Source organism: Giraffa tippelskirchi, chromosome 5, assembly GCF_054371585.1.
Source record: "Giraffa tippelskirchi isolate mGirTip1 chromosome 5, T2T-mGirTip1v1.2.pri, whole genome shotgun sequence".
NCBI lineage: Eukaryota > Metazoa > Chordata > Mammalia > Artiodactyla > Giraffidae > Giraffa > Giraffa tippelskirchi.
In genome coordinates, this window is record NC_137279.1 from 178,049,786 (window position 1) to 178,120,469 (window position 70,684).

A 70,684-nucleotide genomic window follows, 5' to 3' on the forward strand; every position below is an offset into this window, starting at 1 on the left:
CACCTCTGCCTCTGTTGGTTGTTGATGTCTCAGAATTACATGATTCTACATTGTGTGCCCAAAACATACACTGATAATTATTTTAAATGTGTTAGTCTCTTAAATTATGTAGAAAACATGTGAAGCTGTAAGCCGAAGTTACAGTAATATGAACTTTTATACTAATAGCTTTTAGAAAACATATTAGCATCTTAAATCATATGTAGAACAAAAAGTGGAGTTAAAAATCATTGTTATGATAATGCTATCTCCATAATTGCCCATGTATTTACCTTTATCGAGATCTTTATTTTTTCTTATGGCTTTAAGTTACTGTCTAGTGTCCTTTGATTTCTTCCTGCAAGACTCTCTTGACCATTATCTTCCAGGACAGGTCTAACAGTAACAAACTGCCTTAGCTTTTACTCATCTGGAAATGTCTTAATTTCTATCTCACTCTTCAGAGGACATTTTTACCAACTGTAGGATTCTTTGTTGACAGGTTTCTCTCTCTCTCTCTCTCTCTCTCTCTCTCTCTCTCTCTCTCTCTCTCTTTTAGCACTTTGAATAGATTGATCCTCTGGCCTCTGAAATTTCTGATGAGAAATCTGCTTATTGTCTTAATTGATAATCCCTTGTATGTGACAAGTCACTTCTTTCTTGCTGCTTTGAAAATTCCCTCTTTATCTTTGGCTTTTGAAAATGTGCTTATTATGTGTCTTGGTATGGGTTCCTCTGACTTTACCTTACTTGGAGTTCATTGAGCTTCCTGGATGTTTATATTCCTGTCTTCCATCAAATTTGGAAGGTTTTTGCCTATTATGTGCTCAAATAGTCTTTCTACGCCCTTTGCTCTCTCTTCTTATGGAACTCCCAGAACGCATAATTGGGCTGCTTGCTAGTGTCTGACAGGTCCCTTAGGCTCTGTTTGCTTGTCTTCAGTCTTTTTTCTTTCTGTTAATCTGTCTTGGTAATTTTCATTGTCCTATCCTCTCTTCAAGCCTGCTGATTGTTTTCCTCTGCCTGCTCAGGTCTTCTTGAGTCTCATCCACTGCTGTCCTGTCACAGTGGCCAGGTGTCTCTTATGGATTCTCTCTAGACTGAGATCCTGGATTATTTTCTTAAAACCCTTTCTTTCTAGACGTCTGTGGTCATTTCTTTTTGATCCTTGATCTTTACTGTTGTGTTCTGGTTTTTGTTGTTGTTCAGTTGCTCAGTCGTGTCTGACTCTTTGCAACCCCATGGACTGTGGCACACCAAACCTCCTGTCCTTCACTATCGCCCAGAGTTTGCTCGGACTCATATGTCCATTGAGTCAATGATGCCATCCAACCATCTCTCCCTCTGTCACCCCTTTCTCCTCCTGCCCTCAATCTTTTCCAGTCTCAGGGTCTTTGAGTGGGCTCTTTGCATCGGGTGGCCAGGTATTGAAACTTCAGCATCAGTCCTTCCAATGAATATTCAGGACTGATTTCCTTTAGGATTGACCAGTTTGATCTCCTTGCAGTCCAAGGGACTCTCAAGAGTCTTCGCCAACACCACAGTTCAAAAGCATCAATTCTTCAGCACTCAGCTTTCTTTATGGTCCAACCCTCACATCCAAACATGACTACTGGAAAAACCATAGCTTTGACTAGACAGACCTTTGTTGGCAAAGTAATGTCTCTGCTTTTTAATAAGCTGTCTAAGTTGGTCATAGCTTTTCTTCCAAAAAACAAACGTCTTTTAATTTCATGGCTACAGTCACCATCTGCAGTGATTTTGGAGCCCAAGAAAATAAAGTCTGTCACTGTTCCCACAGTTTCCCCATCTATTTGCCATGAAGTGATGGGACTGGATGCTATGATCTTTTTGAATGATGAGTTTTAAACTAGCTTTTTCACTCTTCTCTTTCACTTTCATCAAGAGGCTCTTTAGTTCCTGTTCACTTTCTGCCATAAGGATGATGTCATCTGCTTATCTGGAGTTATTGATATTTCTCCCGGCAGTCTTGATTCCAGCTTGTGATTAATCCAGCTTGACATTGTACATGTTGTATTCTGCATGTAAGTTAAATAAGCAGGATGACAACATACAGCCTTGACATACCCCTTTCCCTGTTTTGAACCAGTCTGTTGTTCCGTGTCTGGTTCTGTTACTTCTTGGCCTGCATGCAGGTTTCTCAGGAGGCAGGTAAGGTGGTCTTGTATTCCTATCTCTTTAAGAATTTTCCACAGTTTGTTGTGATCCATACAGTCAAAGGTTTTAGCATAGTCAATGAAGCAGAAGTAGATGTTTTTTTTGAATTCTCTTACTTTTTCTGTGACCTAGTGGATATTGGCAATTTGATCCCTGGTTCCTCTGCCTTTCCTAATCCAGCTTGTACATCTGGAAGTTCTCAGTTCATGTACTGTTGAAGCCTAGCTTGAAGGATTTTGAGCATTACCTTGCTAGCATGTGAGATAAGCACAATTGTGTGGTAGTTTGGATATTCTTTGGCATTGAAATGAAAACTGATCTTTTCCAGTCCTGTGGCTATGATTTTCTTATTTTTTTTCTGCCATCTTTCATTTTTATTCTCAGCGCTTCCCTTCCTGCTAGGGTCCCCCAATTCCTTCTTGATTCTCAGTGCTACTTCGTTCACAGCCTGCCAGATGCAGAAGACCTATAGTTTTCCCATAGTGTTTGTCTCCCAACTTTAGACTTTTCCTTCTGAGTCAAAAGAACTTTAGCCAGCCCTGGCCTGGTAAGCCATGTTGATCAACTCTGGTGTTAAGTATCTGTCACCTCTTGGCTGTTGATGTGTGTTCACAGACACTCAGTTTTTTGTTTTTTTTTACATGTCTGGCTGCTTCTTTCTGTTTTAAGTCCTAGCCATTTTGTGTCATCCTTTTATTTTCCTTTGCATCCCTCTTTATTTCACATTTATTCAGATATCTCACTTCTCTCATCTCTATCCCCCAATAATTCTTCACCACATTTTCTTAGAAATGTAGTGTAAGAGGGGACTTCAGAGAGCTGTTATTTTTATCCTTTTATTTAACAAGTAAGGAAACTGTGATCCAAAGAGAGAAAGTGATTTGCCTAAAATGGCAAAGTTCATTTGGATATAGATCTTGACTCCCAGAATATAGCCTCTCCATATCGTTCAAACTCTTCCTGTCCTGTGTGTTTTCAAGACTCTGCTTTTGATAAATACCTCTTCGGGCTTCTTAGAGATGCCAGAAATTAGTGTTATAACGTGTTCATGTGGAAGGGGGAAGAAGTAAAGAATGTTCTAACACATCAGTGTATTGCCTCTTATTCTTAAATCATTTTACCTGTATTTACGGTTTGTCTTGTCCAATAATGTATACGTCCTCTAGTTGTGCTATTCTTAATGTGATGCTCTGCTTAAAGGTCATTAAATACAAATAGGTGTGCATGCATTCATTCAGCAAACATTTGTTTACAGCTTTCCTATGCCTGACTATATAGTGGGAACTAGGAATAATGAGTTCTCTCCCAAATAGTCCCTGATCTCAAGGGGCTCACAGCTTGATAAGAGAGACAAGTCTATCAAGAAATACTGTATTATGAGGACTGCATTTCTGCCAAAGGGTGATGAGACTAAGAGAAAAGGGCTTACCTGTCTTGGGGAGAAAGAAAAGCTTTGTACAAGATGATGCATTTCAGCTGGACTTGGCGGTTTAAGTAGGGCTCTGTGTGACAGAGAAGTCTCATCACTTCTCTGCTCAAAACCCGTCCTTAGTGCCCACTTTTCTCAGTAGAAACCAACGTCCTTACACTGTGGCCTGTATGGCCCCACGTAGTCTGTCCCCCATTACTCTCTGCCCTTGTCTTCTTTTCCCTCCCCTCCTGTTAGCCCCTGCTCCTGCACTGCTGGCTTCCCTGCTGTTACTTGGACACTCCAGACACACTCCACCTACCTCAGGGCCTTCATATTGCTCTTTCCTCTGTCTTGAGTGATTTCCCCAGATAGACACATGACTCAAGTTTTTCCCTAAAAAAGCACCTACTCAAGTGATGACTTCCCTGATCATCCTACTTAAATAGCACCTACTGTTCAGCACTCCTTTTCCCCCTCCTTGCCTTATTTTTCTCCATAGTGTATATAACGTACTGTTTAATTTATTTTCCTCCCATCTTCGTTCTTCCCAGTTATCTGAAAACAGGTTTCAAAAAGACTGGGAGTTTGATTTTTCGTTTACATATTTCTAGCACGTAGAGCTGTGCTTATTAGCACAAATACTTCTTAAATGAATGAATGGTCATTCAACAAAAGTCTATTTTCAAGAAATATGTTTTGTGATTAGATTTGTTGTTGAAATATAGTTGATTTGCAATATTAGCTTTAGGTGTGCAGCGCAGGGTAGATTTTTAAATTCTCATGACTACATTCTAAATGTTATTAGTCGCTCAGTCGTGTCCGACTTTTTGCGACCCCATGGACTATAGCCCACCAGGCTCCTCTGTCCGTGGGATTCTCGAGGCAAAAATACTGGAGTGGGTTATAGGATCTCAAAAATCTTTGGAAGCTGCTTTGTAAGTTAATTTCTTGCTTAGAAAGTCTGAGTACACTCTCATTGTTCAGAGAACATGGGGGCAGAAATGAGAAGTAATGAGAATCTCTGCATGAAAGTAAAAGTGTTATGAATGTGACAGTTTCAAAAAGTTAAGGCCATTTGTTTAATGTGGGTGTCAGTCTATGCCTATCATTTTTGTTTATTTTCATAATTCTTCTCTAATTCTCACCTGTCTCCTCTACTCAGAGGAGTGAAGCCCCTGTAGCCTGATGCAACCTTAAGAAAGAACATGAGCCACAAATGTGAAGGCTGGTCAGCACTTGGCAGAACTTTTTCTCCTGCAAAAATATACTGGAGCTATAACTTCGTATAACTTTTCTCTTCTTCTGAAGTCTTCCATATAGCAGATTTGTCAAAGACCTAAGTTCTGACTTTAAACTCTTCTATAAAAAACTATGTCATCTTGGGAGGCAGTAGCTAGAAGTCAGAAGTCTTGGGTTCTCTCCCTAGTTCTTTGCCATCTTCTCTCATCTCACTTCCTCACCTACATGAACAGAAGTAGGGCTGGGTTAGATTATCTCTGAGACTGTGTCAAACTTGGACGGTCTGACTTTCCAGTGGCAGGTGGAAACTTAGAGTGGCCAAAGATAGTGTGCCCTACCTTGAATACAAAAGGAAGACTTTTCTTCTCTTTCTGTTTTCTCTGGGAAAATGATCACTGTTTCCTAGTTTGATTATGGTATTCCTAGAGTGTAAGTGTAGTCTGTGTGAAACACTAGCAGACCTTAGGGAAAAAGCCTTTCCAGGATTCCAGATGTTTCATATAATGTAAAACCAGTGTTACCATGGTTCTTCCCCAGGAGTTATTGTGGGTGCCTGTGTGATGGTTCCTCCCCTCCCTTTCTGTTTTGCATTAGGATGTAATGTAATTGACATTTTGGAGCTGTTACACTTGATGACTGCTGTCCATGAAAGCATATTAATTTGAGAACCTTCTGAAATGCTATTTAAATAAGATCTATGTTTTCCCATCTTCACACTTCTAAATAATACGTTGTGAGGTGGCTCTTTTACTTTATATAAATCTCCTATCATTTTGTGCCTTCAGTCACTTTGTTGATCAGCTTGGGCACACTTAGGTCTGCTTTCAGGATGAGAAAATCAGGGCAGTAGAGACAACCGTTACTGGAAAGAACCTATGAGTTAGAGCTGAATTGGAGCCCTAGCCTCTGTCAAATTGATGTGTCTTTGGACAAGTCACCTCAGCCTTCTGAGTGTCAGTTGCCTCATCCATAAAATGGGATAATCCCTGTCTTGCCTTCATTGTGGGCCTAGGGGGAGACTCAGATGAACTAATGGGTATGAAAATGCTTTTGAACTAGGATAAGATATGTAACAACAACAGACATAACTGGCCTGCAAGCTTCCAGAGAATTAGAGGCAGTGCCAAAATTAGTACCAGTGTACTCACACCCATCCCGGCACCCTGTCTGAAAATGCAGCATCACCTCTGGCAGAGTTTTAGCATCCAGAAGGAGCGATTCTCCCTTCTGTTTTCATCTTCACTTTACCTGCTTAATTTAGTTTTAGGTAACAATTCTATTAAGATTTTTATGCTTGATTTGTTTTACTTATGGTAATAGGTTTTCCTTCTTTGTTCTTTTCAATCTGACTAGGAAATCTGTACATAGACTCCAGGCAAAATCTCCCCCCTTCGGTGATGCCGCCCCCTGGTTACCCTCACATCCCACAGGCACTCAGCACTCCGGGAACAACGATTGCAGGTACTTTGAGGTGTGGTGTGTTGGGGTTGGTGCTCAGAGTTTAATACTGAAACGCTTTTTCAGCTGTCCCAGCAGTGAATCAGGCTACTTCAGAGGGAATGAACTCCCTGTTTCAGAGAGATGGGTGGGGTGCAGAATACGTATAAAATGAAGATCATAAGGGAACCTTGTAGAGACTTCTGGGTGATTAGTGAGAGCATGTACGTTGAGTTCCTGGCACGAAGAAGTGTTCAGTAGGCGTTTGTTTCTCCTTCCTTTCTTCTCTGGGGAGTCACTGCTGATGTTGCCGCCTTCCTTTCAGGCCATCACGGAGCCATGAGCCAGCAGCACATGATGCCTTCCCAAGCCTTCCAGATGCGGCGCTCTCTGCCTCCAGATGACATCCAGGATGACTTTGATTGGGATTCAATTGTGTAGAGCTTGTTTCTTAAGGCACCAGACCCAGTGTCACCTTTCTGTGCAGTGGAGGGGAAAGGTTTAAGAGAATCCAGTTGAGAAAACAAAGTTGCTAATCATTTTACCAATGTTATCAAATTTTTTTTTGAAGACAATCAAAAAGATTTTAGCTGGATGACTTACTGCTTTTATCTGACCCAGACGAGTACTACATGTTTGTCTCCCTGCCAGCTGCCCTATGTAGCTCCTAACTGTTGTGTGATTTGAACAGCTTTTACATATTGTGTCAGTTTGATGTTGACCACAAGTGCCAGACTGATTTTTCAGACAGAGCCTGTTTTGCTGCAAGCAGTTTATAGATGCAGATGTATAAATATGTGTACAAAAATTACTAAAAGGCTTCAGTTTTTTTCTAATTGGATTATTATATCTTGAGAAGAAAGTTACTGTGAGTTTTTATTCCTTGTTAGGCTATTTTCTGCAGGATGCTTTTAACTGATGTAGGCAACTGAAAGGAAATAGATTTTTTTCAAAGCCCAGTTCCTCTTATTTAAAATCTTTTTTGGAAATGTGAGTATTGAGTTCTCCTTAGTAAGTCATAGAGAACCCAGAGTCTGATACTCCAACAATCTGAAGGGGCACGTTGTTCCCGAGTAGCAGGAAGGACCGACCAGATGTTTTTTGATGCCTGGGGGATTCTAGAGTTCATGTTGTACCTTGTCAGCATCTGTTTTTCTAAGTCTGCACTGTCTGCCAGTTCTAAATGTATTTGATTGATTAGAATCTGGGCATTCTTGGCTTTTTAAACAAATCAACGTCTCCACATTCACTTATGTATTTATTATTCAAAAGTGTTATTTTAATATTTATTGCTATCTTCTGTGAATGCCCAACTCCTGTTGGGTTCCTTAAGGAGAAATGCAGTGTCTGCAAGCACAGAATTAGTTTTCTTGATAAGAGTTTACAGACAAGACAATCAGAGAGAGATTGTGTCCTTCTCTTTGTCATTACTCCTGCCTTGTGAGTACATTCTCTATCTTTGCGTTCTTGCTGATTGAGACATTAGCTCAGTAAGATTTTCTGGAATTTGAATCTGAGCTCATTTGGGCAACAGAGCAGCAGGGCAGTGTTCATAAAGCAACTTTCCCCCCATTCTCTTTCCATTTAGGAAGCAGCGAGAGGAGCGTAGAGCCACACGTGGGTTTTATTTGCCTCACTCTCCAGTGCAGTTACTGTTGCGTGGCCTGCTGTCTCTGTTGTCCTGTGTGTCTGTGTATGCATGCCGTTTGATTCCTTTCTTTGAGTGCAGCCTGCATCTTAGGATTTTTTATTAGTTGTTTGTTTTTTTTGTTTGTTTTATATCACAGTTATTTTGCATGGATTGATTGTCTTAGTTTTATAATGAAACTGAGAGAAATGATATTTCTTTTTTGCAATGAATAGGTTTTGAATTGGTTCTTTAGACCAAAAACAAATTTTTTTTTCAGTTCTAATGGAGAAATGTGCCATCAGATCAAGGAGTACTAACTGCTCACTGGTTGCTCTTTAGCGTTACTCGTCTCTGTCACCCATGCTTAAGTCACTTTAACTACCTTACTGATTCTGTGATTGAGTAATCTCTACTTTGACTAAGCAAAGCATCTTTATTTCTCTGTGTGTATGTGAGAGTGTTTGTGAACGTCTGGATATTTTTTTAATGGAGTGTTGCCTTGAATGAATTACTGGGAAGCCAGCCATGGTAAGGTCTGGTGAGGTTGGGGAGAAAGGAAGGGCTCTATGTTCCTGTTGTTTGGCCCCTGCTTGGCATGAAAAAGGAAATTCAGTTCCAGCCCCTTGGATCAGTAAAAATCAGGGGATTCTGGAAAGGCAGCCAATAGGCCCCTCTTAGATGGATCAGAGGCAAGATGAGATAGCAGCCTGCAGAGAAAAAGCTTGGGAAAAAGGGGGGGGGGTGATTCTTAGTCTGCTCAAGTTATTGTTCTCTAGATACCAAAATAGCTGTTTTGAAACTTTAAATTGTGTGGGTAGCAATGTGCACTTTAAACAGTTTGAGTATTGGAATGCAGTAGCTTATACTGAGTGATTCAAGTAGAAACCACTGATGAAGATTTTACAAATTGTGTGAAGCTAATTTCCCATTCAGCAATCTTTTACTGATTGGCAATGATCAATATTTTTGTGAGAATTTAAACTTACCATGAATGGCCCTGGAGGCAGAGCTTCCACCTGGACCCATCCCACTCTAGTTAATGTGGCTGGGAAGCCCAGGACAGGCCTTTTGGTGGTTCTGGCCGGACACAGCTACCTGGTGAGGTGCACCGCATCCCTTAGTGGCTGTCTCAGTGGGTGGTTGTTAATGCAAAGCAAGTTCTGTCTTGGGCTGAAATTGACTGAAGACTTGGGGAAAAGAATCAAATGCATATAATCAAATGGGGGCACTCTGTCCAGGAGAATAATCCGACTGGCATTTGTGGCAGTTTTTGAAATGTAAATGCATTCATGTGTGTTCTTGTAAATACATGTCTCTCAGATGTCCTTTGAAGTGGGAGGGAATCAATCTGGGGATTATTTCAAATGGAATAGAGTATTTTGATATTGTTCATTCAGAGGGTGATGTGTACATATCTATATTGTATATATGTGATGAAATGCATTGGCTTTTTGTGCAAACACAATCTGCTCTCTGTACTGCTGTTGGCCAGTCAGTGTTTTAATGTTTCTACAGTTTTGCTATTGCACGATTTCATATTTTGCCTCTATGATGAACGGCACCCATTCTTTGTAACTGTTTAGTGCTGTAAAGAAATATTCCAAGTGTCATTAGGATTGTTGCTGCCAGAAGTGATATGCATGAATGGCACTTAAAATAAATATATTACGTTAACTCTATTTACAACACCAGTTGGTCTGTGCCATTTGCTGCAGTTGAGGGAACAAGATCGGAGCTAGTCCAGAAGCAGAAAGCCTGCAGTCTGTCCTTCCTTGGAGTCTCGGAGATTGTATCCCACGTGTTGCTGCCTTAGAACAGTCATTGCTTCTGTTTACTGACCATCTCACTTGCTCTGTGAACTTGGGGAAATTATTTCCTTTCTCTCAGCCTCATTTTCCTCATTTACAGTTCCTGTAAAGTGAGAATAATGCTTGCCTCCTAGAGTTGTAGAGGGATAAAGTTAATCAAGGCATTTAGAATAGCACCTGGCACATAAAAAGTGCTCAGTATGTGCCAGGCGCTATGCTAAATAGATACTGTTACCATCATCTTACCTCTGGGAACAACTCACAGAGGTGTGAAGGCATCCCCAGAGCCTTTGTTGAGAAGTGGTAGAGCTAAGGTTTGAATCCAGATCATTTGACTCCAACGTCATGTTCTCTTACACCGTCCGCATTACTTCAGGGGAATTCCCCTGGACCCTAGTCTTGCCCCCAGCACTGCCTTCCCAGAGAGCTCTTTCCAAAAGGTGAAAGTGGAGCTGCTTAATACATGTGGAGCCCACACTGTCAGGCCTTCCCCTGAGAAATCCAGAGATGAGAAAGCCACAGTTCCTATCTGTAGGGGGTGCAGACTTCCCATGACAGGGAGCAAATGGAGCGCAGGGACACAGCCCAGGAAAGCTACTCTGAAGGTGCCACCTGGCAGGAAGATTCTGGGGGTGAGCAGTTAGGTCATACTGAGGCTGGGGCATTGGCTTAGGGAAACCTTGGGGTGGGCATGGGCTATTTTGAGTCCTCGTAGGGTCCTAGATGGACAGAGAAGGCATTTCCATTTGTATCACTATTCTGAGCCAGGCTGGGAAGCTAGAGTAGCATGGAGAAGGGGTGGGGTTGAAGCTAGAAGTGAAAGATTGCTAGCTAAGAGCCAACCACCAGCGATCCTATGGGATGAGTGGTGGTGTCCCAACCTGATTATGGAAACATGCACGATGACACTGATGGAAGACCAACAACACTGGTGGGAAGCCGACTTGAAGCTATGGTCTGTCTCAGGAATGGGAGGACTTCCTACCAATCCCATGATCCTGCCCCAAGACCTCTACCTGCTTCTGACTTAACCCATACAACCTTGTCTACTTCAGGTTCCCTTCTGTCTGAGCATCTCAACACTGGGTGTCATTGCACTGGGTAAAGATACATGTTCTATAAAACATTGCCCTTGGATGCAAGCCAGCTACTTCCAAGACAGACTGTAACCAAGAATGAGGAAAAATGGCCTTGTTGGGCTTACTGAGACACTGCGTTTATCGCCAACATGATTTTCCAGAGGATTTTGGACTTACCCTCCTGGTGTCTCTCCCTCCATATGATAAGCAACTAGTCAACTACACATTTGGTAAGTGCACCAGAGCCAGAGTCCAACCCCAGATCAAGGCTGCTTCAGCCCTGCTCTCAAGCTGTGTCCCAGAGCAACACTGACCCCAGAAGTCAGAATAGGGCAGTCATCATGTATTCCCTGTGTCTTTACATTACTTACTCCAAGTACCTGATGCAGGTGATGAGATTTCCCCAACTGTGTGGTAGATACTCTCGTTATCAACCTATTGCAAAGGAAGAATCTGAGCCGCAAAGTGATTAAGTCACCTGCCCTGGGCTTGAGAGAATATTTCAAACCCAGGCCGTCCAGCCCCAGTGTCTGCACTCCACTGCACTGTGCTGTCAGTCCATACCAGGCAAGGAACTGGAGCCTTAGAACAAAGCCATGAGGCCGCAGTAAGGAGCAGAGGCCGCCAGAGGGCGCAGGGCCACCAGCTGTGTGCTTTTCCTTGTTTGGAAGGCTTCCTTTACCACAACTGCTGTCTTCTCTCCTCTGCAGCCCCCACGGAGCTGGGTGCTCCTCCAGAAAGATAGGGACCCCCAGGGCCCAGCTCTCAGAATCTATTCTCTCATCATGAGAGCTTGCTGGAGGGAGCCAAGGAGCCCCCTCTAGTCTGGAGTGGGGCCCACTCTAGAGCAGCCTCTGAGCAGAGACATCACTTTGCCAACAAAGGTCCATCTAGTCAAAGCTATGGTTTTTCCAGTAGTCATGTACGGGTGTGAGAGTTGGACTATAAAGAAAGCTGAACTCTGAAGAATTGATGCTTTTGAACTGTGGTGTTGGGAGAAGACTCTTGAGAGTCCCTTGGACTGTAAGGAGATCCAACCAGTCCATCCTAAAAGAAATCAGTCCTGAATACTCATTGGAAGGACTGATACTGAAGCTGAAGCTCCAATACTTTAGCCATCTGATGTGAAGAGCTGACTTGTTAGAAAAGACCCTGATGCTTGGAAAGATTGAGGACAGGAGGAGAATGGGGCAACAGAGGATGAGATGGTTGGATGGCATCACTGACTCAAAGGATACGAGTTTGAGCAAACTGGGAGATAGTGAAGGACAAGGAAGCCTGGCGTGCTGGAATCCATGGGGTTGCAAAGAGTCGGACATGACTTAGCGACTGAACAACAATACCTGAGCCTGCTCCCCAGCCCAGCCCTCCTGCTGCCCACTGTCCCCTGCTCCAAGGTTAGGGTGGGGAGGGTCGCCCCTCATCCACCCCAGCTGAGTTTCCTAAGGCTCTGCTCTTCTGGGACCTCAGTTGATGCATTATTTGGGCAGGTGTGGGGAGGGCCATGGTCAAGCCAGCTACAAGCCTTGCCACTGTACATCCACCCTTGTCCTCCCACCGCCCGCCCCCACTCACACACCAACCCCTTTGGCCATCACAAACATTATGATTATTGCCACTATTTGCCAGGCCCTGTGCCCAGTACTTGACAGCTATTATCTGAATTAGCACTCCCAGTGCCTTGGAGGTTGATGTCACTTATCTCCCTTTTACTGCTGGACATTGCCGTTCAGAGAGGTGAAGTCATTTGCCCAAGGTCACCATCAGAGGTTGGCAAGGGGATGCCTTACTCCAGTCTGCTCTTGGCACCAAGGCCTATGACCTCTTCCACAACACTCCCTGGTTGCCCTTGACCTTCCTCAGGGCCAATCTCCACACCCATCCCAACCCACCCCACCCTAGCCTGAGCTGACGTCACTGGGTGAATGCCACCCCTCTCAGGACGCAGCCCCCAGAAGGTCAGAGAGGCAACTTCCTGTCCCAACAATGGCAATAAAGACATCCGAGGACACGTCTCACCCTTCCCACGCCTGAGTGACGTGCACAAGCAGAGGCCTTCCTGGGAACGGTCCTCTGAGAGCTTGTGAGCGTGTGAGCTATGTGACTGGGGTGGGGGTGGGGGGCGTGTGTGTGGAGGTCCCGTAAGTCAGGGTAACTGCGGGTGCTGGTTGTGCTTGTGTGGCCTTCTGAGCATGTGAGCAAGACCTTGTATGTGTGTGCTTGTGTGTCTGTGCCTGGGTATGTGTATTGCCTGTGTGATTGTGACTGTGAGCCTTGGTGTGCCTGTGCGGGGCCACAAACCGCAAAGAGGAGAGAAAGCATTCTGTCGCAAGGGAGGGCCAGATGGCGCCTAACCTCAGCAGCCACTCACGTCTTCCCCTGTGGCTCCCATCCCAGGAGGCACCTGGTGGGATAGAGCTGGGGCTAGGATCCTCAGATACATTTTCCCCCCTTTCTCACCATATTCCTGGCCTGGCCCCTGTCACTGCTCCTCCCTGCTGTGGCCCTTTGGACAGGAACCCAGATCTATTTATACCACCCATTCCTGCCCCCAGGCAGCTCCTACCCTCTTCCTTGCCCCCCCATCCCCCAGAATTTCCTGGTCAGACCAGAAACTGGTCTACTGTGAGCTGCTGGCCTGGGCCTGAGCACGTTCCCTGCAGGCCTCAAAGGCCAGAATCACACCTGAGACAGTGGAAACAGCATAGACTCTGCAGTCAGAAGAACCTAAAATTCCATCTGGGCAAGACATTGCCCTCTCTGAGCCTCAGTTTCCTCATCTGTATAATGGGATTAAAGGGTTGATGAGACCATCCATGAGCAGTCAGATGGAAGCAGCCAGCCGAGGCCCTGGCACTTTGCAGGTCCCAAGGGCCCATCTACCTTCCCTTCTTGCCCCCTTCCCTTGCTTCTCTTCCACAGGCCAAGACCCATCCACTCCCCTGCAACACTATCCTTCCAATCACCTCTGGCCCTCCCGGGGCACCATGGGGGTGGAACACACCCCTTCTCTCCTAGGCCAGTGCAGCAGCCATGCCTAGATGGTCCACTCCCAACACCAAGGGCCATGATGGTGTTTCTAAGTCACAGCTCTCCTCTCCTCCCTGGTTTCCCACTGTCACCAAGTCAAGGGCAAAATGCCTCCACTTGATGTAAAGAGCCTCCTCTGACTGCTCACCCACAGCCAGAGGGTGTCACACTCGCTGCTTCAGCCCGTCCTCCTCCTCTGGGCTTTCTGATGCCAGCCTTTGCTGTGCAGCCCCCATCTCTGTTGGTCCAAATCCTCCCATTGATCAAGGCCCAGTTCACACACCACCTGGTCTGGTAAGTGTCCCCAGACCTGGTCCCAGGGGGACCTTTTTCCCCGAGGAGCCCCAGGAGAACTGTGCCTGTGTCCTCTCTTCCTTCTAGCCTGTGGGCTCTGGGGCACATGGCAGGAGCTCCAGATGGGTCTCCTTCCTTCCCTGACAGCCTTTGGGTGCAGTGGTTGTTTCTGTGGTCGATGCCCACAGGGGGCAAGGGTTGGGGGGGGTAGTTGCTGGGGGAATGAGGCAGCTGCTGGTCTGCCATGTGGGGAGCAGATGGTGAATGGAGCTCCCCAGGTGCCTCATCCTCACCAGGCCACGGGGATGTGTGATGACACCGCCAAGCAAACAACCAGACACACCCTCTGTCCACTCCCCAGCTGCCCCCCAGAGCATCACGGGAGAGATCCTGCCCATCCCAGCACCTGGGGGCGGGGAGGGAGCCCTAAACCCCCATCTGGACTTCAGCTCAAGCCAATAGGCTTCAAATTCCCACTCAGTTGTCCACTTTCCTCCTCTGTTAAATGGGCGTTGCTATAAAACAGGGTCTGACTCAGTGGCTTCACCTTTCTTCTTCTCCTTCTGTGAAGATGGAAGTCTGGGGGCCAGGAAGACAAGGCAGGAGGTATGAACCAAGTAGAAGTTTAAGCTTTTCTCTGGCACTTGTGAGAACTGGCCTCTGCTCTGGAATTTACAGCTTTGTGACTGCAGCTGCTGCCAAGTCCACCTTGGCAATGAGTCTGAAAAGTGCCTTCCTCTAGGCTGAGCCGGCTGGCCCCGTGCTCACGTCTGCACCTCCCTCTCTATTGGCTAGGTGCCCTCATGCCGAGCACCACCAGGGCAACTGTGCCCGAAGCTTCTGTCCACGCCTTGGGGAAAGTCGTGGCGTTTTAACCTCTCTGGGCCTCTGAGCTTCAGTGTCCGCACCTATAAAGTGGGGTTCTATGGTGACCCTTCATGTATTCTCAGAGCTGTTAGGAGGTTCACTTACATCGGGATGTCTTCCTCAGGCAGTTCTGGGCTCTCAGAAGAATGTCCAGGATGTGTTTGCAAGCGGGATGGGGAGGCTGTGAACTCTGGGACACACCCTCCTCATGGTCACACAGATCAATATGGGAATCTCCAGTCTCCCACCTGGGCTCTGTTCCAGGCCTTCCTTCCTAGAGTCAGCTGAGGCCTCCCGCCCTCAGGGAAGCAGAGCCAGGCCTGGGAGGACTGGGCTTTGGGGCACCCAGCTTTAACAGGCACACTGGAACCATGGTGAGGTCACTCCAACCCAAGAGTTCAACAACCTCTAGGCCAAAAACAGTGGCAGTCGGCAACCTCACAGAGTCCAGAGGGCACCCCAATAGCAGGGGGAATCCCGGCAGCTGCCAGAGTGGGTGAGGGGTGGCTGGGCTGCAGGCCGGGGCCTGGTTTCCACACCCGCAAAGCACGTACCCAGACCAAGTGCTTAAACCTCATTCCCTGTTACTGTTAATGTTGTGGTTAGTCCAAATACCACAGCCTCTCTGGTCTCCAGGCTTCCCTAGTGGCTCAGACGGTAAAGCATCTGCCTGTAATGAAGGAGACCTGGGTTCAATCCCTGGGTCAGGAAGATCCCCTGGAGAAGGAAATGGCAACCCACTCCAGTGCTCTTGCCTAGAAAATTCCATGGATGGAGGAGCCTGGTGGGCTATAGTCCATGGGGTCTCAAAGAGTCAGACACGACTGAGCAACTTCACTGGTTCACTGGTTCTGGTCTCCTGCGGGATCAGGGGTAGCCACTAAGTGCCAAGCCTTGTGTGGGTACTGGGGCCACCGCAGAGCAAGACACAGGCTCTGCTCTCAGGGGTTCGCAAGAGAGCGGGCGGGACAGATTGGTGGGTTTTATCAGGGGAAAGAATAGGAAGCTGGTGGAGCCCAGGGGACAGAAATGGTCTTAATACAGGCTTGCTGGGGCTGGAAGCCAGTGAGGAAAGTTTTCCAGGCAATCCAAAATCCACAATATAATTGTCATTGTTTCCATTTTTCTGATGTAGAAACTGAGGCTCAGAGAGAGTACACAACTATTCACTGATGAGCGGGGACTCTACCCCAGGGCCACCTGGCTCCAAAACTGGAGCTATTCTACCAATATCAGGAATCCCCAACCTCTGGGATCCAATGCCTGATGATCAGAGGTGGAAATGATGTAATAATAATAGAAATAAAGTACACAGTAAATGTAAGCACTTGAATCATCCCCAGACCTTTCCCCCCAGCCCACCCTGGTCCATGGAAAAATTGTCTTTCATGAAACCAGTCCCTGGTGCCAACAAGGTTGGGGCCACTGACCTATAGGGCCCCAGGTCTGGGCTCCTTCTTTCCAGCCCACTCCTAAGGAGACTTGGGATCCTGGGTGAAAGATGAGCAGGGAGCTGACCATGATGAGCTTTGACAGGGAGTCTGGGCTTCCTTCTGAAGGTTTTGGGCAGCCACTGATGGGTTTTCACGTGGGGAGGCAGGTAGAGGTGGTATAGCCTGGAAGGCGATGGAGGTTCAGGAGTTTGTCAGAAGAGGTGGCCTTGGATGTAAGCAGCCCCAAACAATCCAGACCAACCCACTTGCTGCCTGTAAGGAATAATGAGGGGTGTCGGGGTGCTGGGGAACCAAGACCACAGGACTCATGTGTGGGCCTGGGGTGGTTCGGAACCCCAGGCTTCCAAGAGGGCCCCAAGATCCAGCAGCTTCAATGCAGGAGAGGAGGGAGGGGGCCTGGATCCACACCTGGGCCCAGGTTGGGCCAGGGAATTGGCAGGGGGAGAAAGGGAGGGTGTTGGTTTCCATTTCCCAGGGTAGATGTCAGAGGCAAGGTTGGGTAGGGTCAGGCCCAAAGGGCTGAGGCCTGGGAGCCATTTCCTCTTTCTCACAGTGTGGAGCTATGTTACTCCCACACACCTAGACCCCCACCCACTCCACCCCTGGTGTGCACCTGGCTAAGGGGATATGGGAGAAAGAGGTTTCAGGAACCAAAGCCCCCTCCCTTCACCCCTAATCACATGGTGCCTCAGGAGGAAGACTGAAAAACCAAAGAGAACAGAGACAGGGCTCCTTCAGCTTACAGCAGCCTATTCAACCCCATCCTTGATGCTAAACTGAATCCCAGTCCAGCTCCAGATCCAACCCCAGTCACAGACCTGACCCCTACCCACTCCTCCATCTCCAACTGCAGGCTCAACTCCAACCTTAACCAAGCACAGAACCTGAACCTAACCCCAACCAACCTCCATGTCAGGGACAGTTCCCACATCATCCTAGTACCCCCAATTCTAACCCTGACCCTGACCCTTACCCCATGTCCAAGCTCAGCTCTGCCCTGACCCTGACCCAAACTCGAATTTGAGTCCAAACCTGAACCCCTATCACTCTCTGCTACTTCATCTTGCCCTAAGGTAACTCCAGCCCCAGTTGGTAAACTATGAGTGGTCTTAACCCAGCTTCCACACTAGCCCAGCTCAAGTCCACCCAACCCCAATTCCAACAGCACCAGCAACCTCAGCTGCACTCCTCCTGGTCTGTACCTGTGCTCACCTCTATCCCAGTCACAATAAATTCTACCCTGATTCTAGCCTTACCTTAACCCAAACTCCATCCATAACCCTACTGTACCCTGTCCATACCTAATCCTCCACCAGTGTTCACTCCCACCCACCTCTCAGCTGGCAGAGGGCACCACATGGCTGTTCTGGATATGTAGACTTCAGCATATATACACACCCCTCACACACACTAACACACTTCAGTTTACACACACACCTCTGTGTACACACACACACATACACTCTAGAAAAGGAGGGAAGTTTAGTCTGGTTCTGAGGACTAGCCTGAGAGGGCAGGTTAACCAAGTGTTTCTTGCTGCTCCCTGAGGTTGAACCCCTTTGAAGTTCCCTCCAATTTCCCCTTCAGTGTTGACTCTCCCCACCCAGGGATTCCCACCCCCACCTCTTTGTTTGGAGCCTCCCTGGCTTCCAGCCAGATTGGTTTGTGGATTAGAACAAAGCAGCTCCTGGGGCTGCCCTTCCTCTGTGTCCTGGAGGCTCTGCTCAAAAATAATACAATAAATGCGCACGGTGCCGAGGTACAGAGTTCATGGGGGTCAGAGTCTAGAGGGACAAAGACGCACACCCAAGTAACCCAGCTCAACAAGATCCCAGGTAGGGAATGTTGTCCGGCTCTGTGAGAACAAAGAGAGGTTATTTAGCTGAGGATGCAGTGGGGGTTATTGGACCTGGGCCTTAACGTTTAAGTAGGAGTTCACCTAGTGATGAGGAAGGAAAAACCTTCCAAGGCAAATGGAACCACATGTTCAGAGTTGAGCTTGGCAGGAAAGGCCAGGATGGAGGAGATTAGGCTGAGTTAGTTGTGGGAGCGAGAGCAGAAAAAAGAAAGGGATGCAGTGGAGGGAGGGGGAGATGGTGAGAGAAGCAGGGGTCAAGGGAATCAGGAAGGAGGAGAAAAAACACATTTGAGGATGATATGAACCTGCTGGATGGACAGGACAGCAGACCCAGCACAGGATGAGAAGAGACTGTGGCTCAGACCAGGAGGTTGGTCGCCAGAGGGGCCAAAGGGAACCAGAAGCTGCTGTTGCTATTGATCAAAGTAATAATAACTCAGCAGTCTGTACTGTGCACTTTCTGTGTGCCAGGCATTGAGGTAAGCATATTTCTAACCTCATTAATTCTCACTCCCATGAGATATGCATTATCGTGTTGGTCCCCAGAGAGAATACAGGGAGCTCTGAAGTTCAGAGATGGAAACAATTTGCCCAAATTCACATATATCGAAATGGGGCAGTAGATGGGGCTTGAACCCAGGGTTATGGATGACAGAGCTGAGTCCTTTCTCAAAGTCATAGTGGCCAAACCTAGTAGCCGCTTTGGTCATCTTATCTCTCATGACTCGAAGCCCCCTTGAAACCTCCTCCTCCCCCCAGGCTGAATTACTCACATTTCCCCAAGTCTACCAGGCCTATTTTACTTCCCTGCTATCCCACATGTGGCATTCTCTGCAAAAATGGCCTTCTACCCTTGGCCCCTTCTCTAAGAAAAATTTCACCCATTCTCTAAAACCAAGTTCTGGCACAACCTCCTTTGGGAAAACTTCCTGAACTGCCCTGCCCCTGGGCTGGGTGAATGGCCCCTCCATTCCCCATGCCCACCCACTCCCCTAATAACCCTGCACTGCCCCTGCCTGGGCCTCCCTCTTTAAGGGCTGGGCGGAGTCTGCAGCCCCACCCTGGCACATGGCCTGGCCCCGAGCCATCAGTGAGTGTGAGTGGTTGGTGAATGGATGCAGAACCCAGTCCAGTCGTGGGTTAAAGTGGGAGCCCAGGGAGGGGCTGGGACTCTCACGGCTCCCTGGACTGATCCCTTATCTGCCAGGGCGGTCTTGAGCCTTATCTGATTAGGATTGAATTGACCAGCAAGCAGCTAAGATGCTCATCAAGACTCCTGAGTTACTCAGTAACCCTGCCCTCTTTAAAAGTCCCACTGTTTCCCCCTGGCATCCAGAACCAGTCACTCCTCTCTCTTGGGTGCTGCCACCATGAACACCTTCCTGCTGTCTGCCCTGTGCCTCCTTGGAGCCTGGGCCACCCTGACAGGGGGAGTCATTGTGAAGGTAAGTTCTCTGTCCCCACTGTTGCCCAGACTGCTCTCTACCTCCAGGGTGTAGGGCCTGTCCTCTGATAAAGCAACCCCTCTCTGGGGACCGAGGGCAGGGTATGTCTAAGGCTTGGTTCTGCCCCACGGATCTCCTTCTCAGTTCTGCCTCTTATATCTTTCATTTTCAAACTCATAGAAAGATCAGGAAGAGAGAAGAGAAACAGTTAGGGAAAGGCAAGTGAGTAGACAATTTACAGAGTGCTTGCTGTGACCAGGCTCCACTGGTGTCTCACTGGGGCCCCAGGATCACTGTGGGAAGAAGGGATTGCTAGTCCCATTTCTTTTTTTTTTTTAATAAATTTATTTATTTTAGTTGGGGGCTAATTACTTTACAATATTGTAATAGTTTTTGCCATACATTGACATGAATCAGCCATGGGTTTACATGTGTTCCCCTTCCTGGACCCCCCACCCACCTCCCTCCCCATCCCATCCCTCTGGGTCATCCCATTGCCCCGTCCCTGAGCCCTTGTCTCATGCATTCTTAGAGGGGAAATGGAGCGTTTCTAACTTGTCATGGGCACGTGGTTGCGAAGTGAAGGAGCTCAGTTTCGTTCCAGACCTTACTTCTCAGCCAAAGCCCTGACCTGGGTCTCAGAAATCACCTGGACACCCTGAAGGTCCTGACGGGAGGGTGTCCCCACTGGTGTGGATGCCAGCAAAAGGCCAGCCTGGCACTCATTAGGGGGCCTACTATGGCTCCACAGCCAGGCCCCAGGAGGCCTTTTATTGCTTCTCAAACATCAGCCAGGCACCAGGGAGCTGGGGGCCAGGGGATCAGCCCACACTGCTCTCAGGCAGAGGTGAAGACAACCTGGGTGCAGCCACGTGGATTCAGGAAGTCTGGGTCTCCGTCCCAGCTCTGGGTCTCTCCCTACAGATCGGCACCATGGCTCCCACTAGTAGACACCTACTGTGTCCCTGACACTTTGTGTCTGTTTTCTGCATTCCTCATATAATATGCATAAGCTAGGCTCCCGGTGTGTAATGACCTGTTCATGGTTCCAAAGCAAAACCAGGATCCAAGCCTAGTGTCTGGCTGTAAAGCCTGAACTCTGACCACCTCATATTGCCCCGCGGCGGAGCACCTGGCTCCCATATGCCGCAAACACTGCTTGAGCGCCTCTGGGCCGGGAGAGGGATCACTCCTGAGGGAGGCAGTCAGCCAGCAGGCTGCAGCCTGGCCTCACACTCCGGACATGTCTCTCTCAGGATGGAGACTTCTCCTTTTCTTTGGAGTCGGTGAAGAAGCTCAAGGACCTCCAGGAGCTCCAGGAGCCTAGGATCCCTAGAAATTCTGGTGGACCCATAGCTTCCAACCTTTGTAGCTTGCCTAATTTTCCCGAAGAACTCAAGCCTCTTTGCCAGGAGCCCAACGCGCAGGAGATCCTGGACAGGCTGGGTGAGTAACCCTCTCTCTGAAGAGCCGGGGGCCCACGGATTCCCTGATTTGTAGCGCTTGACGGAGATATGTGTTCTGATTGGTGGGATTCCGAGGACAGGCTCTACTCTGATTGGTGGGTTTGTTAAGCCTCCGTTGTGCTTCTGGGTTCTTCTGGTCTCCGCTGTAGCACCTGTCTTGAGTAGACTCTTCCAATTGGCTGGCTTGAGTGGTACTTGTGTCCTGGTTTGTTGTGGAAAGCCCCGCTGGTCAGAAAGGACAGGCCTGGGTTTCTCCTAGGTGGCGGGTGTCCAAACTCTGGCTCAATGAGGGAGGGAGCTTTGGGGAAGGGAAGTTGCTCTCATGGGGCTCCGTCTCTCCCGTCCAGGGGCCATCGCGGCGGATCCAAGCACGTGTGAGATCTGTGCCTACGCGGCCTGTGCTGGATGCTAGAACAGATGGTACTCCCTGCCTCCTGTCCCTCCCTCGCAGGGCGCTCCTCCTCCTCACAGCTCAACCTACCCCGAATGCAGGAGTGAGGAGAGAGCAGCCTGAGGGTTGCCCAGCCCCTGCCCCCACCGGAGCTGCTGATGCTTCCCAAGATCCATGCACACCCGCGGCTAATAAATCAGATTCCAGAGCCGTCTTTGTGTTGCGTTCCTTCCTTCTTGTATCTGTCAGTCCACCTATCACACTTGAGGGATGCCTACCCGGCCCTCACCAGCTCAGGGTGTGCTATGGGCAAGCACCCACTCTTTCTGCTAAGCCAGCACCTCCTCGGGCTGCCCCCTTGCACAGACGCTGAGGGGACTCGAACTCACCATCCATCAATGGGGGGAGGTGGAACCTCCGCTTTTCTTTCACCATCCTCCGGGTCATCAAGGCCACTAAACCACACGAGAGCACCTGAGCTGCTTTGGATGACCAGCACAGGCACCGACGGACTGCAGTCAGCCCCTGGCTGGAGAGTGTTCAAGGGGCCTCATGATCTAGCCCCACACTGACCACTTCAGTTCTGCCTCCTGCCCACCCCACCCCCAGGGCACACACCCCAAGCCATAGTTTTCACCATGTCCTCTGCTCCATTTTCCACACTCCTGGCCACATCACTCCTGCTCAGGGGCCAAGTCCTCACCCCCATGCCTCCTCTCAGAGGGCAGCCTTTTCTCACCCTCCCAGGAGGAGTTCTTCTGCCCCCGCATCCTTGCTGCTCCCTGGGCACTTTGAGTACCCACACTCCCCGCACAGCACTTGCCTCCTTGTGGAATAATGGCTTTGGAGTCTGGGGAAGTCCCTCTGACCCCCAGGGCAGGAGGCCTGCCACAGGGCTGATCCTGTACACACAGGGCAGGGCAAGCAACAGCTACACTGTTTCAGCCCTGTATTCCTGCTCAGGTCTTCCTCTCCTCCTCTGTCAAATTGGGACTGTAATTATATCGGCTTCCCAGGCAGCTCTAGTGGTAAAGAAACCTCCTACCAGTGCAGGAGACATAAGAGACTCAGGTTCCATCCCTGCGTCGGAAAGATCCCCTGGAGAAGGGCATGGCAATCCACTCCAGTATTCTTGTCTGGAGAATCCAATGGACAGAGGAGCCTGGTGGGTTACAGTCCATGGAGTCCCAAAAAGTTGGACATGACTGAAGCGACTTAGCATGCACACACACAGCACACAGCCAGGCAAGGTGAAATAGTGTGTGTAAATGTGTGTGTAATGCAAGTAAAGTTCAGACCATAGGCAAACAGGAGAGAATTCAATAAATGATCAAAACAACAAAACAAAATACAAGGAGCAAAGAAAGGTAGAGGGAATGAGGGAAGAGGAGGCAACCGGGGTCCTTCTTAGGGAAGGAAGAGGAAGTGCCCCAGGGTGATTCTGGCAGGATTCCCTGGGCTTCGGAATTCAGAAGGTGAGGCATCTTCAGGGTGGAGGTCAGGAAGGCTCTGTGAATGGGGAGAGGAGGCAGGGTGTTTGCATTAGCCCTTGGAATTTGCACTGGGATGGATGAAATTTCAAAACCAGAGTGAAGGGAGGGAGGCAGAAGGCATTTCAGAGAATGGATGGGGTTTAATGCAGACACAGTATCAGGAAGGTCCAAAGCACTGGAATGGTTCAGCCTGGATGACATAGAGCCCAGGAGATGCACAGGGCTGGGTTTGAGCCTGACCGTGTCATTGATAGTCTCTGTACCCTTCTCCAAGACTTGGTTTCCTCATCTGAGAATGGAAATGATTACAGATTCCTCCTCCCAAGGCTGCAAGGGCACTTGATGAGAATGGTGGTGGGGCAGAAACATTTAATGCTCCCACTCTGAAGCCAAACTCTGTCAGTTCAGGCATTGCCTGTTACCAGGCAGGTTAGTTAGCCTATTCTTTCCTCAGTTTCCTCATCTGTAAAATGGGAATGACAAGAATCCCTGCTTCATAAGGTTGAGTGAAGATTAAAATGGGGTAATAGAGGAAAGGCTTTTAGAGGTTCCCAGGGTCCAACGTGAGCACTTTGCTGACGTTGTTATTATTATTTCTGTGCGGATGGCTCCACCATGTGCCTCGCATACAGTAGGTGCTCACTCAGTGGCAGTTGCCTTTACTGCCTCCTCCCCAGGCAGGAGGGAGACGAGGCCAGATGGTGCTGGGCTCAGTTTAGACGTGAGAGATGGTACTGGGGAGCCTCAAAAGGGTAAGGGGTATTGTCAGAGCAGTGCTGTGATGTACCTCTGGCATGGTGGCCATAGAGAGCCTGCAGGGTGCAGGGCAGGGAGGAATCTCTAACCTGGCAGGGGTTGTGGGAGTGGGGAGGTAGTGACAACAGAGGAGTGAGAGAAGCCCAGAGCGATGTAGGAGGCCTTGCAAAGGCCCCTGTGAGGGAGCAGAGGAAGGAGCTGGAGTGTGAGGCCTGGGAGGCTGCTGGCCTCAGGAGCAGAACTCAGGAGGGGCAGCTGGTCTGGAGGAATTCACCACGGCCGTGGCCCTGGGATCTGGGTTCAGAGGGCATGGCCCTTTTGCACGGCCCAAGGATTTTCTCCTCTCTGGTTGCCTGGGACAGAAGCTGAGGAGGAAGCCACCCTGGGAAGCCCTTCTCCCAGGAATTCCCAGCCTCAAGAAGCTCTCAGAAGGCCCTTGGAGGAAGGCGGTGGCTGCAGGGCATCATCCCTTGGGTGTCCTCAGCTGTGGCCAGGGCCTGAGGTCACAGGGAGGCAGTTCCATGGCGGTTAAGAGCAGAGACCCTGGCCCAGACATCCTGGGAAGAAGCCTGCTTTGCCACTTTGCTGAGCCTGTGATCCCGGGCTCACTAGCTCTCTCTGTACCTGGGCCCCTCATTCATAAAGTGGACATGGTAATAATGAAGTATCTGCTGCACTGGACTGTTGCAAGGACTCAGTGCGTTAATATCCACAGAGAGTTCAGAGCAGTGTCTAGGGTGTAGCAGATGCTCAGTAGATGCTGGTATCATTAATATTCCTCAGGGCCACCAGGGAAGAGAGCGAAGGAAGGCCTCCCACCTGGAGCTGGCCAGGTGGTCCTGGGGAGCCCAGGAAGGGGGACAAGGGCGCACTAAGGCAGCGGAGGGGGCTTGGGCGGTGGGCAGAATCAGCCCAGAAGGGACACCGAGTGGCTCTTCTCTCCACCTGTCCCACCGAAATCCCACCTTCAGGAGAGAGCCCCCACTCCTCCTCCCGTTCTCTTGCATCCTCCCCTATTCTCATCATCCCCCCAACTCCATCAGGAGCACAGAAGCTCTGGCTCTGCAGCTGGGCCAGGCCCTGAGCTTAGCTTGGGGGTCAGATGGGTCTGGGTGCTCTGTGGCTTCCCAGCTCTGTGATGCCAGGTGACTCATTTCCATTCACAGCCTCACTCTTCCAATATGAAACAGAGCTTAATGAACCAACTCCACAGACAAGGAAACCAGGAAAATGCCTAACTCAGAGGTCCAACCCACCCAGCTTCCCGGGAAGCTCTGCTCAAGCCTCCTGGGGATGAACAAATGGACGCCTGGCTCCGAGTGTAGGTGGAGAATCTTTATTCAGCAGCAGGGCTGCTCCAGGAACCAAACTCTCCTTCAACCGTGGGTCCAATTGCTTTGCACCAGATCCAGCTGTTGGGCCCTGGAGGAAGGGGGATGGAGACCCCCAGAGCCTGGATGGGGGTGGAGGCTCTGAAAGCAGTGGACTGGTGGGGGCAAGGTTCCTGGGTGAGCTCAGGGCACCCGGGCCATCTCAGCTGCAGCCGGTACAGGCAACATTCACACACAGCTCACAGTCATCATTAGCGATGGTCCCTGGGGGGAGGAAAACACTGTCAGCTGAGAACCTGAAACATCCGTGGTCCAGAGAGTCACTGACCAGGCAGCCAGAGAAGGCTTGCCTCTGAGAGGGTTTGAGGGAGGGGCCTGGCATCTTTGCCACAGGTTGAGAGCAAGAAAGTTTAAAAGCAGAGCGAGAGGCTTGGCCTCAAGCCCCATGCCCTGTCCTAGCAGTGCCTGGGCGAGTCACTCAAACCCTGCCTGAGTTTTCCTGCCTACTCAACAGGTTTCAACCTGGCCAAGGGGTTGTGAGGCTAGCAGTCAGGCAAAGGGATTGACCCAGGGCCTGGTACTTAGTAAGTGCTCAGTAAATACTGGCTACTAGAGATTATCATACTAAGTGAAGTAAGTCAGACTTCCCCGGTGGCTTAGTGGTAAAGAATCCCCCTGCCAGTGCAGGAGATAAGCACTCAATCCCTGGGTTGGGAAGATCCCCTGGAGAAGGAAATGGTAACCCAATCCAGTATTCTTGCCTGGGAAACCCCATGGACAGAGGACCCTGGTGGGCTACAGTCCATGGGGTCACAAAGAGTCAGACACGACTAAGGGACTAAACAATGGAACACCAATAGCCATCAGACAAAGACAATTACCACATGATACCACTTCTATGTGGAATCTAATTTTAAAAAATGATGCAAATGAACTTATTCACAAAACAGAAACAGACTTACAGATACCCAAAACAAACTTATAGTTACCAAAGGGGGAATGATGTGGAGAGGGATAAATCAGGAGCCTGGGATGAACATATACACACTAGTATATACGCATGCGTGCTCAGTCGCTTCAGTCGTGTCTGACTCTGTGACCCCATGGACTGTAAACAGGCTCCTCTGTCCATCGGATTCTCCAGGCAAGAATACTAAAGTGGGTTGCCATGTCCTCCTCCAGGGGATCTTCCCCACTCAGGGACTGAACCCTTGTCCCCTGTGTCTCCTGCATTGCAGGTGGATTCTTTGCTGCTGAGCACCATTATATATAAGATAGATAACCAGTACAGCACAAGGAACTGTACCCAATATTCTGTGATAACCTATATGAGAATCTATATGTTATAGATTAAGAGGTTATAGATTAACCTATATAGATATAGGTTATAGATTAAGGTTACAGAGAAAAGAATCCAGAAAAGAAAGAATGAATAGATGTGTATGTATAACTGAATCATTTTGTTGTATACCCAAAGCCAACACAACATTATAAATCAATGATACTCCAATAAAATCAAAATTAAAAAAAAGTGCTAGCCAGTTCCTGCATTGTCCTGATCAGCTGTTTCATCCCTCACATTTCAGCTTAGACATTACCCCCTCATGGAAGCCTTTCTACCCTTACGCCACCCTAGACATGAGCTCTCTCTCTCCTGTGTCCTTGCTGTGCCTCCCTGGTCGCCCCATGTATTGCAGTCATTTTTATGGATGCGTTTCCAGTGGCCCTTCCCCCAACCTGTGAAGTCTTGGAGGCGGGCTGATTATCCCGGCGGGGTTGCTGGGGACTGAAGGGGTTCCTGGCATGCCTAACTTCAGCACTCCAAACCAGGAAGGGCAGGGGCTGAGTTTCTTGAATCTCCCTATTCTCAGCCACCAGGTGCTTAACAGAAACCACACAAAGTAGAGGACCTGGGGTGCAGGGAGGAGCGAACATAGGGTCAGGTGGCTCCGTGGGGGTGGGGGGACTCACTCAAGGCTTGGAAGATGCTAGCTGCATCCTTAGAGGCACAGATGGGCCGGAGGTCCAGCGGCAGGGCCGGGTGGTGGCACACAGAGGGCTGGGAACTCTGGTCTTGCAGGCCGGGGCTGGGCACCCATTGACCCACCAGGTCATTCAGCTTCTTCACCGATTTCAGCTGGACCTGGAAGCCTTGGTACTGGAGGAGGAAGGAGACCTCAGGTATCACAGCCTGAGCAGGGAAGGGGGCAGGGTGCTGCCAGGAGACCAGGGAGCGTCCCTGTTCTCACGGAGTTGAAAAGTCAAGGCGTGGAAGACCACCTGGGAGGTGGGAGGTGGTGCCTGACACTTCACACCCCTCTGTGCCACAGGCTAACTGGGAGATGAGGTTGAGCAAGGCTGTGATCATGGTGGTTCAAGGCATGGGCTTTGGAGCCGGGGGAACTTTGATTCAAATTCCACCGGCTGCCCATCTCTTCCCCACTGTGAACCTCATCTGACAGAGACAGTCAAACTCCACTCCTCCCAGGGGCCTGGTAGCCAGGCCCCCTCCCCCCACCACTGTAACTGTGTGATTGCCCCTGAACCAACATGGCAAAATGATGGCAATGCCTGGTCTAGCTTGCTGGGCTCCAAGGCCAAGGCTGCAGAGGGAAGCTGACACCCCCCACCTCAGGATTCCCTTATTCCTTCCCAAGGATGCCCAGTCGAATGTGCTACCCAGGAACCCAGTGGCAGCTTGCCATAGTGCAGGCAGGCCCTGCCTCCATCGATGGACTCCTTTTAGCCTCACAGCTGCCCTTTGAGGAGACCTGGACTCCCTGCTATCTTCTCTTGGGGCCTTTCTGTATGCTGGGGCCTTTCTCTGCCTAGAGCAGTCCCAATCTCTGTGCCTGGATACCTCCTGCTCATCCTGCAATGTCAGCTCGAGTTAACTCTCCCTTCTCCACCCACACGTGGGAGAATACAGAGAGTTGTGGGAGCATTAAAGAAGTCTCCCTCCCCTTCTGGGCTCTTCAAGGGCAGGCACTATGTCTGATTCCCCATCCGACCTCTGACCGGGATGGGCACTTGAGGAGAGCAATGCAGAATGACCATAGTTTATTGTTATCATTACTGTCATCACTGTCATCGGCATTCCAGCTGCTTCCACCCACCTGCTCTTTTGGCCCCTGTGGTGTGATTGGGTGTTGGGCTGAGCCCTGGGTCCTGGACTGTCCTTAGTGAGTTTCCCCAGCATTCCCTCTCCATCCCAGCCTCTCATCGTGGGGACCTTCAGGACAAACCTGGATGTAGACTGACTGTGTGCCCTGCAGCAGCACGAGGAAGACCAGAGCAACTGCACACAGCAGGTACCCTGACACCGCCCTGCTGGCCATCTTGCTCTCTCTCTGTCCCGCCGCCGTCCACCTGGCTCCCACCTGCTTCCTCATCTGGCAGCTTTTTATAGACTGGTCTCCAGCACCCTGGTCACTCATTAACTGGTCAGCCAGGGCGGGGCTGACAGCTGGCTGGCACCCTGACAAGCCCAGAGCCCATTCCCAGGAAAGGGGTTGGGGGTGATGGGGGTAGGGAGGCCCAGAGAACACAGGAGCATGATGCTGGCTTAAGCACCTGCCTTGTGTGCAAGGCATTGTGCAGGTGGAGTGAGGGAGAGACCGTTTCATAACCAGGGAGAGCAAGGCTCCAGAGCTAGAGTATCTTGTCTCAGGTAACGGAGCCAGTCGATAGTAGAATGGGGACTCGGGCATCTGATCCAGGTGAGCCTAGGGTTTCTCCTCAGGTCAAAAGGTGCAGGCAGACAGGTGGGGAGATATCAGGCTGACCTCAGGGTTCTCCATGTCCCTAGATCCTTGTGTCTCCCACTCTCCTCTCCCAAGTTTTATTGAAGGACCATCCTTGTGATCAGTGCCTGCCCAGCCCCTCATCCTGCCTCTGCCTGCCATCTCCCAAGAGATGGGTACACCCAGGCCTGGTATCGTCCATCTCACCTGTCAATGCCTTTTAGAAGCCAAAAGCCTAACCTGGCATGGAGGAAAGAGCACCTGCCTTGGGAACAGATTGACCAGGGTTCAAATCCTGATCCTGTTGCAGCCGAGTGATCTTGTCAAGTCGCATTGATTCTAACTGAGCTTAGTTTTCTCTTCCATCACATGGGCATTGTGACAGGACCCACCACATGCGGCTGCTATGAGAGTGATGAGGCTGGGTCCTTGTGAGCTCATCCTTGTCTGTGGTAACTCATGCCACTGAAGGTCCCTTGATCTCACAGTTGCCATTTGAGGCAGTGTGTGACCTACCATCTCCGTGATTGAAGGTTGGGTCAAAGTCCGCAAGGGCGTCATCACCACTGCCAGCCGGGACAGCTGTCAACAGTGCCCATCCCATGGCTCTGCCCTGCCAGGCACGGAGCCTGGCATGCAGTAGGTACTCCATGCTTAATATTGAATTGAAGCCTAGATAGCCTATCTGGGTATTCTGGGCCCACTCCCCAACTTGTGGCTAAAATCTGATGTCATTGTGTTTCCTAAGGCTGATCCTTTTTGCAAAAGCTTAATCCCATCTCATGCTTTCGGGGCTGCTCCCCACCGGCTGGCATGCCCATCTCCTTCTTTCTTATCTTGGGATAAAATGGAAAAAGCTTGAGTGAACTTTGGTATTCCCATTGTCTTGCTTTGAATCCAGACTTTGGCCTACTCTTCTGAGTACGAAGAATTTGATAGACTCTTACATGACTTCTTATCTGTAAACTGAAATAACCGTCAGAAACAACAACTCTCTTCTCAAATACGCAGGCGCCATGCTGTTCTATGAGCAGAATCCCCTTCAATCTGTTGCGACAGGTGTCACTGTTGTCTGCCTTTTACAGATGAAGTTCATTTTACAGGCCCAGCGAGTTCAAGCATGTGGTGTGCGCAGCACGTTTTCTCTCTGGAATTCTTGTCTCTGCTCAGCTTATGGGAGAAAAAAGGAACACAGGCCTTGGAGGTAAGGAGATCCATGTTCAAACCCAGACCCCAGCACTTCTGAACTTTGTGACCTTGGGCAGCTTCTCCAAGTCTTCATCAGTAAGTGGAGGAAATAATGGACCACCTCCCAGTGGCTACTGGGAGGAAAACCTGGACAGTCCCATCCCAAAGGAGTCCGTGACTCTCCCTTTCCCCAGAACGTGCATGGCCCTTGGGGACCATATTGTGAGTCGTGGTTTCCCCGCCCGGCTCTCCTTCCCCATGGCGGCCTCCCTGACAGGCCCCACCTTTGAACCTGCAGCTGCGACACTTTCGATCTTCAAATTCCCATTCCCCGCTCTCTCCATCAGGCGAGCTCAGCCTCCCCGGCCTGGCCCCAACAGACAAGGACCAATGCTGTAGTGTTTAGAGGATCCTGTGTCTGTGGCCTCCTTCCCTTCTTTGTCTTCCCGCTCTGCCAGCCAGGGACGTGTCATTCTTTCCCTGGGAACAAGGTGCAACTTCCCCATCTGCCTACTCTGACTCAGATTCATATTTCAACCCCGTTCTTCCTAATCTCTTCACCAATCCATCATGTCACAGACGCAAACCCCTGCCACTGCCCCCAGTCAGCTGGTGCGTGTTGACGTTTCTCAGGGCACTGCCTTCTTGAGGGACATGGGAAGTGACTGTCAGGCCAGCCTGGATGCTGTTCCCTGTGTGGAAGCCTCGAAGATGGAGACAGAGTGGGTGACAGTTTGCCTCTGTGTGTTTTGGTGCTGGCCTCTCTCCACAGTGGATTCCCTGCCCAGTGCCCACTGCCACAGCCCTCCATGCCCCCAGACTGATGGTTTCCCAGCAGCATTTGCCACAGCTGACCACGCCATCTTTCTTGGAATAAAGCATCCTCTTGACTTGGCTTCTAGGACACATGCTCTTCACTTTTTCTACCAATTTCATTGGCCCATCTTCTCAGTTTCCTTGGCTATTTTTTCCTTCTCTTCTTGACCTCTAGAGCTTAGAATCCCCAGGGGCTCCAGAGCTCAGTCCTTGGATTACTGCACTCTGTCTATAACCACCCCCTTGGGGATCTTCTCCAATCTTAAGGACTTTAATGCCATAAGTACCCTAGCCTGACCTCTCCCCTCAGCTCCAGATTCATTCATCTACCTCCTCAGCATCTCTCAGAACAGGTGTGGGTACTATCATTCATCAAGTTGCTCAGGCCAAAAACCTAGGGATCATCCTTGATGCCTGTCTTTGTTTTAATTGCCAAATTCAATTCATTAACCAATCCAGTTTATTCTACCTTTGAAATGTTTCTGGACCCCAACCATGTCTCACCATCTCCATGGCTAATGCCAAAGTCCAAACTATCATCTTTGATCATTGCTCTCATGGATTATTGCAAGCGCTTTGTATTAGGATTCTCCAGAGAAACAGAACCGATTCTGTTAAATATTTGTATATATTCTATTCTCTCTTCTTATCTATCTTCTATCTCTGCTTAGTTGCTCCGTCATGCCTGACTCTCTTGCGACCCCATGGACTGTAGCCTGCCAGGCTCCTCCATGCATTGGATTTTCCAGGCAAGAATAGTGGAGTGGGTTGCCATTTCCTTCTCCATCTTCTATCTCTACCTGTTTAGATTTTATCTACTTTTTAAAATTTTTATTGGAGAATGGTTGATTTGCAATGTTGTGTTAGTTTCAGGTGTACAACAAAATGAGTCAGTTGTACATATACATATATCTACCCTTTTTTAGATTCTTTCCCCATAAAAGTTATTACAGAGAGTTACCTATACTATACGGGCTTCCCTGATGGCTCATCTGGTAAAGACTCCGCCTGCAATGTGGGAGACCTGGGTTTGATCCCTGGGTTGAGAAGATCCCCTGGAGAAGAGAATGGCTACCCACTCCAGTATTCTCGCCTGGAGAATTCCATAGACTGTATAGTCCATGAGGTCGCAAAGAGTCAGACACAACTGAATGACTTTCATGCAGGTTCTTATTAGTTATCTATTTTTTATGTAGTAATGTGTATGTATACGTTGGGATTCCCTGGTGACTCAGCAGTAAAGAACGCGCCTGTCATGTAGGAGACATAAGAGAAGCGGGTTCGATCCCTGGGTTGGGAAGATCCCCTGGAGAAGGAAATGGCAACCCACTCCAGTATTCTTGTCTGAGAAATCCCACAGACAGAAGGGCCTGGCGGGCTACAGTCCATGGGGTTGCAAAGAGTCAGAAACAACTTAGCAACTAAACAGCACAACAATGTGTATATGTCAGTCCCAATTTCCCAATTTATCCCTCCCTCCGTCTTACCCCCCGGTAACCATAAGTTTGTTTTCTACTCCTGCAACTCTTCTGTTTTGTAGGTAAACTGTGTAGATTTGTTTTAAAAGATTGGCTCAATTTGCCAGCTGAGGCTGGCAAATTTGAGATCTGTAGGGCTGATTGGCAGCTGGAAATACAGATGCAGTCATGCGTCTGAATTTTGAAGGTCAAGCCAGCAGGTGGGAAATTCAGGCAGGGTTTCCAGGTTGCAATCTTGAGTCAGGATTCCTTCTTCTTTTCCGGGAAACCTCAGTCTTTCTAAGGCCTTCAGCTGATTGGATGAAGCCCACATACATTATTCACTTGAACTCTACTGACTGTAAACTTTAATCACATCTGACAAAAATATCTTCACAACAACATCTAGACTGATGGTTGACCAGACATCTGGGCACCACAACTGGCCAAGAGCTCTCCAAACAGATCTCGTCCCTGTCTTCAGGCCTCCTTGCAGCAGCCGCAGCGATCCTGTTGAAATCTAAGATCATGTCTCTCCCCTGCTCGTTGAGCCCACTAATGATTTTCCACTTTACTCAGGGCAAAATTCAAAGGCTTCCACTGGCCCTGAAGGTCCCTTTGGCCCCCTTCACATCTCTGAACTCATTGCAGAATTCTGCCCTTCACCCTCTGGGTTCCAGCCACACTAGCTTCCTTGCTGTCACCCAAACATGCCAAAGGTAGCTTACCTTGGAATTCCGCTCTTCACCTACACACTTATATGGCTCACCTGTCACTTCCTCCAAGTCTGCTCAAATGCTACTTCCCCAAAGAGATCCCTCCTGACCATCTTACCTCAGAAATCCTCCCCATCACTCCGGGTCCCCTTACTTTTTTGTAGCACCTATCATATATGAACATTTCATTTCTTGCATTTCTCTTGCCACTAGAAAAGAATTTGTCTGTTTTCCCCAAACAATATCTGGCACATGAAAGTGAAAGTCTCTCAGTCGTGTCCAACTCTTTGCGACCCCATACAGTCCATGGAATTCTCCAGGCCAGAGTACTGGAGTGGGTAGCCGTTGCCTTCTCCAGGGGATCTTCCCAACCCAGGGATCAAACCCAGGTCTCCTGCATTGCAGGCAGATTCTTTACCAGCTGAGCCACAAGGGAAGCCCAAGAATCCTGGAGTGAGTAGCCTATCCCTTCTCCAGCAGATCTTCCAGACCCAGGAATTGAACTGGGGTCTCCTGCATTGCAGGTGGATTCTTTACCAACTGAGCTATCAGGGAAGTCTATAATTGGCACATATCTGGCACATAATTGGTGCTTAATAAATACCTAATGAGTTGAATAAATGAATAGGATTCAAAGATTAACTCCACCAAGCACTAAATGTTTGGCCTTGGAAAATGTCCTACTTCTCTCAGCCTCATTCATTTTGTTAGCATCTTCCTGTCATGTGCAAGGGGCCTGGTGACTGTTCAAACAATGTGAAAACACTGCGAAATAGTGTTCTTAGCTGTGAAATCATTTATCAAGAAACAAAATCCTTTTTGTGTCATATGTGCACTGCAAATTCTAGGGCATACAATAATTAAATCAGCACATAGTTACTGGTGGCCCATTATGTTCCAAGCACTATTCTAGGCACAACGGATACAGTCACCAACAAACCAGACTAAGCCATGGTCCACAGAGCAGGGCCAATTGCTTGGATGAGGGGTCAGAATGGAGATGGGGAGAACAGGCTGGATTCTAGACATTCATTGAAGTCAGAGCCCACAGGATTTCCTGTTTCTTTGAATGTGAATGGTGAATGAAGAGAGGAGTCAAGGGCAGTTCTAAGGCTGAGCCACATCAAATGGAGCTACCACTTACAGAGATGGGAAGGAGGGCTGAGCAGGTCAGATGAGGGTCTGGAGAGTTCAGTTTGAACATGTTAAGTATGAGATGCCTATTTGGCCTCTGAGTAGAGATGTGGGCCACTGACGTACACGCTGTGGTCACCAGGGAGGATCTGATTCTTAGGGTCTTGGAACTGGTCTGAGAGAGGGACTGGAAGGAGAAGAGGCCAGGTCCCAGGGCTGAGCTGTGACAGGGTCCTGCAGCATTTGGAGGTAAAGCAGAGCACGAGGAACCAGCAAAGCAGATGGAGAAGGAGCAGTAGGTGGAGCCCCCCAAAGAGAGTCCAGTCTTCAAAGCCAAACAAAGAAGTGCCTGCTCCTTGGGGTCAGGTGCTGGGTTAGCTCTGGTAAGATGAAGACAAAACTGCCACTGGATTTGACAACATGGACGTGGCTGTTGACCTTGACAGGATCAAGTTCAGGAAAGCAGTGGACGTAAACCTGATTGGAGTGGGATCGAGAGAGGAGAGGAGGACAGGAAGTGGACCCGGTGAGAATGGAGGTCTGGTTCTAGAGCCAGAGTTCTTAACATTGACCTTAAAAAGCGTGAAATGGAAAGATGACAAAGTTAAAGAAAAATCAGTGTATTGGGTCTAGCAGAAGATCCTGTATGGTGAATTGTATAAACCGAGGTGTGGTATTTTTCCAGCAGTTTCCCAAATGAAATGTTGGCCTTTCCCTGAAGAAGTAGGTGACCTAGTGAATGGTTTCATTTTTTGCTCTGGTCAGTGGAAGACTCAGAGTAAGTTTGTACCCCAACATTAGTAATGAATCTCATTCAGCCAGTGGCTTCCCTTTTGATCTGTTTGTCTATTTCCCCAGTCTACCCATATTGTACTGATCTTGCCGCCTCCCCCTGACCCCCCTCCCCTCCCCCAACTCCACACACACAGCGCTTCTAAGTCTGTTTATATTCTCCCCAGCTTCATTGTCTAGATGGACTGGGGGTTGGGTAATGTTTTTTAAAAACGCAAATAAGTGGATCAGGGGTGCCCCCTGGTGACAGTCAAGGAACACTGCAGGCAGAGGAAGCCGACTGTCCTTGATCCTTAGGGCATCACTCTCTCAGCCACCCCTTGAGAGGTAAAGGGTGAGGAGACAGACTCTCTGATTTGAAGAGCAGTGGAAAGCCCCAGTCCGGCTTGACGGGTGTCTTGCAAGCACGATTATGACAGTCCACAGAAGGGGAAGCCTATGAGGTCGCCAGGAAAAAGTCCCTGCTTGCTAGCTGGTGTCTGAGTTCTGTGGTCTCCAGATAGTGGATGCTGAGGTGAACAAGAGGGCTGCATTGGGATGGAGAGGGAGGAGAAAGTTCAGACCACAGGCAGGATCCAGTACTGACAGCAGGGGTTGGGGGCAGCTAAGGGGAAGCCTGGGGCAGCAAGAGAACCGTAGCGAACGGGGGAACCCTGGGCCTCCAGGGTCTGGTGCTGCCTGAGCTGCAGACAGAAGCTGACTCAGTCAGAAGACTTGGGCCTTGCCCTCTTGGGAGGGAATGGTGTGCTTCTGACCTTGGCCTCTGCCGTCATCTCTGCCTTCCTCCCCTTGGGGTCAAAGGTGTGTGTGAGCATGTGTGTGCATGTCTGCCAGCTGTGAACATGTGTATATATGGGTGCTCTTTATATCTATAGGTGAGCATGTGTGTGCACTTGTGGTAGGTGAGTGTGCATGTACATGTGCATGCGTGTGTGAGAGCACATGATCACGAGTAGGCTGTCTGTGTAGGCGTCTGCTTGTTGGTGTGGGCACATGTGCAGATGTAAGCGTGTAGGCATGTGTGTGTGAGCATGCATGTGTGCTTACGTCTGTATGTAAGTGGGGGTGTCCAAGTGTGTGCCAGGTGCTGGAAGCTCCTTTCCAAGCCTCTGTTGTTTGGATGTGCACAGGGTCCGGATAGGGGCCAGGGTCTCATCTGAGGCAGGCCTGGGCCCAAGGGTGGGGGTTCAGGGGTGAAGGGTGGAGGCTGGGGCTGGGGGAGCAGCCTTCACACAGCTGTGTGGAAGCTGGGGGACTAATGGAGGACCCGGGAAGGCGTCCAGCCCAGGGCAGCCGGATCAGACTGCTCTCGCTTCTTCACTTCCCCCAGCTCCCTCCAGCAGAAGCCTGGGTACTGTGGCTTTGAAGTCAGGTAGAGCCAAGGTCACACAGCTGTGGACTCCTGGGCAAATCCTTCATTTCACTGAAGGCTAGTTCTCTCGATAGTGAGATGGAAACGGCACAGCTTGGTGACAGAAGTGGGGTGATAAGGGCAAAGAAAGGCCAGAGAGTGTTCACTGGGGGCTGACGGTGAGCCAGCCCTGATCTAAGGGTTTTACAAGTACAAACATGTGGCTTTCTCACACAACCTTCGGTGGTAGAAAACGCTCCTTTTACAGAGAACACAAAGGCACAGAGAAGCTTATTAACTTTCTTGAGAACCCACAGCTTGTATGTGGCAGAGTTCCTGAGCTGGTGTCACAAGCACTATACTGACCTGTATGAGCGGTGAGTGGATATAAGGCATCCCTCAAAGTGCTGGGCACATCGTAGACCCTCAATAGCTGTCTCCTCATCCCCTCTACTCTCTGTCCCTCCTAAGAGTTCAGGACAACAGTTGAAGGAAAGAGTAAGTCCTCTTCATGAATGCTACCTCACAGATGTTCTGGCAGTGGTGGAATCCTGATGTAGCAAAGAAATGACCCAGATGTTGGTTCATGTAACCCCACCACCAGCAAGGTGATAATAGCAACATATTGTTATATATGCTGATATGTAACAGTTAGATGTAGTCTTTCATTCAACTGACATTTATTGAGCTTCAGTTCTTTGCTGGACATCAGGGCTCAGAAATAAGGGGCTTCCCTGTTGGCTCAGACAGTAAAGAATCTGCCTACAAAGTGGAAGACTTGGGTTTGAACCCTGGGTTGGGAAGATCCCCTTCTGGAGAAGGGGCTGGCTACCTACTCCAGTATTCTAGCCTGGAGAATTCCATGGTCAGAGGAGCATGTCAGGGTACAGTTCACGGGGTTGCAAAGAGTTGGACACGACTAAACGACTAACACTTTCACACTTTCAGGGCTCAGAAATGGATAAGACGGTCCCTGATCTCAAAGGGCTCATCATGGTTGATGAGGACAGGTGAGGTCGATACTGTGTGGCAGACGTAGGGAGTAGGGAGGCTCAGGAGGCGGCAGGAACCCCAAGGAGGCACCACCTGCCTCCAACAAGGAAGTTGGGGAGCTATCAGCCCCCTCCAGCCCTTGCTGACATCTCAGGCCCGGGATGCTTCCCCAGTCTTCTCCCATGTCCGGCCTAGCACCCTTCTTCCAGGAAGCCAGCCCAGACCACGTCCTTCCTCTTCTTCTTTGGAACTCCTGCCGTCCTTGTGCCCCCTCCATGGAATCTAGCTTCTGCTATCTTGTTTCTGGTTTGGGTGCAAGGGACCCATCTCCACAGACCGACAGCATCCTCTCCAGGACTCAGCCTTCATCTCACATTTCTCAGAGACCCGGTGCTCAGGTGGCCCCACACAAGCCCGGGGCACATCATCTTTACCGATGCTCCAGTTGGGGGTTCTTTGTTTGCAGCACCAGGGTTGAGCCGCTGAGGAAATCCTAACTGCTGAGTCAGGGGCCCCCGCTTTGCCAAGCAGGACTGAGTTTCATTAAGTGAGGATGAAATACAAATTCCCCGCAGCATTCATGGGATTGATGTCCAAGGCACAGCTGCCATTTATGTTTTGAAATTTGCAGTTGGGGATCATTGTGAAACTTGATTGCTCTGTCTTGGGGACTTCTTAAAGTCCAACTCTCACAATAAGGCCAATCAGACTCCACCATCAAATGTCAAATAGGAGCTAATGAACCATTCACGGGCTGGGGAGAGAAATCAGGCAATCTCTTATTTCAGGATTATCCCTTCCAAATATTGAATCTGAACTGTAAGCAGAATTTGCTATAATTGCGTCCCCCTCCTCGCGGGTATGGGGGATCATTGGCATTCGCTTTGTGTCTCAGCTTTCTGGAGAGAGGCTTGACAAGTCGACCCGCTGCTGTCTGGAGGCACGTGCTCCTGGGGGCACCGTTTAGAGAAGGAGTGGGCAAGGCGTGCTGGGAGTCTTCGGCTCCCTTGGCTGAGTCGGTTGAGCCTGATGTTGGCTGTATGGCATCCTCTTTGTAGGAGAGGGTGGTCTCCGGCAAGGGAGGAGGACACTCTCACATCGGTTCCACTGGGAGCCTGGCTGTGGCTGCAGGAAGGTCATTCCGGCTCAGGGACAAAGGAATGTGTCTGTTGCATTGGGATCTGCAAAGGCTACCCCGCTTGGCTGCCACCCTGTAGGCTGATGCCCAAATACATATGTTGCTCTCTGACACCCCTTTGAAACACGTGGCTGAGTGACTTGGGTTATAATAGAGGGTTTGCCATCACTTTGACCTGGGACAGCGCTGTGATATGGGAGGTGCTTCTTTTCCCCTTGATTCCTTTGGGAATGGAGGGTAGCACAGTGGTGAGCCACTCCCTGTGGCAGAGGTGGCGGACTGTCCATCACAGTTTCCTCTCCCTTCTCATACCACACAATCCTGGCTGGAAAGCAGCTGTCCGGCCAGCGATGTGCAGTTAGGCTTCGTCACATGACTGGCTTTCATCACTAAAATGTGAGAGGAGGCCATGTGGGCTTACTTACAGTTCAAGGAGCTTAAGAAGCAGTGCACCTACTCCATCCTGATTTCCTTCTTTTACTAAGTGGTTTCGGGTGATGACAAGGCTCAAGGGGATGAGCTCCCAGATGGGAGGAGCCAGAGTCCCTGAACCACCCACGTTCAGGCTAGGCACCGGTAAGTGGAGTGCATTTAACGATTCATCCCTCCCCGTAGCTATTGTCATGTGAGCTTGGAGTAACCCCTGCAAAGGTGGAGTATATTGGTCAAATCAATGGCCTCACAGCTTGTGGGATCTTAGTTCAGCAGCCAGATATCGAACGTGGGACCATAACAGTGAAAGCACAGGGTCCTAACCACTCTGGGAATTCCCTCATTATTTTCTTGAATCAGGTTTGCCGCAACATTAAGAGGAGATTTTCCCTGGCCCCACATGGGCATAGCCTGTCCCATGATCAACAACGCTCACCGAAGTGTTACTGTTTTAAAACCAAGAGTGAATCTACATTGACACATCCTGATCACCCGAAGGCCATAGTTTACCTTAGGGTTCACTCTTGGTGTTGTGTATTCTGTGGGTTTGGACAAACATATGACACCCATCCATCATTATGATACTGTACAGAGTATCTTCACTGAGTTATTTTGCTTTTCTTTTGTTTTTTTAACCGCATCATGCCATGTGTGTGTGCTAAGTTGCTTCCGTTGCGTCTGACTCTTTGTAACCCTGTGGACTGTAGCCTGCCAGGCTACACGGGACTTCCGAGGCAAGAATACTGGAGCGGGTTACCATTTTCTCCTCCAGGGAATCTTCCCAACCCAGGGATCGAACCAGCATCTCTTATGTCGCCTACATTGGTAGGTAAGCAGGTAGGCTCTGTACCACCAGCGCCACCTGGGAAGCCCCCATCATGCCGTGAATTCTTAGGAAATGGGTTCCAGTGGCTCAGGCTCCTCTCCATGGGTCTCACAAAGCCGGCCTCTCTGGTTGGAGCAGGCTGGCACTTCCACTAAACCCGGCACCTCTCTCCTTGCCTCCTTTCTATCCTGGCTCTCAGAGTGCTTCCCACACTCAGCACATTCACTCCTTCTCTTGGCAAGTATCTTGTTCTTCACCTATTTGTTTACACGCAGGCCCATGTCATAGACTCCTCCAGTTTTGCTGTGGTGACACTTATGGGGCATTCCCTTTGGAACAGTGCTGTTCCTGGATGTTGACAACATCACCTTCTTTGTAGATTCACGTGTACTTGGCCGAAGGAAAAACTTTCTGTTTTCTAAAAGGCCTGGAGAACATTTAGTGGGTGCCTCTCCTCTTTCCCTTCATGTTTGTCATTTTGGTGAAATTACTGGAAGATGGTGGTTCCGGCTAAAAGGCCATAAATGCTTTTCGAATGAAAGAATAAAAAAAAAAAAAGTCTTGAAAATAGTATTGGAAAAAAAAGATCAGCACGTACAGGCTAAACAGCTGTTCACCAAGGTCCTACTGTACAGCACAGGGAACCATATTCAATATCCTTCGATAAACCATAATGAAAAAGAATATGAAAAACAATATATATATTTGTATAATTGAATCACTTTGCCATACAGCAGAAATGAACACAACATTGTAAATCAACTATACTTCAATAAAATACATTGAAAAAAAAAGAAGCTGCTGTTTAAATCCAGAGTTGGTTCCTAGTTGACATATGACTTAAATCAGCACCATTCTCATGGTGTTTCACTACAGCTCATTTGGACCTCAGTGGCACCCCAGCTTGGTCCCTGCCTCCCTTCACTTGAAGACTTACTGCTTTCTGAAGAAGTGGCCCATGAATGACATTGTTGCCTAAAATTTTCAAGCACCGTTGATTAGCACACTAGTCCGAGGTGGTACACTTGAAGGGGCAGTGTTTTTCGATATATCTTTTGACCTGTTTATTTAACAATGCACCATGTTCCTGAAACATACATTATCCCAGTTCCTCTTGCACCATGGTTTGGAAGAAGACTTGGCGGCAAATCCGGATGTTGGAAGCTTTCGGGGAATTGTTGTCATCATATCGTCTGTCAGCAGGGGCCGGGCACTTACTCTGTGCAGGCAGTCGTGAGTCCTTCAATCCTCTCAACGCCTCTGTGAGGGGATCACTCCCATGCTGTTGCTGTTTAGTCGCTCAGTTGTGTCTGACTCTGCGACCCCATGGACTGTAGCCCACCAGGCTCCTCTGTCCATGGGATTCTCCAGGCAAGAACACTGGAGTGAGTTGCCATGCCTTCCTCCAGCGGATCTTCCTGACTCAGGGATTGAACCCACGTTTCCTGCATTGCAGGTGGATTCTTTACTGCTGAGCCACCTGGGAAGCCCCACTCCCACTTTAGAGATGGAGAAACTGAGGCTCTGGGAGATAAAGTCAGGTGCCAAGCTGGTACAGCAGGAACTGGTACAGCCAGGATCCAACTCCAGAGTACCATGTGGGGCACGTATGGTATCCTCTATGGGCCATAGGTATCTTATTGAAAAGGTTGGGCAGATGCTGCACTAGAAACCCTACTCATTGACACCCCATTGTTCCAGAAACATTGGTTGAGTGTCTTGCCTGTGTGAGGAGGTTGCAGGGAGGCAGGCAAGATGTCTAATAGTTGAAGCTGGAGAAGTGAAAGGCCTCTTGGGAGGCCGAGGTCTTCCTCTCACCTGAGCAGGGCCAAGTGGCTGACCTGGAGACCCGCAAATTCCTTCCTTCTTGAGCCTATGGGCCTATGTCTGACTTGTATCCAAGTGACCCTTCAGTTCAGTTCAGTTCAGTCGCTCAGTCGTGTCCGACTCTTTGAGATCCCCATGGACTGCAGCACGCCAAGCCTCCCTGTTCATCACCAACTCCCGGAGTTTACTCAAACTCATGTCCATTGAGTCAGTGATACCATCCAACCATCTCATTCTCTGTCATCCCCTTCTCCTTCTGTCTTCAATCTTTCCCAGCATCAGGGTCTTTTCAAATGAGTCAGTTCTTCACATCAGGTGGCCAAAGTATTGGAGCTTCAGCATCAGTCCTTCCAATGAATATTCAAGACTGATTTCCTTTAGGACGGACTGGTTTTATCTCCTTGAAGTCCAAGGGACTCTCAAGAGTCTTCTCCAACACCACAGTTCAAAAGCATCAATTCTTCAAGTGACCCTTCAAGCTGTGCCATTTCTGCTCTAGAAAGGAGCCATGTCTGGAAGGGGTACCGGCAGGGGAGGCTCCCTGCCCTGAAAGAGTCCTGGAGCTGGTTTGCTGTCCTGTAAGGAAGGTCAGTGGTGGAAGACCCATATGACTTTAGGAAGAGCCTGCTCTACTCCTGGGCAAGGAATCCTTTGGTTGATAGTGCGGGTTTGAGGCCCAACAGATCTAAGGTTGAATTTTAGCTTAGTTGTTCCCTAACCAGGCTTGGTCCTTCTGTGTAAAATGGGGATAACAATTGTATCTCCTTCTCTGAGTTGCTATGGTGGGTGAATGAGTAATGAATTTAGCCCAAGACTGGCACAGAGATGAATATTTACCAAAACAACCAGAATTGTTCAGATATTTTGCCCCAAAGTGGTGTCTTTGGCCTTCGTGGAAATCCTTAGCATGAAGTAATAATCTTGATAACATTTGTTTGGCACAGACTAGGTGCCAGACACTGTTGCAAGAGCTCTAGGTGTATTAAATCATTTAATTCCTATGTCAGCTTCATGAAGTGAGTATTATTATTATCTTCATTTCATAGATAAGGAAATCGAGGCACAGAGAGGTCTGTCCTGGAAATCTCTGGGGAGGTTCCATAAGGATATAGGCTGCTCAACAGGAGGGTGGTTTGGTTTGAGATGGACAACCCATTCTTAACATCTACCAGCTCTATTATGTTTAAACAATATTTTTTTTTGGCTGCACCACACAGCATGTGGAATCTCAGTTCCCCAACCAGGGATCAAATCTGTGCCCCCTGTGTTGGAAGCCGGGAATCTTAACCACTGGACTGCCAGGTAAGTCCCTATCAAAGCAGTCTTAATGATATCCCCACTGTGAGACCACCTCACAGTAAAATGAGTATTTTTTTAAGTTAAAATTTAAGAACTCTTGTCCTTTGAAAGACACTGTAAAGAGAATGAAAAGACATGTAACAGATTGGGAGAAAATATTTGCAAATCCTATATATGTTAAAATATATGAATCTGGGTTAAATAAACAACTCGTGAAAGGACGTGATAAGAAAACAGCTCAATTTTTTACAATGAACAAAAGATTTGAACAAATACTTCAACAAAAGAAGATAAGCAAGTGGCAAGTAAGCACATGAAAAAAATGTTTAACATTAGTTGGCATGGTTTTAGTGCAAATTAGGACCACATTGAGATATCACTTTACACCCCCTTAGAATGGCTAGAATTTAAAAGACTGACTACACTATGTGTTGGCAAGGTTGTGGAGCAACTGGAAGTCTCAAACACTGCTGGCGGGAGTACAAAATGGTACAATCCCTTTGGAAAACAGTTCGTCAATTTCTCAAAGGGTAAAATTCACACCTACCTTATGATTCCAGCCACTGCTAGATAACGACACCTAGGTATTTATCCAAGGGAAAGGGAAGGACAAGTCTATGGGAAGACTTGTATCTCAGTGCTCACGGCAGCTTTAGTTGCAACAGCTCATCAAGTGATGGATCAACAACGTTGGTACACGCATGCTATGGAATACTCTCCAGCAAATGCTGTTCAATGTGGATGAATCTCAAAATAGTTAGGCTGAGTGAAAGAAGCCTGGTTAAAAAAAAAAAAGTAGATCTCTAAAGTCCCATTTATATAATTCCAGGGAATACAAATGAATCCATAATGACAGGAAGCAGGCAAGTGGTTGCCTGGGTGTGAGGGAAGAGAAGACATATTCCCAAGATGTAGACCCATAGGCTCAAGAAGGAAGGAACTTTGGGGGTCACCAGGTCAGCTGCTTGGTGCTCCTCAGGTGAGAGGATTTCATTTCCTTAAAGAGGAAACTTTAAGGGAGGTGGACATATTTGCCATCTCAATTCTAGGGGTGGTTTCACAGGTGTATATATTTGTCAAAACCTATCCAATTGTAAGCTTTAGCTATCTTCAGGTTTTAATGTTAATTATACCTCAATAAGTCTTCCCTGGTGGCTCAGCTGATAAAGAATCGCCTGCAATGTGGGAAACCTGAGTTCGATCCCTGGGTTGGGAAGATCCCCTGGGGAAGAGAACGGCTATCCTCTCCAGTATTCTGGCCTGGAGAATTCCATGGACTGTATAGTCTGTGGGATCACAAAAAGTCGGGCACAACTGAACGACTTTCACTTTATACCTCAATAAAACTGTTGAAAGTGAGATTTAAATGTGATGAGTAAGGGGTTGAAGAGTTACTAGAGACCCTGACTGACTCAACTCAGGGTCTGATGCTTTTAAGAAATTCCTTTTTTTTTTTCAATTTTAATTAAAAAAATTTTTTGGCCATGCCTGCAAGGCATGTGGGGATCTTAGTTTGATCCCTGAGCAGGGATCAAACCTGTGCCTCCTTGTGTTGATAGCATGAAGTCTTAACCACTGGACCACCAGGGAATTCCCTAGGGAATTATTTTTAAAAATTAAACCTCCAGTGAAGGGCAGGCCCTGTCCTAGGCACTTTCACTTTGTTCTCGCAGGACCTGGTCAGAGCCTATGCCAGCCAGTGTCCCTCTAAGGGGTAGGGGTGGGGGTGGCTGCTCAGAGCTCACACAGGGAAAGCTTGGGGAAATCCTGTCAAATTTCCAGCTTTCCACTTTCCAAATGTGTAGTTTTGGCTCTTTTAGAGCTGGTACTTCCATTGAACCCGGCATCTTTCCCCTTGGCTCACTGCTATCGCTGTGGAGCTGTGTTCCTTAAATTTCCTCCTAGAACGATGGGAGGGAGAGGAAGGATTGGTGTGTTTCCAGGAGGCAGCACCAGCCTACCAGCTCAGAGCTGAGTGAGGTGAGGAGGGCAGGGCCCTGGTGTCTTCTCTGCCCCAGGCTGCATGCTCATCCTTTTGAAACAGCCCTGGGGATGCTCAAGCATCTGTCTCATGCATATTCCAGCTGTCTCCTGAGGAGGCAGGCTCGGCAGGGAGACCAGGAAAGGGAGGGACGGTGCATCTGTTCATGGTCTGGTGCTCTCGTTCTCCTTTCACAGACTCAAGAGAAGATTTTAAAAGATGCTCAGAGATGGTTTGCAATGGAAATCACTGCTGGATCCCACCCCCAATGTCTTCGTGTGTGTATGTGTATGTGTGTGTGTGTGTGTGTGTGTGTGTACACAAACTCAACGCAAATGCAACTTGGCTCCCTACCTCCTCTCATGATGCAGGTGTGAAAGCCCCTCCCCTGATTTGGCAGTCTATTGGGAAGGACCTGCTGGACTGTTGGATAAAGGCTGGCTAACCAGGGATGGAGGCTGTGAATCTCAAACAGGCACACCTGCGAGTGTAGACAGCAGGAAGAACAGGCTCCGGAGAGAATGAGGCGATGACCAGTGAATAATGCATGGACATGCCGCAGAGTCCTTCACCTCACTCTGGGTGCTCCTGGGTGCTCCCTGGGTCTTTGGCTGATTTGTTCTTTATTGTGAGGTGCTGCCCTGTGCATTGTGGAATATTTGGCAGCATGCCTGGCCTCCACCCTAACATCCCACCCTGGGAAAGTCATGACAATCAAAACTGTCCCTGGCTGTCCCCTGGGGGAGAAATCACCCCTGGCTGAGAGCCACGGGACTAGCAACTTTGGATCTCAGTTATACCGCCTGCAAAATGGCCACACTTGACCTCCCTGAGGGCGGGAGATTGGACTAGATTTGCAACTGTCCAATGCAGTGGTCACAAGTCACGTGTGGTTTGAATACTTGAATGTGGCTAGTTTCAGATGTGCTACGCCTGTGAAATACAGGCTGAATTTTTAAGATTTAGGGCTTTGTCGGGTGGCGCTAGTGGAAAAGAACCTGCCTGCTAATACAAGAGACATAAGAGATACAGGTTTGATCCCTGGGTCAGGAAGATCCCCTGGATGAGGGCATGGCAACCTACTCCAGTAGTCTTGCCTGGAGAATCCCATAGATAGAGGAGCCTGGTAGGCTACAGTTCACAGGGTCACACAGAGCTGGACATGACTAAAGCAGCTTAGCACAATAGCATGAGTGGGATAAAAATGAGGTAACATATCTCACTGATTTTTGTGTTGCTTACAGGTTCAAACGATAATATTTTGGACATATTGGGCAAAATAAAATATATTATTAAAATTAACTTCGCCAGTTCCTTTTTGGAGAAGGCAATGGCAACCCATTCCAGTACTCTTGCCTGGAAAATCCTATGGACGGAGGAGCCTGGTAGGCTGCAGTGGGTGCGGTCGCTACCAGTCAGACACGACTAAGCGACTTCACTTTCACTTTTCACTTTCATGCATTGGAGAAGGCAATGGCAACCCGCTCCAGTGTTCTTGCCTGGAGAATCCCAGGGACGAGGGAGCCTGGTGGGCTGCCGTATATGGGGTCGCACAGAGTCGGACACGACTGACGTGACTTAGCAGCAGCAGCAGCAGCAGTTCCTTTTTACCTTTTAAAATGTGTCTCTGAGAAAATCTGAAACAACCCATGCTCCTCCCACCATTTCTATTAGACAGTGTTAGCGTGGAGAACTTGTTTAGTCAGAGTCCAACTCTTTTGCAACCCCAGGAACTGCAGCCCACAAGGCTCCTCTGTCCAGGCAAGAATCCTGGAGTGTATTGCCTTTTCCTTCTTCAGTGGATCTTCATTACTCAAGGATCGAACCCACGTCTCCTGCCCTGGCAGGCAGATTCTTTACCACTGAGCCACTGGGGAAGCCCCAGTGTGGAGACGGGACAAATGTTAATCAAAGAATCAGTCAGCTGGCGTGAGGGTGCCCTGAGGAGCAAAGAGACACGGCAGATGAGAGCATGGTCAGGAAAGGGTCACCTGAGGCAGTGATGATAGAAGGTCTGAGGGAAGAGGAGGGGGAGAAAAGGAGGAAGAGAAGGAGAGGGAGGAGGGGGAGTGGGAGGGAAAAAGAGGGGCAGGAGAAGGAGAAAAAGCAATTCATGCGGAGGAAACAGCAGCAACAAGGCGCACTGTGGTGGGAGGGAGCGCTGTGCTCCAGACCCAGCCAGCAGCCAGGAGGGCGGAGCACGGGGCTGGACTTTGTGGGCTGGATGAGGAGCTGATCTCCATCCTTAGGGCAGTGGGAAACCACGGAAAGGATTTTAAGCAGTGGGGTGACACCATCTGATTTGCTTTTTAAAAAGCTCGCTTCATCTTTGATGTTTTATCTCCACTCTGAAGAAATCGCAGAGGGCTCTGCACACGGACTGCTGGGTCCAGACCCGCACCCTGTCCCTCACTCACTCGGTGCTCACCGGCAGGGAACTCAAATGCTCAATGCCTCAGTTGCCACATCTGGAACATGGGATGATGATGCTAAGAGCATTTACCTCCTAGGGTTGCTGTGGTGATTAAGTAAGTTATCATGAGAAGAACACGGTAGAACAGGGCTGGACACAGAGTAAACACGCGGTGTTTTTCAACATAAACTTCCCTGAGCTGGGAAAACTATCTAAGAAACCTTGCCTTTCTTTGTTCTGGGTGTGAGTACAAATACGCCTTATACATACATATATATATGTGTGTATGTATATGTGTTTATATATATTTGTGGCTGCAAGGCTTTTGAGGTCTTAGTTTCTCCACCAGGGATTGAACTGGTGCCCTCAGCAGTGAGCGCTCAGAGTCTCAAACACTGGGCTGCCAGGGAGTTCTCATGTCTTGTATCTTTATGTTTCTCTTTCCCTTGAGCCTTTTTCCTCTGTTAGGAGGAAATCTCAGCTGTTGGAATTCTTGCCTTCTGTTCCTGGTTCTTGACACATGAAGGCCCAGAGAGCGTGAAGAAAGGACTTGAGAGGCTGTCAAGGGACGCAGGAAGAGGATGCCATTCAGGCCCAGGATTCCAGCTTCTCTCCAGTGGCAGGATCCGTTACAGCTTCTCCCAGTGTTGCTTCCTTTTAAAGTCAGTCTGAAAAAGAGGTGCTACCCCAGCAGGAAGGAAGTGAAAAGTGAGCTTCCCTTGGCTCCTGCCCATCGGAGAGCCCCAGCTGCTGGGCCAAGGCGGGGAGAAAGTACAGCTTTCACAATGTTATGCACATATTTGGAAAAGTCCTTGATTGTTGAGTTCTTTGACCACCTTCCAAGAACCCAGCTGTGCCTCCTTGGAGGGTGACCCCTGGGAGCCAAGACTGGTCTAGGTTATGCTGCAAATTAACCAAGGGTTTATAGCAGCTTTGGCGGCGTGACAGGTATACAGAGGAGCTCAAAATCTTGAAAATCCATCTGGGTACTGGGCTGGGTAAATAAAACCAAGTTATTCTGCAGCTCTACATTTTAATTCAACCTGAAGTTTCTTAACAGTGCTGGGTCACGAGCCTGACCTGTCGTCAGTGGACAGCTTTGGTGACAATCCATTCAACTTGTTTCCTGGGAGGAGGGCGTGCTTGCTGTGTGCAGTGAGGCAGGGAAGAGAGGCTCCTGCAGCCAAGACCCAGGAAGACTTGGACTCGTCCATCCATCTTCCTGCTCCCGACACAGTCAAGAGCTCAATTTGGTCCAGCTTTCTTAAGAACTTAGCTCACCCTGGGTTAAAGCTTGGGCACTGGGCCTTCAGGAATCCCAGGGGATTCTAGATCAACTTCACTTTCTCTAAGGTAGAGCCTAGGGGTGGTATGATCCAGTGTGTTTCTGGAGCTCCAGGCATCACATCCCCAATATGACAGTTTACCAAGTAGAAAGGAAGGGACTATGAACAAACCTTCTCCTTCCTTGCTGTGATGTAGTAAGAGATTTATTTATCTCTGTCTCTGATTCCTAGTACAGAGCACCTAAAACCCTGGTAATCTCCTGGGTGATGGGAGGCTAGAAGCATCTTTTATTCTAATATTTGCTCTTTGACCCTGATTCTTGACATAAGACCTTCTAATACCCTTGGAATCTCCAGTGTGATGAGCGCCTTTTTGGACGCTAAGGTGATGATTTATGACTGAGGGTACCTTGATGGCTTCAGAAGTTCCCAGAAAGATCAGGTCATGATGCAAAGCTTAGAATTTTCAGCCCTATCTCCCAAGTTCTATGGAGGCTGGGGGACTGCAGGTTGAGTTAGTCATTGATTATACCTACATGATGAAGCCTCCATCAACATCTCTAAACTATGGAGTTTGAAGAGCTTCTGGGTTGATGAATACATGGAGGTAGTTGGGAGGGTGGTGCACCCGGGGAGGGCACGGGAGCTCCACTTCATTCCACATTTACTGTCCTTTGAACATCTTCATCTGGCTGTTCATCTGTATCCTTTGAAATATCCTTTCTAATAAACAGTAAACATGAGTAAATGTTCCTCTAAATTCTGTGAGTTGTTTTATAAAATTATTGATCCTGATCGAGGGAGTTGTGGGAACTCCTGATTTATAGTTGGCTTCCCTGGTGGTTCAGTTGGTAAAGAATCTGCCTACAGTGCAGCAGACGCAAGAGACCTAGGTTCTATCCTTGGGTTGGGAAGCTGCCCTGGAGAAGGAAATGACAACCCACTCCAGAATTCTTGCCTGAAAAAATTCTATGGACAGAGGAGACTTTCAAGCTATAGTCCATGGGGTTGCAAAGAGTTGGATATGACTGGGCACTTGTCTGCAGGGTTAGAAGTACAGGGAGATTGAAACTGATTCAGAAATGGGGTATGGTCTTGTGGGACTGAGCCCTTAACCTGTGAGGTCTGCACTAATCCCTGGCATTTAGGGTCAGAATTGAGTTAAGCTGTAGGGCATCCAATCAGTGCCCATTGAGAACTGTAACTGGAGAATTGCTTGTTATGGAAACCCCCACAAATTTGATGTCAGAAGTGTTCTGAGAGTAGAGGAAAACAGTTTTCTCTTACATGCTCTCTCTTATGTTGGAAGTTTCCCCAAATCCCTGATACACCTCTCCTTTGGTCTTAGTGGAACTGTGTCACAAATCCACCTGAGTTACTGGTGTAGGGTTGCCTTGATTGGCTTAGACCAGCCATGGTTCATGCCCTGGGGCCGGGCAGGCATGCTGGGCTTGGTGGTAAGGAAGAACTGGGCTGCAGCTGGGGAGGAGCTCAGTTGTCCTGCAGAGCCTTTATGCTGAGAGCAATGGGGAGCTATTGTAGAGCTTTAAGCAAGGGAGCAACATGATCAGATTTGTGTTTTTCAAAGATGCTCTGGCAGGAGAGTGGAGAATGGGTTGAAAAGAGGCAAGAATAGAAAAGAGGAGATTAGTTCCAAGCTGTCCAAGCTTGTATAACAATGAATCAAGTCAGATAGGATTTTATTCTATTTGCTATACTTTTTTTTTTTTTAAAGGCTTTAATATGTTGCAGGAAAATGCTTTGAAAAACCTCCTGATATATTTTCCCTTCTTAGTAATTTACTCTTTGCTCTCTCACTGCCCTTAAAGCTGAGCCAGGAGACCAAGTTTACTGCCCCAGGAGAGAGGAGGAAGGACGCTACCTAGGAAAAAGAAGTCCTCGCAAGCTGTAAATTTCAAACTAGACTTTCTAAATCCACAGACAGACAATAGTCTAGGACAGGAGTCAGCACACTACAGCCTTCGGACCAAGTCTGACGGTTGTTTTCAGTCAAGTTTTATTGGAGCACAGCGTGCTCGTCTGTGTACAAGCTGATCTATAGCAGCAGAGCAGAGTGAGGAGGACTGGGAAGTCTGCAATATTTACCATCTGGTCCTTTGGAGAAAAAAGTTTGTCAACTCTAGTCTAGAAAGGCACAGTTTGGAAAGAGGATGCATTTTTTAAAATATATTAATTTTTGAAATTAATTATTTATTTGTCTATGCCGCATCTTAGTTATGGTCCTCAGGCGCTTTGATCTTCATTGCAGCACGCGGGATCTTTTTTAGCTGCAACATGTGGGATCTAGTTCCCTGACCAGGAATCAAACCTGGGCCTCCTGCACTGGGAACGTAGAGTCTTAGCCACTGGACCATCGGGGAAGTCCTGAGAAGAGACATTTTCTTGGAACACCTAAAGCTAAATATTTCCTCTCAGGATCCAAAGCTTGGAAGACACACTGTGTAGTAGGAAGAACAAGGGTCTATTGAGAGGGAAGTGTTGACCACATAGGACTGTGGAACATCCTTCTAGTACTGAGGCAGGCAAGGCGGGGTGGACTTTAGATGTGACTGTTCTGGCTTCCCCTTAAGGTCAGGACTTCCAACTGTCCGTGCTCACAACATTGGGAACTTCAAGGTACCCAGAAAAGTCTTGCATTTTCATGGTGCCAATGTAGTTTAGTGACAGTGAGTCTTGGTCCTTAGAAAGGTGCCCCAAAGACTTCCTTGGTGGTCCAGAGGCTAAGACTCCACACTCCCAATACAGGGGGCCTAGGTTCAATCCCCGGTCAGGGAACTAGATCCTGCATGATGAAACTAAGAGTTGGCATGCCACATCTAAAGATCCCGCATGTGGCAAGGAAAAGCCTGAGTGCTGCAACTAAGGCAAATGCAATGCAGTCAAAAAAAAAAGAAAAGAAAAAAAAAATTCAACCATTAAAAAAAAAGGTGCCCAAGAGCAGCCTCACATGGTCTCCCACACTCTAGTCTCTGCTTGGACAACTTTGACCTTTCAGGAAAGCCTTACCCAACTCCATGAAGCTAGCTCCTCCTTTTATATACTTACAAAGAACTCTGGACTTCCCCTTCCAGAACACTCGTTATATCTGTAATTATTCATCCAGTATCTATTTAGCTGACCTGATCATTAATTCTACAGGGTGGGGACCATAACTATTTATGGCCCTAGTGTCATCTTGTAACTCAGTGATTGCACTGAGGAAAGTGGTGAGCAATGAATGAATGAATGAACAAATGAGCATGCGTGCGCGCTCAGTTGCCTCCGGCTCTTTGTGACCCCATGGACTGCAGCCCACCAGGCTCCTCTGTCCATGGGATTATCCAGGCCAGAATACTGGAGTGGGTTGCCATTTCCTTCTCCAGGGGATCTTCCCTACCCAGCGATCCAAACAGCATCTCCTGCCTTGGCAGGCAGATTCTTCACTGCTGAGCCACCTGGGAAGCCCAAAAGAATGAAGAAATAACTCTAAAGACCACATCCTAGCTCATCCCTGTCTGGTATTTTATGGTCTAGTTGCTCTTGGCACCATCGTTAGGAAAGGCAGGATCCCCATTTAAGAGAGGAGATGAGAAAACCATTAACTTTGTGGCTTCATCTGCAGGCAGCACTCAGAAACCACAGAAGGCCTCAGAGCTAAAATGTGCTCTTGACATTGAAGTGTCCGCATTGACATGTGCCCACTCCTGGATGCTCCAATAGGCTGTTGTAGGTACCTGCAAGGAATAAAGCTTTTCTACTTCAGTTTCTAGGTTGGAGAAATGAAACCAACAGACCACGATCTAACTGAACCATTTAACCTAAGGTGTGACCACGGCACAGATGGTTGGAAACAGTACGTTGCAGGATGGATCAGGTGGCAGAGGTGTCCTTAGACAAACAGAAGTGGAGTGGAGGTGCTGCCAAATAATTCAAATAATGTTGTGCTTTTATGTACACATGTTAGATTTCAATGACAAGTAAAAAAGTGAAAAAAAGAAAACAAAATAATTTTGACAAGTTACTACCCAAATCAATAACACAACATTTGTTTTGCAGTCAACAAGAGTCAAATGCTCCACTAGGCACTTGATATGCATTTTCCTGTTTAATCCTGATGACAACCCTATGAGATATTAATCATTCATCTCAAAATCAGGTTCTGGGCACCTCCTTGGGCCAGGAATTGTCCAGCTCCTGAGATACAGTGGTAACAAGAGAGACAGGTCCCTGCCCTCATGGAGCTAACATTCCAGTGGATAGGGATCACTATTAGCCCCAACTTGTAATTTAAAACTTGAGATTCTAGAAAGTCCAGTCATTTGCACAAATCCTGTGTCTAGCTGGTAGCCCAGCTGGTAAAGAATCCTCCTGCAATGCAGGAGACCCTGGTTCGATTCCTGAGTTGGGAAGATCTGCTGGAGAAGGGATAGGCTACCCACTCCAGTATTCTTGGGCTTCCCTGGTGGCTCACCTGGTAAAGAATCCGCCTGCAATGCGAGAGACCTAGGTTCGAACCCTGAGTTGAGAAGATCCCCTGGAGAAGGGAACAGCTACCCACTCCAGCATTCTGGCCTGGAGAATTCCATGGACTGTATAGTCCATGGGGTTGCAAAGAGTCGGACATGACTGAGCGACTTTCACTTTCACTTTCAGCAATTGATTAGGTCAACATTCAGTTCCAGATATGTCTGATTCCAAAACTCCTAACCATTCCACCATGCATTTTCTTCATGTTGATTCCTCTCAAAAGGTTGGGCAGATAGCCCTCTATACCAGCTCAGGATTTCTTCAGTACACTGTGATACAGACACATTCTTTTTTTTTTGAGTGCGTGATACTTTATTGTTAACTCTGGGCACACGTTTTGGAGCACATCTCTGGGACTTATCCATTTTGTATAGCTAGCTTTATACACTTTGAACAATGTCCCATTTCCTCCTCCATCTCTGGGTACCACCATTATAGTGTATACTTCTATACATCTGACTCTATTAGATGCCTCATATAAAAGGAATCATGCAGTATTTGTCTTTCTGTGACCGACTTATTTCACTTATGTCTTCAGTGTTGTTGAAAAGAGAAGGATCTCCTTCTGTTTTTAAGACAGAATAATATTCCATTGTATGAATATATCACAATTTTCATATCCATTCATCTGCTAGTGCCTATTTGAGTTATTTCCATTTATTGGCTGTTGTGAATAAGCTGCAATGTATGTGGGAGTGCAGATATCTCTTCAAGATCCTTATTTTGGTTCAGTCCCAGAAGTGGGATTGTTGGATTATCTGGTAGATCTATTTTTAATATTTTGAGGATGCTCCATACTATTTTCCATAGTGGATCTACTGTTTTACATTCCCACCAAAAGTATACAACAAAGATCCCAATTTCTTCATATCCATCCTCCACAACCCTTATTTTTTTAATAACAAATTATTTTTATTGATTTATTATTTTAATTTTGTTTATTCATTTATTCATTTTTGGCTACACTGAGTGGAAACAGTGGCTGACTTTATTTTTTTTGGCTCCAAAATCACTGCAGGTGGTGATTGCAGCCATGAAATTAAAAGATGCTTACTCCTTGGAAGGAAAGTTACGACCAACCTAGATAGCATATTAAAAAGCAGAGACCTTACTTTGCCAACAAAGGTCCATCTGGTCAAGGCTATGGTTTTTTCAATGGTCATGTATGGATGAGAGAGTTGGACTATAAAGAAAGCTGAGCACTGAAGAACTGATGCTTTTGAACTGTGGTGTTGGAGAAGACTCTTGAGAGTCCCTTGGACTGCAAGGAGATCCAACCAGTCCAACCTAAAGGAGATCAGTCCTGGGTGTTCATTGGAAGGACTGATGTTGAAGCTGAAACTCCAATATTTTGGCCACCTCATGCGAAGAGCTTACTTGTTTGAAAAGACCCTGATGTTGGGAAAGATTGAACAAGGGAGGAGAAGAGAATGACAGAGGATGAGATGGCTGGATGGCATCACCAACTTGATGGGCATGGGTTTGGGTAGACTCCGGGAGCTGGTGATGGACAGAGAGGCCTGGCGTGCTGCGGTTCATGGGGTCGCAAAGAGTCGGACACGACTGAGCGACTGAACTGATGACTGACACTAAGTCTTCATTGCAGTGCATGGGTTTCTCTTTGTGGTGGCTTCTCTTGTTGCAGAACACAGGCTCTAGGCACTCAGACTTTAGTAGTTGTGGTGCATGAGCTTAGTTGTTTCTCAGCATGTGGGATCTCCTGGAACTAGGGATCGAACCCATGTTCCCTGCATTGGCAGGCAGAGTCTTATCCACTGTGCAATCAGGGAAGTCCTACTGAATAAAAATTCTTTATTTTTAAAGAAGAAAATGTTGGTGTGCTGGAGAGTGCAAGGGAGGCTGGATTGAGGTGCTCCAACATTGTTCCAAGGACACCCCCAGGGCCAGCTTCCTACTCCAGCAGGACTCTGCATGGTGGGTGCGTGGTCACAAGGATGATCCTCATGAGTGGCCATCCTGAGACGGTCAGCGTGCCTCTCTCCTGGACTCTGGGAAATGCTGGGAAATGCAGCTCCTGGCTGGGGCTTTTGCCTTTCTGAGAACTGCTCCCAAGGCCAAGGGAGCAGTTTTTATGACTATATATTTTTCTCTTTGAATATGCTATATATTCACATGGCACAAAATTCAAGAAGTTAAATAAAAGGTTTATGAGAGAAAGGTGCCCCTCCCACCCTGTCCCCTAGACACCCAGGTTTCCTTCCTGGATCTCCTTGTTTCACATGTGTGCAGGTTGGGAAGATTCTAAGGTAAAGGGAGCGGAGATATCATGGAGTGGCCATGCTTAATAGATAAAGAAATACAGAGAGACTTACTCTGAGGCTCCAAAGACTGTGCTGTCAAAGTGTGAGGGGATCCTAAATTATCTCCACAATTTGGACTGAACCACCTTTATTTGAGTCAACTTCTTTCCGTGAGGCCTGCATTCCAGAACCTCTGGGAAGCCATGGTCACTGACTAGGAAGAATAGTCCCCTCGGGAAACAGATTGATATTCTGCATCACATTTTGGGGTCTTGTGATTTGGTTTACTAAGTGCTACCTTGGGGCTGGTGCCCAGGCAAGAGTGTCCACAATAGTGGACAAGACCCAGGAATGGAGTGACCACTTAAAATTGTTATGTCCTTTAAGCTCTTGTGAGCAGCAAGTTCTCCTCTCTGTTGGTGTTGGCTTCTGTTCAACAAACAACTCTTCAAAACACTGGAATTCTCTGTAATTCAGTTTTTATTCAGGTAAGAGACATTTGAAATATTGAGCTATTGGTGTTAAGAAAAGCCAAGGTAGTCCTAGCCAGAGCAACTAGGCAAGAAAAAGAAATAAAAGGCATCCAGATTGGAAAAGAAGTAAAACTGTCACTATTTGTGGATGGCATGATTTTATATTATAGAAAACTCTAAGTAGTAGTGGAAGTGTTAGTCGCTCAGTTGTGTCCACATCTGTGCAACCCCATGGACTGTAGTCCACCAGGCTCCTCTGTCCATGGATTCTCCAGGCAAGAATATACAGAGTGAAGCTAGTCAGAAAGAAAAACACCAATGCAGTATATTAATGCATATATATGGAATTTAGAAAGATGGTAACGACAACCCTATATGCGAGACAGCAAAAAGAGACACAGACATGAAGAACAGACTTTTGGACTCTGTGGGAGAAGGTGAGGGTGGGATAATTTGAGAGAACAGCATTGAAACGTGTATATTACCATATGTGAAATAGATGACCAGTCAAAGTTCGATGCATGAAACAGGGCACTCAAAGCTGGTGCACTGGGACAACCCAGAGAGATGGGATGGGGAAGGAGGTGGGAGGGGGGTTCAGGATGCGGGGGACACATGTACACCCGTGGCTGATTCATGTCAATTTACGGCAAAGTCCACTACATTATTGTAAAGCAATTAGCCTCCAATTAAAATAAATTAATTAATTAAAAATAAAAGAATACTCGAGTGGGATACATTCCCTTCTCCAGGGGATCTTCCTGACTCAGGGATCAAAACTGGGTCTCGTGCATTGTAGGCAGATTTTTTTACCATCTGAAACATCAGTGAAGGCCAGAAAACTCTCAAGTCCACAAAAAAACTGTTCAGTTCAGTTCAGTTCAGTCGCTCAGTTGTGTCCGACCCTTTGCAACCCCATGAATCGCAGCACGCCAGGCCTCCCTGTCCATCACCAACTCCCGGAGTCTACACAAACCCATGCCCATTGAGTCAGTGATGCCATCTAGCCATCTCATCCTCTGTTGTCCCCTTCTCCTCCTGCCCCAATCCTCCCAGCATTAGGGTCTTTTCCAATGAGTCAGCTCTTCGCATGAGGTGGCCAAACTATTGGAGTTTCAGCTTCAACATCAGTCCTTCCAGTGAACACCCAGGACTGATCTCCTTTAGGATGGACTGGTTGGATCTCCTTGCAGTCCAAGGGACTCTCAAGAGTCTTCTCCATCACCACAGTTCAAAAGCATCAATTCTTCAGTGCTCAGCTTTCTTCACAGTCCAACTCTCACATCCATACATGACCACCGGAAAAACCATAGCCTTGACTAGAAGGACCTTTGCTGGCAAAGTAATGTCTCTGCTTTTAAATATGTTATTTAGGTTGGTCGTAACTTTCCTTCCAAGGAGTAAGCATCTTTTAATTTCATGGCTGCAATCACCATCTGCAGTGATCTTGGAGCCCCAAAAAATAAAGTCTGGCACTGTTGCCACTGTTTCCCCATCTATTTGCCATGAAGTGATGGGACCAGATGCCATGATCTTAGCTTTCTGAATGTTGAGCTTTAAGCCAACTTTTTCACTCTCCTCTTTCACTTTCATCAAGAGGCTCTTAGTTCTTCTTCACTTTCTGCCATAAGGGTGATGTCATCTGCATATCTGAGGTTATTGATATTTCTCTCGTCAACCTTGATTCCAGCTTGTGCTTCCTTCAGCCCAGCGTTTCTCATGATGTACTCAGCATATAAGTTAAATAAGCAGGGTGACAATATACAGCCTTGACGTGCTCTTTTTCCTATTTGGAACTAGTCTGTTGTTCCATGTCCAGTTCTAACTGTTGCTTCCTGACCTGCATACAGGTTTCTTAAGAGACAGGTCAGATGGTCTGGTATTCCCATCTCTTTCAGAATTTTCCACAGTTTATTGTGATCCACACAGTCAAAGGCTTTGGCATAGTCAATAAAGCAGAAATAGATGTTTTTCTGGAACTCTCTTGCTTTTTCGATGATCCAGCAGATGTTGGCAATTTGATCTCTGGTTCCTCTGCTTTTTCTAAAACCAGCTTGAACATCTGGAAGCTCACGGTTCACGTATTGCTGAAGCCTGGGCTTGGAGAATTTTGAGCATTATTTTACTAGCATGTGAGATGAATGCAATTGTGTGGTAGTTCAAGCATTCTTTGGCATTGCTTTTCTTTGGGATTGGAATGAAAACTGGCCTTTTCCAGTCTTGCGGCCACTGCTGAGTTTTCCAAATTTGCTGGCATATTGAGTGCAGCACTTTCACAGCATCATCTTTCAGGATTTGAAATAGCTCAACTGGAATTCCATCACCTCCACTAGCTTTGTTCATAGTGATGCTTTCTAAGGCCCACTTGACTTCACATTCCAGGATGTCTGCTTCTAGGTGAGTGATCACATCATCGTGATTATCTGGGTCATGAAGATCTTTTTTGTACAGTTCTGTGTATTCTTGCCACCTCTTCTTAATATCTTCTAATAAATGAAATAGTAAAGTTGCAAAGTACAAGATCAACATGTAAAAATCTGCTGTGTTTCTATAGGCTAACAATGAGCTAGCAGAAAGAAAAATTAAGAAAACAATCCCATTTGTAATGACAACATAGGCAGAGAAGCTGAATATACACTTTTCCAAAGAAGACATACAGATGGCCAACAAGCACATGAAAAGATGTTTAACATCACTAGTTTTTTTGGAAATGCAAATCAAAACCACAATGAAATATCACCTCAAGCCTGTTAGAACGGCTGTCATCAAAAGAGCAAGAAATAACAAGTGTTGGAGAGGATGTGGAGAAAAGAGAATTCTCATGCACAGTTGGTGGGAATGTAAATTGGTGCTGCCACTATGGAGAACATTATGGAAATTCCTAAGAAATTAATAGATTTATGTACTCCTAGGTTCACTGAGGCATTGTTTACAATAGCCAACATATGGAAGCAACCTAAGTGCCTATAAAGAAATGAATAAATAAAGATGTGGCATATGTATACAATGGAATACTACTCAGCTATAAAAAGATGAAACCTTGTCATTTGTGACATCATAAATGGGTGTTGAGGAAGTGAACTAAGTGAAATAAGTCAGAAAGAGACAAATACTATATGATTTCACTCATATATGGAATATAAAAAACAAACAAAATAAACGAACAAGCCAATCCAGGTAAATACAGAGAACAGAGTAGTGGTTACCAGAGGGGAAGGGGCAGAAGTGGAGGGTAAAATGGATAAAGGGGATCAACTTTATGGTGAAGGATGGAAACTAACTTTTTGGTGGTCAGCGCACTGCAGGGTATACAGAAATTTATGTAATGTTATAAACCAATGTTACCTCAATTAAAAAAAAATAGAGTAGAAACTGGAAAATGGGGCAAAAAACCCAAGGTAATCTGTCCTCTGAATCTTACGTGTTAGAATATACTGATGGATTCTGCTCACTAACAATAAGCCATCTTCTGGGATCGGGTGGGCTTGTGTGCATTCCACAAGCTCACTGATGGGGTTGATTTACGTTACTGTCAGGCCATTTGGCAGGACAAAGCAATTATTATTTTCAGTGTCTACTGAACTTATCTCTTTCTTCATTTCCAATAGGACTGAGAATATGTGTTGGGAACAGATATCCTTGACCATCCTTTTGAGATCATGCACAGTATTTTAGCTCAAATGTATAATGAAATGAGAAATGTTCAACTTTATAAAGTTGGCCTGCTGCTTTTTTTATCTTTTATTTAAGTGGATGTTTTCCTTTGAAATGAAGTGTTCTGTGGACAGTGACCATTTGGCTCTGTTTCCATACCTCCACCAAATTCTCTAGACTCTTGCTAACCCAGACCCAATATGAATAAATCATATATATATTGGTATTCTGTGGAAACTAGGGTCACAACAAAAGCTGCCCATTTTCCTCTCCTGCCAATCCTTGAAACACTCTCTGAGTTCTCTGGTTGTGGCTGCAAACTATCAGCAAAGGACAAGAGGGTTTTTCCATAGCAAGAGTGGATGATAGGTCAAGCAGTGACCTATTCTGGCACTCACCAGGTAAGAGGGCTTCCCTTGTGACTCAGCTGGTAAAGAATCTGCCTGCAGTGCGGGAGACCTGGGTTCGATTCCTGGGTTGGGAAGATCCTGTGGAGAAGGGAGAGGCTACCACCTCCAGTATTCTGGCCTGAAGAATTCCATGGACTGTGTAGTCCATGGGGTTGCAAAGAGTTGGACATGACTGAGTGACATTCACTTTCACTTTCACCAGGCAAGAGTCAATGTCCAAGTTCAGAATTATTCAGACACCGGCTGGAGACCTGGGGCTCTCACAGGTGAAAAGTGTTGGTAGGGATGGAAGATGATATCCAATGCTGGGTTAAGAGCTGAGGAACATAAAGATAACTGAGATATGGTCCTATGTTGAACATCCTACAATTTTGGATGGGAGATGGACATTAACTTGAGAAATATTTATTGCACATCTACTATGTGCCAGGCATTAGGGAAACAGAGAGAGTAAGATGGGAGAAGGCTGTTCACTTGTAGCCTATAACTTGATGCAGAGACAGACATGTAAACAGAGAACTGTGATTTCAAATGAGAAGTGAATGCCATTGTACACATATGCTACATCATGTTTGTTCATTCATTTCTTTATGGTTACTTAGGTTGCTTTCATATCTTGGCTATTGTAAACAATGCCTCAGTGAACCTAAGGGTACACATATTTTTTCAAGTCAATGTTTTCATTTGTCCTTGTTGTTGCTGTTCAGTTGCTAAGTTGCGACCCCATGGACTGCAGCATGCCAGGCTCCTCTGTTCTCCAATATCTACCAGATATTGCTCAAATTGGTGTCCGTTGAGTCGATGATGCCATCTAACCATCTCATCCTCTGCCGCCCCCTTCTCCTTTTGCCTTCACTCTTTCCCAGCGTCAGGGTCTTTTCCAACAAATCGGCTCTTTGCATCAGGTGGCTGAAGTATTGGAGCTTCAGCTTCAGCATCAGTCTTTCCAGTGAACATTCAGGACTGATTTCCTTTAAGATTGATGCGTTTGGTCTCCTTGCTGTCCGAGGGATTCTCAAGAGTCTTTTCCAGCACCACGATTTGAAAGCATCAATTCTTCGGTGCTCAGCCTTTTTTATGGCTAGGGGCACATATATTTTTTTTTCAAATCAGTGTTGTCATAGTCTGGATAAATTCCCAGAATTGAGACAATTGGATCATAGAGTAATTTTTTTTTAAGGAATTTCCATTCTGTTCTCTGTAGCGAAGGCATCAATTTACATTCCCAACAAATGTGCATGAGAATTCCCTTTTCTCCACATCCATGGCTGGATAGGAATTTGTCAGGAACATTAAACAGAAAGGACATTGGGGTGGGGCGGATGGCAGGGAAAATCATAGAGCGACTGTAAGCTGGAGAGTTTGGGAATAACCGTAATGATGATAACACTGGTTCACACTTATGACTTATGTAGCCCCATCCTTACACTGTTGTTAGATTTTAGGTTTATTGGCTCACTTCATCCCCACAACAGCCCTAGGTACAGATGAGACTGGGTCACTTACCCCTGATCAGTGTTTATCGGTGGCAGAGCTAGGATTCAAACCCTGGAAGGCTGGCTCTGAGTTTGTACTCTTCGCCACCACACCGTGTCACCATGTGACACAGAGGTGGAAGGAAGCCCCATAGACGTGATTGGCACATATGTTGGTCTTGGGTGGTGGAGAGCTTTGTCTGCCTGATTTTGAAACTGAAACCTTACCCTATAGCAAAGCATTCTGCATAGGAGAGTTTGCAACCAGATCCAGTCTTTGGCAAAATCACCTTGGCAGCTGTGATGATGAACAAGGGCAGAAAGACCTGGAGGCTGGCTTAAGGCTACTGCAATTGTCTAGGTCAGATTGGTGAGGCCTGAAGGGCAGGAGCCATGGGCTGGAAAGGAGCAAAAGATTTAAGAACTATTTAAGGAGTAAAATGACCAGGATTAGGAGAGCAATTGGATACTGTACGGTGGGGTCGGTAGTGACCAGAATTGTCGATGATCGAGGCTTGTAACTTGGGCACCATTTGCAGCTGCCAGCTCTGAACTGCTGTTCTGGGCTTGTGGAATGTGGAGGTACATTCCTCTACTGAGATACTGCTACACCCGAGGCTGTCTCAGTTGTGGACCTGTCAGTTCCCTCAGGGTTGCAGACAGGAGGCTGCAGAAATAACAAAGAAGCAAGGCTGTGAATGTAACGGAGAGGCATTATAGCACAGGACTGGCCATGCCCTCACCTAGGGGTCTAAAGCTCTTCCTTTGTGCCTTGTTCTCAGTCCTCTGTCCATGGAATTTTCCAGGCAAGGATACTGGAGTGGGTTCCATTTCTTCCTCCAGGGTATCAGGGTATCCTCTGGACCCAAGGACCTAACCTGAGCCTCCGGTGTCTCCTGCATTGCAGGCAGATTCTTTACCGGCTGAGCCATTGGGGAAGCCCCTTTCCTACTGCAGAGTCTGTTAAAACCAGAACCCTCCTTCTCCAAGTTCTGGGGCCCTAAATCCCCATTTATTCACACCCAAGAAAGGAAATATTTAGTTTTTATCATTATAAATTCTGCATCCAGGAATATTTTTCGTTTGCTGGCAGTGCAGTTCTCTCTTCCTTGTCTTGACCTTTCCTTCCAGGTTAATTTCTGGGCCTCACCTTTGCATACTCAAGAGGCTCATTAAAGCATTTTCCCAAACAAAAGAACAGTCTTCTCCCAAAGATGAATTTTGCTGCCACCACTAGAATGCAGAAACAGCTGCAGGCACCTTTGAAAATTGCAATGTTTTCATTCCTCCCATAATATTTAAATATTGCAAAAAGGCCAAGAATGAAGGCCATTAAATTTATTCAGTGTCTCATTGAATAAATATTTATTGAGGGGGAGTGTTCACCTCTGGTAATAGAGGGTCAATCCTCCTGCTGAAGACAGAAAGAAAAACTAGAGATATTAAAATTAGTCTGTTGTATCTGAGAGCTAAACCAGCTCTTCCTTGGGCTCTGTAGCCCACCTCCAAGGCCCCAACAATCTCAGCTCCTGCAAGTGGGTTAAAGTGGTCCTGGATTCCAGGTACCCCTTCTTCCTTGCCCCTGTACCTGGCGAAAGCAAGCATAAATCTTCTTAGTGGAAGTTATCATCATCCAAAACCTTGTATGATACTTACAAACAAGTTTGAGAATGCAACATTCGACATCAAAGGAGACTAGGCTTCAGAGTAAACTTGATAATACCATGACTGACATTCATCAGAAAAAAACCCCCCAAACAAAATAGAAACACAGAAGCTCAGATATTAAAATGATCAGACCCAGATTTAGAATGGTTATTAAGTAACTATTACAGGCCAAGCACTTGTGCTAGGCATTGAAGATAAAATAGTGAACAAACAAAACATAATTCCTGCCTTTATAGTGCTTTTTAGTCTCCTGGGTGAGACAGACATTAATCAAACAAATCATCCTGTGGTAGATTGATTACAAAAATGGGCCCAGTTTTGCATGTGAAATGGTACAGCTGTCGTGGAAAACAGTATGGAATTTCCTAAAGAAATTAAAACTAGAAATGCCATACGACCCAGCAATTCCATTTCTGGGTATATGGTCGAAAAAATTGAAAGCAGGGTCTCAAAGAGGTATTTGTACATCCTTGTTCATAGCAGCATTATTCATAATAGCTATCCTTGTCCACTGACAGATGAATGGATAAGCAAAATGTGGTATATACATAGAAAAGGAATACTACCAAGCCTTAAAAAGGAAGGAAATTCTGCAATATGCCACAACATGGATGAATCTTGAGGGCTTTAAAGTAAGTAAAATAGCCAGTCACACACCAAAAGGTCACTTTATGATTCTATTTATATGAGATACTTAGAGTAGTCAGAATCACAAAGACAGAAAGTATAGTGGTGGTTGCTAGGGGCTGGGGTAGGGGAGAGGGGAAGTTATTGTTTAATAGGTATAGTTTTAGTTTTATAAAATGAATGGAGTCATGGAGGATGGATGGTGATGGTGGTTACACATTAATGAGACTTTAACACCACTGAACTGTATATTTTAAAATGGTTAAATGGTAATTTTTATGTTATGTATATTTTAACAAAATTAAGGAAAAAAACAGGGCCCAATTCCCACCCTTCTCTGTATCTAACTCTTTATATATGACTTTGCAGTCCTCCCCAAAACACATGAAGTCTATTTCTCACTTCTTAGTTAGCCTTGCATTTGCTTCAGCCTATAGAGTGAGACAAAATTGATGGTGTGCTGGTCCTGAACCCAGATCTCCAGAGGCCCTATGACTATCTGCTCATTCTCTTGGAAAGCTGACACTAAGAATAATTCTGGGCTATCTTGTTAGAGAAAGGCTGTCCTAGCCAAGGCACCAGACTTGACAAAGAGTCCAGCCAAGATCAGCATACTTGTCTATTTGATCTGCACTGACCACATATGCATGAGCGAGTCCCACCACACATCAGCTGAACTGCCTGAGAGACCCACTGACTTTAGAGAACAAGTATTTCTTGTTGCATACCACTTACATTTGGTGATGGTTTTTATGCAGCATTATTGTGTCAAGGGTGACTGATACAAACATGAGTAACTATGATCAGAGCAATGATTTTTCACCTTCTTTTGCAACTTTTGAGTGTACAGTGAACTAGAGGAATACTGAATAGGAAAACCTGATCTAGTCTGGAGAGCAAAGGAAGGCTTTTCTAAGGAAGCAATGCTTGAAGTGAGATCTAGACGATGAAGATTGTTAAGTGAACAAAGAGGAAGACAGAGTGTCCCAGTTGTCTGTGACTCACACTTGAGCAGAGACAGTGAGGACAATTGAGGTGCTGAAGGAAATCAGGAGGCATTGCAAGAAGATTTAAGACTAGATTAAGAAGGTAGACAAAAAAGAAGGTAGACAAGGACTAGATCATGAAGGGGCACATCTTTATTTCCTATTCTAACAAATAGAGACAGTACCTTTTGATTCTCTTCTTTGTCAGATGAGGATATCAGGGTCTGTACTCATCTCTACAACCCCTTTCCCTCTTTCATACCCCATCTTCTGTCATTGATATACTTAGATGTTTATATTGTCAAAGTCAGTGATGTCAATGGAAAGTTCTTTGATTATAATAACAATGCTTTAGCTCTAGGTTGATTATAATAACTGAAGGTCAACAAACTGTTTACGTATCAAGGCTTTATACTATTATGACAAAGACCTTGTTCCCAGAACAGCTAAGTGATATATTATAATTTTAATTTTCTCACCTGAATTTAAATATTAAAAATTGCCTTTCACTTTATCTTTTGAAACTATTTATAATAATAAACATACTATCAAGGAAAATGTTTCTCTAGAAAATTCCCTTCTGGGAATTTTCCCTTCTGTCCCCTTTCTCCAACCTAGAGTGGTTGTCCTGATACCATTCTGAACTTCTCTTCACTGTATTTATGGGTGATATTACTATTTCTAGAAACTAATATTTCTTCTTGTTTTACCTCACTGAAGCATTTCTTCAAGAAACTTCCTAGACAGGGTTGTAGAAGGTGAATTTATTTTTGTTCATCAGTTCAGTTCAGTCACTCAGGTGTGTCCGACTCTTTGTGACCCCATGGACTGCAGTACGCCAGGCATCCCTGCCCATCACCAACTCCTGGAGCTTGCTCAAACTCATGTTCATTGAGTCAGTGATGCCATCCAAACATCTCATCCTTTGTTGTCTCCTTCTCCTCTTGCCTCAAATCTTTCCCAGCATCAGGGTCTTTTCCAGTGAGTCAGTTCTTCACATCAGGTGGCCAAAGTATTGGAGGTTCAGCTTCAGAATCAGTCCTTCCAATGAATATTCGGGACTGATTTCCTTTAGGATGGACTGGTTTGATCTCCTTGCAGTCCAAGGGACTCTCAAGAGTCTTTTCCAATACCACAGTTCAAAAGCATCAATTCTTCAGTGCTCAGCTTTCTTAATGGTCTAACTCTCACATCCATACATGACTACTGGAAAAACCATAGCTTTGACTAGATGGACCTTTGTTGGCAAAGTAATGACTCTGCTTTCTAATATGCTGTCTAAGTTTGTCATAGCTTTTCTCCCAAGGAACAAGCATCTTTTAATTTCATGGCTGTAGTCACCATATGCAGTGATTTTGGAGTCCCCCAAAATAAAGTCTGTCACTGTTTCCATTGTTTCCCCATCTACTTGCCATTTTTGTTCATATATGTGTGAAAATATTTTTATAATACCCATACATTTGATAAATAACTTGTCTGATTGTGATAATGTAATAATCCGCATTGAAAGCAATTATCTCTAGGCATTTTGAAGGTATCACTCGGTTGTATCCAGACTTGCTGGTGGAAAGTCTGATGCTACTCTTTTTTAGTTACTTAATATTATTTAGTATGGAATATAATGCACAAACACACAAAAAAAGTACAGAATTCAGTGATTTATCACAAAGCAAACATTTGTGTAACTACTGGCTTTGTCAAGAAAACAAAACATCTCTACTGTCGCCTGCCACCTGCTCTCCCCAACCCCCACCCTCACCAGGTGCAACTCCTTCCTTGCTTCTCTGGTGGCTCACATGGTAATGAAACTGCCTGTAATACAAGAGACCTGGGTTCAACCCCCGGGTTGGGAAGATCGGAGAAGGGAATGGCTACCCACTCCAGTATTCTTGCCTGGAGAATTCCATGGACAGAGGAGCCTGGCAGGCTATAGTCCGTGGGTTTTCAAAGAGTCAGACACGAATGAACAATGAACACTTTCACATTTTTACTTTTTCTTTCCACCAAAGGTATCAATTATCTTGACTTTCATGGTAATTGTGTCTTTGTTTCTTTATAACTTTACCACTTAAACTCATGTCTCTAAATCCTGTTGTTTAGTTTTGCCTAAGTAAAAAACTTAAATGTATAGGAGAAAAGAAAGTTTTCTTTGAGTCATAGCTTCTTTCACTTGACATTGTGTATGTGAGATTATCTATCTTGTATGTAGCAGTAATTTTTTTCATTTTTCAGTACTCGGTAATGTTTTATTGTTTGAATATACCCCAAATGCATTTATCCATTCTATTGCTGATGGAATTTAGGTTGTTTCCAGTTGTAGGCCATTACAGGTAAAGCTGCCAGGAACACTGATTATATATATATATATATACACACATACACACACACATATATATATAATAACCATATATGTTTTCTGTTGGGTACATGTCTAAGCAGAGTAAAATTTTTGAGTCACAGGGCTGGTAGGGACATCTTATTGTAATAATTTGCATTTTCCTGATTATCAATGATGTGCAACACTGTTTCACATGTTATTGCTCATTTTTCCCCTTTTGGGATGTACCTGATAAATTTTTTGGGGGGCATATGTTGATTCTAGTTTTTTTCTTATTAATTTGTAGATGTTCTGGATGGAAGCCATTTTGCCACTGATACTATTGCAAATAATTTCTCCCATCCTGTTGTTTGCACTTTTAACTTTTCTAATGGTGTCCTCTGAGGATGTGGGGGAGCAAAACTTACCACCCTAAAATGTCTCTTGGGCATGCAGATTATTTTGAGCTAAGAACAATCAAGACCCAAAAAACTCAGAGAGAAACTTGCATGTTCCCCATAACTGCTTGAAAGAATCTAGAGAGAGGGCCTGCCCTGGAACAGAGTTATAACCAGAGATATCCGCAAGGAATACAGACTAGGTGTGGTGGTGAAAATTTTCAGAGATCAGAGTCCACTATGTCCCATCATCTCTGCATGGCCCAACAAACATTTATTTACCAAACATTTACTTTTCCATCTTCCTGTTAATTGCCTTCTTCCCTCATGACATCCCAAACGACTACCCCAAATATCCTCTTCTGTCTTTAGCTGAAGATAGTATCTAAAGTGAAGGTTTTGAACATTTTGACAAGTTACTCAGTGTTTCTGGATCTTTCCCGTGTACACATGTTATTAAACCTTTGTTTGATTTTCTCCTGCTGATCTGTCTCTTGTAAATTTAATTCTTAGGTCAGCCAGAAGAGCCTCAAAGGGTAGAGGAAAATTTCTTCCTCCTCAACAAGGAAGATATATTCCTAAACAAATGTAGCCAAATTATAAATATTTTATTTTATTTAGTCCTTTTTATGTCCTATTTCTTAAGCTTTTCTCCACTCAGATATTATGCAGATCTCTTGTATCATCTTCTAAAAGTGCTATTTTGTTGCCTTTTGCATTTAGATCCACCATCTACCTGTAATTCTTATTTTGTGTACAATATGATGTAAGGATCAAGATGATTTTTTCCACATGCATATCCAATTAATTTATTTAAAAGCTATTCAATTCATTTTCTAATTCTCTTCAGTATCATTGTCTCTGTAATTGTCATTAATCACTTGTGTGTGTGTGTGTGTGCATGCGTGTGCATGCACATGTTTGTGGGCATGTATATTTCTGGGCTCTCTAATCTTTTCCATTGGTTTATCTAGTCTTGTGCCAATATCACACTCTCTTCATTACTATAGGATTATAATAAACTCTGCAATCTCATAGAGGAAGTGTTCACAACTTTAAGTTAATGAAATAAGAGTTCTTCCCTTCTCAAATCCTGTCTTAGGTTGCAAATTGTTTTAAGGAAACAATGATGAAATTAATATTTTGCTTGAATTCCTGAAGTTGGACACACAGTAGCATAAAGAATTTTTGTAGCTTGAGTACATGGTGATAAGTTAAAGCTTTCTTGCAGCAGGGGGATGGTTTGACTGAGGTCGTGCTTTCAAGCAAGACCACTCAGAGGTATGGAATCACTGAATCAGAGGTAGAGAAGCTCTCAAGATGCTGGCGATGAGGGAACCAAGTTTGCGTAAATGCCCGCCCTACTCCGAGATGGTGCAAGGCTGCTGCGTTGTGCTTCATTACCATCTTGAGGGGTGTGAGGTGGTTCATTTCACATACAGGAAAACTGAGGTTCAAAGAGGGTCACTCACCCAAAGTTACTCCTCTAGTGAATGGAAGAATCAGGATTTGAAAGCAGGTCTGAGCTTTTCCCAGGAGCCTCATACTTGCCTTGAGTCTTTTATAGGTAAGGAGACTGAGGCCCAGAGAGATGCCAAGACTTGTCCAGGGTCAGAGGAAAGAGTAGACCTGGGTGTGGTCACTCGCCTCGGCAGTTTCTCAGTCATTTGTCAGAACTTAGCTTTCATCCAATTTGCCTTAATTTTTTAAAATTGTTTTTTATGTCTTCAAATGCACATTATGGTTCAAATATTTGATAAATTCACCCCATAAAAAGAAAAAGTTCCCCTTAATTTCCCTTCTAAAGAAAGCCACCATCATCATGAAATAAATCTCCACATTTTTGCTGTAGACACACTTACAAGCACACGAGTCATACTACGTGTATAATCTTGTAATCTGCTATTTATACCTCACAGTCTCTTTTGAGAATCTTTTCATGCCAACAAAGGGTACAACCTCATTTTAACTGTTGCACTGTATTTCATATACAGAGGTACCATGTACCATACTTTAAGAAATGACCTACTAGTGGACATTTACACTTCGATAAATTTCCAAAATATGGAAATTTTGCTTTTATACATTTTTAAAATTTTGATTTTTGCCACCATGTAGACAAAGCCCATTTCCTCATACTGTCCCCAATAACGTGTGTTACTGTGGGAAGAGAATTATGACTCAGGGATTAGCCTGAGGTCAGGAGAATCAGGGGACTCAGGGTACTTGGGAGACTCGGCAGGGATGCAGACAATGCTGGGCAGGGCATTTGAGGGGGAGTGTGAGAGCAAGGAGATGCTGGCAGGCCACCTGGCTATCATCCAGCCCTCACAGAAAGTGCTCCGCCTCTAATTTTTTCACACCACAACTCACAGCTGTCTCATGTTTATAATCCTGCAGGGGCCTGTTACTTTACTGAAAGACACATTCCTGAGCAGCGTCTACGAGGTCCTCTGGTGTAGCCTCTATCCCTCCATCCTTAACCTGCACACCCCTCAAGGCACTCTCCACCTTTGTGTTTCTCAAAGGGGTGCACTGGGGACAGTTTGGTCATTTCCTGGTCCCATCCCACTGCTGCCATGGGCTTTGCCTTCTACACCTGCCGCAGCCTCTCTGGGAGCCAGGAACACCACCCTGGGTTTGGGAGTTTGTGTGTGACCTAGGTTGTTGAGCGTGGGACAGCTCCGGTGACACTGAGTACTACTTTGGGTCTGGGAGAGTGTCACTTTTCTGGTTCATCATGGGTGATCTGCAGGAACTGGCAATGAAAGGTCCTCTCCAGAGAGTGGTAATGGCACTGCTTATGTGTTCCCTCAGCTGGGGAGACCCCTCCAGTCCTGGGACTCCCTGGATGGTGGTCTCCGAGCATTGCTATGGCTTCCACATTGCCTCCTACTGTTGGAGAGAGGCATGCTCTTATCTCCTCCTTTCCTTGCTGTTGCCCTTGCCCAGGATGCTATCAGTTTTCTTCCTCGAAGATCACTCATCCAATATCCCCATCCAGTGCCCAGGGGAGGGTGTGTTTGATCTCTTCTATCCTCTGTCCATTTTGCAGCTAAGGCTTAAATTTGACATCCTTTTCCTTTGGAGTCTAAAGAGGTACTCCTTGTCTCACTCAGTGAAACTTAGTTGTATCGAATTCAAAACTTTGGCTTTCAAAACTATCATTTCTGACATGGGGTTCAACACAGAAGCCTATTTTAAGAAATTGAAAAATAGAACATTAAATATTTATCTTTGCATTCCTCATATGAAAATCCTAATTATGTTTGCAGCAACCCAAGGTGCTTCTGACTGATTTTGAAACCTTTACAGGTAAGGGCATATGCAAAAGAAAAGAAGAAAGGCGA

General features: G+C 46.8%; 3 protein-coding genes across 26 annotated transcripts in view; 2 read left to right on the forward strand and 1 right to left on the reverse strand.

The window, feature by feature from the left end:
• FOXJ3 (forkhead box J3) overlaps positions 1-9,553 on the forward strand; it is a 228,997-nt gene extending 219,444 nt beyond the window's left edge. For all 23 annotated transcript variants that reach the window (XM_081492333.1, XM_081492325.1, XM_081492320.1 and 20 more), the window contains 2 exons: positions 6,161-6,268; positions 6,570-9,553. In XM_081492333.1, coding sequence (XP_081348459.1) covers positions 6,161-6,268; positions 6,570-6,685 — 224 coding nt within the window. In that variant the 3' untranslated portion in view covers positions 6,686-9,553. The remainder of the gene's footprint in view (positions 1-6,160; positions 6,269-6,569) is intronic.
• Positions 9,554-15,671: 6,118 nt separating this feature from the next.
• GUCA2A (guanylate cyclase activator 2A) lies at positions 15,672-21,780 on the forward strand. Of its 2 annotated transcripts, XM_081492343.1 has the most exons (4): positions 15,672-18,743; positions 19,601-19,709; positions 20,966-21,155; positions 21,523-21,780. In XM_081492343.1, the coding sequence occupies exons 2-4, from the start codon at positions 19,635-19,637 to the stop codon at positions 21,585-21,587; spliced, it is 330 nt and encodes a 109-aa protein (XP_081348469.1). In that variant the 5' UTR covers positions 15,672-18,743; positions 19,601-19,634; the 3' UTR covers positions 21,588-21,780. The 2 variants fall into 2 exon arrangements, with proteins under 2 accessions (XP_081348469.1, XP_081348470.1); XM_081492344.1 differs by lacking the exon at positions 15,672-18,743 and having other exon boundaries at positions 18,868-19,709.
• Positions 21,781-25,137: 3,357 nt separating this feature from the next.
• Positions 25,138-29,248, reverse strand: GUCA2B (guanylate cyclase activator 2B). The gene is made up of 3 exons (XM_081492345.1): positions 28,392-29,248; positions 27,118-27,304; positions 25,138-25,410 (listed from the first exon to the last, which is right to left on the reverse strand). The coding sequence occupies exons 1-3, from the start codon at positions 28,854-28,856 to the stop codon at positions 25,349-25,351; spliced, it is 714 nt and encodes a 237-aa protein (XP_081348471.1). The 5' UTR covers positions 28,857-29,248; the 3' UTR covers positions 25,138-25,348.
• Positions 29,249-70,684: the final 41,436 nt, after the last annotated feature.

Coding starts and splice junctions, on each gene's coding strand:
- GUCA2A (XM_081492343.1), top strand. CDS start 19,635: ATGAACACCTTCCTGCTGTCTGCCCTGTGCCTCCTTGGAGCCTGGGCC. Junction 19,710..20,965: donor CAGGGGGAGTCATTGTGAAG/GTAAGTTCTCTG, acceptor TGTCTCTCTCAG/GATGGAGACTTCTCCTTTTC. Junction 21,156..21,522: donor GGAGATCCTGGACAGGCTGG/GTGAGTAACCCT, acceptor TCTCCCGTCCAG/GGGCCATCGCGGCGGATCCA.
- GUCA2B (XM_081492345.1), bottom strand. CDS start 28,856: ATGCCCGAGTCCCCATTCTACTATCGACTGGCTCCGTTACCTGAGACA. Junction 27,305..28,391: donor CACAGTCAGTCTACATCCAG/GTTTGTCCTGAA, acceptor TTCCTCCTCCAG/TACCAAGGCTTCCAGGTCCA. Junction 25,411..27,117: donor TAGCATCTTCCAAGCCTTGA/GTGAGTCCCCCC, acceptor TCCTCCCCCCAG/GGACCATCGCTAATGATGAC.